Below are 72,089 nucleotides of genomic sequence, written 5' to 3' on the forward strand. Positions count from 1 at the left end.
CTGACAGAAAGTTGGTTGAAAAGAGAGTAATTACAAGACAAGTAATCCATCTAACTTCATTACATGAAGTTAGAAAACCTCTTAATTCACTGAAGTTGCCCACATTGTTTTGAAAATACCTGAAAATTTGCATTGCTTCCCTAATTTTTGCCATAGTTCTTGAAACCATGGGCAACAATTCCAGTTCTCAGATTGCTATTTTTCCAATTCCAATTTTCAGATTAGAACTGCTCTTCACCGCAAGACCAGCCTTCCCAAGATCATGACAGTGTGCTACCTCATTCCACCAAAAGACCCAATCTCTCCTCCAGCTTTTAAACGGTTTGGCCCAGATGACTACTGATGTGCTAGCACATCTGCTGGCCCAAATCACCAGCCACCACAGCAGTAGTTTAGCAGAAGGTGCCTCTACAGTGAAGTTTAATTAGGAAAGTGCCAGTGTGAAAGAAGCTGCACTTCGTTATTAAATGTACACTCTGAAATGCTGAGGTCCAAATGCCACAACTGGGCAAACAAAGCCCAACATTAAAACACATGTGCAAGCACAGCTGGATCAACAGTGTTGATGTGATTGAAATCATGCAGTCCCAGGCTATTATTTTATCCAAGATGAAGCATCTCTCAAATTATACTGATTTCTCAAACTGTTATAGATAAAAAACCAGAGATACTATCTCTAGTCATAAAATACATCTATAATTCTTTTGATAGTAAGTCCTAATTACTTGCTGCTTTTTAATGCTTAACTATGTCACTACTTCTGTATATTTATCACCTTCATGTAGTAACAATTCAAAGGTTTTTTAACATGACTCAGACCTTCTCAGCAGTACTAGCAAGAGTACCCCAGACTTCTTAGCATTTGATGACCTCTGGGTGTTGGAGAAAACAAAGAATGTCCACTACATACAACCCCAGTGGACAGCCAGCCACTTTAAAAATGTGTATTTTTCTTTCATGATAATAAAAACGCTCTTGTGCCAAAGGAAGGCTTTCCTAGATGTAGGTGGGAAGGTCACCTGTCACAACTGATCTTGTTGCATGTAATCTTTTGCAGAAGAGGTCACACACATGTTGAGCATGATTTGCAGTAACAAAGCCCTTCCACAGGTGCCCCAGCTAACAATCCAGTTCACTCACAGGTATTTACATGTTCCTGGAACTCTTACTATTTACATACAAAAGCAACTAGTCCACCACAAATGGCATGAGGCAGCTTCACAATTTTTCCTTTAGCTTTATGAAACTTTACTGTAGCAAGAAAAGTACTATCTATGTATAAGATGGTCAGCTACATATAATAAAATTTGTATTTTTCAGCACTGATAGTTCCTCTGTGCAACTGTACTTATAACTGCTGATTTTTAGCATTGCTTCTCGACTGCTGTCTTCTCTGCAGCTAAAGAAGTTTTGATTTTAAACTGAAGACATTTACATAAACATATTTTGTCCTCATTTTCATATAGCAAAATACTTCAACTATGGTTAGTTACACAGTACTCAAAGTGCTCTAAGTTGAGAACTAAAAGCTATCCTTCTGTGAAAGCTGAACACACACATATGTCCCTGCTGGAGTACAAATTCCATGTATAGCTCCTCATTTGCTGCCAAGTGGAGTGTCTTGAGTCCTCTCATTACTCTAGCCATCCAAGACCATAACTATATAAAAATCTACCAGCACCCAACTATTTCCCCAATTAGTCAGTTTATCAACTATGACTGACATCTTGAAGTAGTATTATCTATGTGTGTTGTTCACAGACCCTACCACCCATTAATCTCAATTCCACAACACTGTACTGTGATGCTCAACAACACATGCTACACAGTTTTACATCAAAAATCTCACAGTAGAGATGAAAAAGGTGAAAGAAAACACTTAAAAGCTATACTGCACAAGCCACTTTTGGAATTGTGCTCTCACTGACGGCAATTTACTCTCGTTCAACTGACTAATGCAAATGAATTAAGATGTGTAGGTACCTCAAAAGAGCAGAAGAAAGTTGAGTTGACTAGCTTTTAAAGATTTACTTGAAGCACTGGGAAGGGAAAGAAAACCCAAGCAAACTACATCCAATTAATGGAGCCTGGAAATTAATGTAGTAATTAAACAACAAATGGACATAATGATAAGGAGTAAATCCTCCCCTCTTCCTGTCCTTCATAAAATCATAGAAAGACCAGGGCTGGACCCTGAGGATGGTGAACTGGCACTTGCCAGGAAAAACAGCCCTAGTGCAGAGACATCCTGAGGCAGAGCAGGGAATCAAGGTGAGCAAGGTCAATTTCTAGAGATGAGGAAATTGTATTTGGCTGAGCCAACAGAGATGGAACAGCAGTAGCAACTGATTTAAACACAACTCTCTATTCCTCCCAGGCTACCTTTCCTTGCTTTCACCCTTTGTAAGCTGTGTTTTAAGTTTTTCCAGGAGCACCTTGTTCATATGTGCACACCACATGTATGCTTGTGTGACTTCCCCTGCAAGGAGACAAGCCTTGAACATCATCCAGCTCTCTTGAGACCCCCTTCCCTCCTGGGCTCTATCTGCTGGTACTCTACCAAGAAGAGGCTGAAGTCTGCTCTCCTGAACTCCAGGGTAGTGAGCTTGCAGTGTAACCTCCTTGCTGCCCCAAGGATCTCAAACTCCACCATTTCACAGACACTGTGGCCCAGAATGTCCCTGAGCTTCACATTCCCTACCAGCCCCTCCATGTCAGAATAAAATCCACCATAACACCTCTCCTCCTTGGTCCATCTATCCAACCTGTAGAGGAAGTTATCACCAAAGAATTCCAGGAAGATCCTAACGCAAAAGATAAGTTTATGCCTCTCTGCATTGTCCTTTCAACAGACACTTGTGTGTTTAAAGTCCCCCATGAGAATCAGGATTTGTGAAGGCAAGGCCACTCCATCTTTCTGTAAAGGGCCTCAGCTGCTTAGTCTTCCTGGTCAGACAGTCTGTAGCAGACCCCCTCTATAAAGACACCTGTCCCTTTTGTGCCTTTAATCCTGACCCATTAGCTCTCAGTCAGCTCCTCATCCAAACCCAGGTGAGGCTCCATCATGTCCAGCCGGTCATGGACATCAGGGCAACACCACCTCATCTCCCCTGCCTGAGGAGCCCAAACCTTTCCATTTGAGTCACAGGAGTCAACCTACATTTCCATGATGCCAGTGACTGTAGTCCTGCAGGCCTGCACATATCTCTAATTCCTCCTCTTTATCTCCTTGGCTGTGTGTGCGTTAGCATTTGAGCTGGGCCCCTATAAAGCTTTCTGGCTGGAGTATATGGAATTCCTTCATGTTGTAATTCAAATGCTCTCCTGCTGACCTGCTTACCTTCTCCAGGTTCTAGGCACCTCTTTCTCACTGGAAGAGCACGTCACCCCACACCTTCTCACCATTATATCTGATTATATCCCCTTCCCCCAAGGCGATACCAAGTTTAATGCCCTATCAATAAGCTCCATGAACTCTTGACAAAGGCCCTCCTTCCCCTTTTAGAAAGGTGAATCTCACCTGAATTCATCATGTCCAGGACCATGGAGGCCAACCCATTACACAAAAGAAACCAAAATTGTGGCAGTGTGCCACCAGCCCCAGAAGCAGGTATTAAGACTGGTTTTTTTCAATGTCACTACCTGCACCTAACAAAAGTAGAGGAAAAAATAACCTCTACAAAAGTAGAGGAAAAAATAGCCCCAGATTACCTCTCCAACCACCCCAGGACCCTGAAAAGTCTCTTTTGACAACCTCTGGACTATGCATTGTGGCTTTGTCACCCTACACGTGGGGGACCAGCAAGTAGTAGAGTCCGATGGGGAACCTAGGAAGTTTCCTGGTGGCATCCATAACTCACATCCCAGGGAGGAAGACTTTTCTGTTGGAGAAGTACCTTCATCCTAATCATCCACCGATTTTCCTACCACATCCAGAGCCTCACACCTACTGCACAGAGGCACCTAGCAGGGTGAGGTGGACAAGAAGGGCTTTTGTCTGTTGTGCCAAGCAAGGACTTGCCTCCTTTCACTCCTTCCTTCCGATCTACTGCATTCAGCTGGCAGGGTTGATGCTCTTGATATGGATTTCTTTCTGGTCTCTGTTCCTGTCTCAGGAAGGCCAGAGCACAGTTCAACTGGTGCACCTCCATCTTGGAGTCCCTGATACTTCTTAATCTTTCTGTCTCATTCCTTGGAAAACACACTAGGGCATTCACTTAGTTATACACTGCATAGCAGCAAATTAATTTTTACTGAATGCATCTAATGACACATTCATTATTTCAGCCTAAGTACTGAGTGTTTAATGCGAAACTAAAGTGAAAAGATTCTACACTTAATTCTAAGGTAACAGAACTGGTATACAGCTCCGCTGTCTTACCTCCTTGTTGGTAAACAGGATCCTACCCTAAATTACAAGTAGCTCAAGAGCTTTGCAGAAACCTTTCACTGAGATTGCTTACTCATTAAAGCAGTGGCAAATATGGTAAAAGACCAGCTTATGAGACTGTTTTCCCTTCAACTTTGTTTATTGATGTACTGAACATGAAAAAGTACAAAGAATCCAAACACAAAAGAAAACATGTACAACCTCTTAAATACCCAACAGAATATATTCTCAATTCCAACAAATGTGAATTAAGTCATACTATACAACTTCAAATAAATACCAGCCTTATATTTTACTAAGTGCTCTGATAAACACTGTAAAGTGAAGCCCAATTTACATGCCTTCTCATCAATGCCGTTAGTTGCTACAGTAGTATAGGAAAGAAGCATATAGCTACTATTTCTTCCACATCGGAAAGTTTGTGATTTCTATACTATATACAACTTTCAATGCAGAGGATTAGCTTTAACAATCTAAATGCATCTAAGAATGAAGAAGTACTCTGGAAGCCAATTGATTTTTTAATAGCATCGAGTGGGTCAGCATGAAAACTTGCTTATTCACTTTAGCACGCGCTTCACAGTATATGTACTGTACTATACTGAAATTTTTATAACTACAATTGAAAAGAATAAGAACCAAAAACAACTGCAAAGATAGTGTACAACTATGTTATGCATAGAACATTGCTTTTTCTAAGGGGAAGGATATGAGCATCTCAGTTTATACAAAAAGCAGGACGTAACTACATAGTTGTCAGTGCATCCTGGTGAAGGCATCAAACCCTCAGCTTTTTTTTAAAAATTTAATTATAAGCTAGATGCTAATCAGAAAATATTCTGTATTTGTTTTCCTTAAATTTCTTCAATACATGGTAAAGACTTTTTCTATTTCCCCAAATAGTGATTTAAGCATCATACAAAGTTAAACTTCAATAGCATACAGGTATTTACGGTTTTCATATGAAAAATGTAAGGAAATTTGCTCAAAACATATGTTTATACTTGTTTCTTTTTACCACAAACATATTTATAAACAAAAATGTTGCATCACCATAAACAGCTGAAGCTAGACTATCTACAGACAAAAATAGCAACAGATCTGATGCCCTGTAAATTCAAGTCCTCAGGACAAAAAAAAAAGAAAAAGAAAAAAAAAGAAAAAAAAGAAAAGAAAAAAAGAAAAAAAAGAAAAAAAGAAAAAAAAGAAAAAAAAGAAAAGAAAAGAAGCAGACCACAAGTAACAATGTTAATGCCATTTACAAAGAAAAAAACTTATACAAAAACATTTAAAATTGAACATCACTTGGCATGTAACTTTAAAAAAAACTATAATCAAAATTAGCTGAAAGGTTCATAACTTAAGTTCTTATTTACATTACACAAAGCTCAGGTGTTAGCCTTGAACATAACTTTCAAAATGCCTCCTAATGTATCCAACTCAGGCCACTTCTGCTGATTTGCTACTGCACAAATCATGCTTGATGTCTTTTCTTAAGACAAAACAATTCTTCAAACAATAGCAAGTACATCACTAAACACCATGAGCTCTATTCTGAAGGGAATTCTTTAGGAAGAACAGATTTTTTTCCCCCATATCTCAGTGTTTTAAGTTTTCTGCTTGCTCTTATATTCCTTTTTTAAATTTTCATTTGCTTCAAAATCACAAATTAAAGTGAGCTGCCTATCACTTAATAACCAGGATGATCAATGACTCCACTGATGATTACAAAAAATGAAACCAACAGTGCGTCCCATTAACTTTACTTCTTAATACAAAGGTCTCAAAAGTACTACATCATAAATCTTTCTAAATTTTTTCCCAACAATTGCAAATTTCCTGGTAAGTTTTAAAAGCTCACTAGGTGTCATATGAAGAGATTTCTCAAAGTATTCAAGTCAAAATATTTGTTCCAGGACCAGTAAAAAGTTTCTCCAAATTTTTATTTTTTTTATAAAAATAGATGCTTTTTTAAACCCACATCAAAGAGGCTCTTATCTCTTTGGCAAGGTACTGCTTTACGAAAAGTTCTCCAGTATTCTTACAATAAGCTTTTATAATGTGTTCCCATTCCCCAACCCAAATGAAGATGATGAAATAAATACTGCTTATAACTTTATAAATAAAATGTAAACTTCAGATACTTTTCTTGAACAACAAAACAATAATGCATTACAATGTAAATTAAACACAAAGCAAATCAAGAAATGACAAAAAAATTATAGTATTACACAAAGCCTTGACATTTACTCACAGATTAAAGGCAGTCATGTATAAAGAAAAAAAACTTCTTCCCTTAGCTGAAACATTTTAAAAGGTCCACCTTCTTCAAAGAAGGCAATAGAATACGCATTGTGACAGGTAAAAACCCTGTACCTCTTGTCAATACTCAAACACAAAAGATAGTTAAGAAGTTCTAATTCAAATATTAGCAATAAAAAAATCTCACATATTCTTAGGATGCTAAGTAGTCATTTTATCCCCATTTCCACACTGGCATACAACAAAGGCATTTACTAATGCATAAAGCTTTTGTAAATTGCCTTTGTTGTATAGTTTTCATGTATTAATGCACTGAGAATAACTTGTTAGGCTTTGTGCGTTTTGTTTGTTTTGAAGGAGACCTGCAATACTCTGTCACCAAGGCGGTATCCGTTTAGGCTGGCTATTGCCATAGCTGCCTCATCGTAGTTTGTCATAGTCACAAATCCAAAACCTTTGCACTTGTTGGTGTTAAAGTCACGGATGACCTTCACATTGGTCACTGCTCCGAAGGGTCCAAACATTTGCCAGAGGATACTCTCATCAGCATCAGGGGCCAAGTTGTACACAAAAATGCACCACCCAGTTCCTGCATGTCCAGGGATATTAATACCGGCCAAACTGGTCATTCCATCAATGGTCATTGGAGGAAACCTACTAAAGAATGAGGGAAAGCAAAACAGAATCATCACACAGCTGCTCACGCATAACCCCAGCAAAGAAATGTCAAAATAAAGGAAGAGAATGATACAGAGCTTTTCATAGAATGAACATGTTGCTCAGACTAGAAAGATAAGATAAAAAATATTTTTTGCCCCCTAACTGCGCAAATACTAAGTAAAAAAAATTATACACAAGTAGGGAGAACAGTGCTAGGTATGTCTGAAATGATGTAACAGAAAATCAAAAGGAAAGCATGCTATAAAACCAGTGAGGATTAGCAAGTCATTTGAAACAGGAATTCCATGGAACTGCTACAAAAGGCTTGTCTATTTCATGCAAAATGCATCAAAATGAACAACCTCAGCTGAAGTCTCAACATGCAAAAATCCAACGTAAGTCTTACTGAAAAGTAAGAGTTTGCAAAATACTTCAAAATAATTTGGTTGTTATGAACCAACTAATCCTTTATTACCTCTTTACTCCATAAGCTATGTTGAGCAGATTGTCCAACCTGCAAAACATTTAGCAACATGTTCAGTCTTCAGACTTTTCCACCATTTAAGATTAAGGAAACTTAGCATATTACTGTCATATCCATTACACTGTACAGAACCTCATACAATGTTAAAGTGTCACCACTGAAAGAGCCATGGCACCTTATTACACCTGAGAGTGAAGACAAAACAGATATTCTTTGTGGAGATGCTTATCGGGAAATAGGTAGCAGCATCCACCATCTAAACCCCACTCTGCTACAATTCTTGTGTAGTAATCACAATCATAAGAAGTTCATTTTATGAAGTGCACCACAGCCACAAATTTAGTCTAAATCACATACTGTTACCATAAAGTTACAGTCAGTGACCACATCAGTCAAGTTTTCCACACTACCAAACTGGCTGAGAAGATGACTTTTATTAAGGCTTCTGACATGTTTGCTACCATGACTATCAAGACAGAGGCAGTATTTTGGATCACTAGCAACTAATGTAACATTAACTCCAAAAAAAGATTTTTCATTTTTCTGCTCCTTCTGGCAATTCCAGAATGTTGGGAGACAGAAGGCTGGTTTGGCTGAGACGGCAAAAAAATTAAGTGTAAAGACAGTGGAGGCAAAGTCATGTGAATATGAAAAGAATATAGAGATATTGCTTGCCACTGGAGGGAGAAAATTTGTGTGGCCAAAGCTCAACAGGAGTTGAAGCTTGCCAACAATGTGGGGGACAACAAGTTTTAAAATAATCTCAAAGAGCAGTCCAAAAATAACACCAGCTTGTCACAGAATGAGAATGGTCATCACCCCAAAACAGGGACACAAACAAGGCAGAGAAGCTTAATTCTTTGCCTTCATCTTTAATGTTGATGATGGGCTAAGATGGTCCCAGTCTCCTGGGCAGTGAGAACAGTGAACAACCCTGAACTTGTGTGGGATCTCCTGCTCCAACTGAGTCCCTACAAATTTATGGGACCGGATGGGATTCATCCAAGAACACTCAAAGAACTGGCTGATGTCTTTGTGAGGTCTCTTTCAATGATTTTTTAAATGATCTTGGGAATATATGCAACCATTCCAGATCTCTCTGCAGAGCCCTCCTACCTTCCAACACACTCCCAGCTTAGTGTTGTCTGCAAATGTACTAGTGAAAGACTCAATCCCCTCATCCATGTCACCAATAAAAATATTGAAGAGAACTGGCCCCAGAACAGACCCCTGAGGGACACCTCTGGTGCCTGGCTGCCAGATGGATGCAGCACCGTTCACCACCACTCTGGGCCCAGCCATCCAGCCAGTTCCCAACCCAGCACAGAGTGCTCCTGCCCAATAAAGCCATTAGAGTGTTCAAAGGAGGGCCAAGAAAATGTTGAAGAGTCTGAAGGGGAAACTGTACAAGGAGCAGCTGAGGTCACCTGGTTTGTTTTCAGCCTGGGGAGCCTGAGAGGTGGCTGGCATTGTCACACTCTACACTTCCCTGTGAGGGGAAGAGGAGGGGCAGGCACTGATCTCCTCTCTCTGGCGACCAGTGACAGGATCTGAGGGAATGCTCTGAAGTTGTGTCAGGGAAAGTTTAGTTTGGATATTATGAACAGATTCTTCACTCAGAGGGTGGCTGGACACTGGAATAGGATTCCTAGGAAAGTGGCCATGTCACCAAGCCTGCCAGGGTTCAGGAATTGTTTGGACAGTGCCCTCAGGCAATGGTGTGACTCTTGGCCCTGTGCAGGGGCAGGAGCTGGACTTAATGATCCTTGTGGGTACCTTCCAACCCAGGATATCCTATGATGCTGTAATATTTCAGGGTGAAGTGTTTCATAAGATACACACATATATACTATTTTCAAGATTTCTCCATGTGGTTCTTGCCTCACCTTCCCCCAATTGTAGAATGCCACCACAACTCCAAACCCCTTGAAATAATCTAGCCAATATCTCAAATATGCAGTGCATACTACTCCTATTGCTCTTATTCCTGGAGTCCCTTAAACTGCTTCTTTCAAAAAATGCTCACCCTGAAGAAGCTCTTCTTTCTTTCTGACAAATCCCAGACACATCAAGAAGTCTTATTATAGATCAAGACTCAATAAAATATGAGCTTAGGTAAAAAAAATACACTTAATTTAGTTTTCCAGAAAGCACTGATTCTGCAGTGAGCTGGGTTTGCAGAATACACTGACAAGAAACTACTGAACCCCTAAAAGACCAGAAAAAGGAAATTAAATACTTGACTACTATCAGTAGACGGTGTGGATGACTGAGGTCTACTGTCATTGACATGAGCAGTGGAGAGCAAGGTGAAGAATTCTAGGAACACCACCACTTATAGGTTATTGTTACAAAGGCTGTCAGATGAGGACTTAATACAGTAATGGTATCACTTGTATGATTTTTCAGCAATTACCCTGAAGACTTGAAAACACTCTGGAAATATTATCATGGACTTTTACTGGAAAATTTTTAAAGATGCTTTAAATTATACATCTTATAGAAACTGAGGAACAATTATATCTGAAAGTCCAGCCCAAGCTTTCACTTAATGAGAAAAAAAGGAAGCATTGTACTGATTTTATTATTAAAGTTTAAGCTGTTGCTTTCATTATTAAAGTTTAAGCTGTTTTCAGGTCTCTGTCAGCTATTAACAGAGATGGGGCAACTGCATCAAAGTATGTGGAATAAGCTTGTGACACAAACCCCATGATCTTATTTCATACAACGCATTTGAGGCCATCCTGCAATTTCTGCCCCCAGACTCTGTCTATAGAATAATGGCAAGTCTACTTTTATGCAATATTCAGAACACTGTTGTAAGGTAGTCCTTTTATTACCTAGGAAATAGTAATAAGAGCCACAAAAAAGTAAATAAAATTTGTTATCCCCTCTCCTACAGCAGAACACCTACTCCTCACACCTGTGAGATGCAGCAGATAATGCCAAAAAGCTGAATGAAAGAAAAATATTAAAAAAATCTGACAGAAGTGCAGGCCATGAATTCTTGAATATTTGGTAAAAGCAAGCCTAGACAATGCAGAGCATTTGAAATTTGGTATATTCTCTTTGAAGAAAGCTGTCAACTGGTTTTGTTTCTTGAAAAGCAAAATAGAGATACTCTTTGAGTGTATTACTATTTAACACAACCCAGTCACACTGTTCAGGGGCAGAGGGAGGGAAGAAATAATCAAGATCACTGAAAAAAATCCAAGGTACTCAAGGATGTAGATAGTACAGTGTTTGTTTCACCTTGTTCTCACCATCTGTTCTTGTCAATACACTAAATAGCACAGGGAACTATACAGCAATACTTTCAACATGAGGGAACGTAAGTCCCCAAAATGCACATGCAAAAAATATGTCAGCAGTCTTTATTATGAAAGGTTGTAACAGGAGAAGACAAAGTATGGCATGGAGAACATAGACAACTAAACAGGAAAAAAAACCTGAAAGCTAGAATGCAGAGGAAAAATGTAGGGGTAGATAAACAGGAAGCTGGCTGTGGCATGCTACATGGCTAAGAAAAAAACACTCTATCTCCTAGATCAATATTAACTGAATTAACTTGCACATTCATCAAGAATAACCTAGGAAATGAAAAGTAATCTTTGGAAAAAAATTTAAGTGACTGAATACAAGAGAGATGCCACCTGGGTTTAACTAAGCATGCTTATTAGACATTGAAATGCTATCAATAGAATGGCACGCATTTTGGTTTTAGCTGTACTATGGTAGTTGCATAGCTGAAGTTTAACATTCTTGTGTTTCCTCCCCACACAGAAGTCAGACAAGCAGGAATGCACAAGAGTGGAGGCAATCAAACACGCCTGTGGGAACATGCAAGTTTCAGCACACTCGTGCAGATTATTTGACTTACCTAAAACGCTGAGCCTGCTGAGCTAGAGGGGCGGGATACCTTCTGTTTGGAGAATGGTACAGCTGGGAAAGAATGGCCTGATTGGTTTTTTGGCTTGGATTGTTAGCAAACTTTACAGTGATGGGCTCTGTGGCACCTGGAGGTTTCTGGCCATTCAAGCCCTTGATAGCTTCTTCTGCTTCAATTCGCTTGTCAAACCGGATAAACCCCACGCCCCGTGACACCCCTGCACAAGGTGAAAAAAGCATACAGCAATGAATTCACAGACTCCAGAATATTAGACGGTAACTTTTATTCGTGTGGCCAATTGCTACTTTGATGGTTGAATGCTGTGAACACATGATAACTTTGAGCTTAACAGAACTGATCTCTTGCATAAAGTAAGAAGTTTCTACTGTAATTTTCATTTTAGTTTTTAAATTAACTGATGTAAGACATTTGTGTAAAGAGCTTGTCAGTTTGAGGGAAAACAGTGGAAACCAATGCAGTGAGCCAAAGCGGAATTCAGAAACAAAGCAATTTTGTTGGATGGAGATGAACCCAAACCAGCTGCACTGCTACCTCTGGTCAGCTCATGCTACTCTGCAGTACCTGAAGTGACAAAAATTCTGCATATAGCTTAGTTCTCTGCTCTGTAGCAGCAAAAAAATGGCTTTTGCTCCCCTGCAGTATCTCCTGAAACTCTTTTTGGAGCAAATATCCTCAGAGGATGACAACGTGCACATACTATATTGCAATAATGGGAATTATGGCCATGTTTTAATAGTCAGTGGTTACCTCTGAGTAAAAGACTTGGTTTTGGTGAATCACCATACATCACTAGGTGTTACTTTTGAAGGAAACTTTTCTTCATACAGAAAAGTCAAAGGCAACATGCAAAGGAATCCAAAAGTGTTTATGGAAGGTCTTAGGAACATCACACATCAAAAATTCCAAACGTTTTAGACATAAACACATTGAACTACATTGGATACTTGAACCAATTAACATTAAACCTACTAACAGTCAACATTAGTTAGATCAATGTTTTGTTGTAATATTTAAAGTGCCATTTAGAGCCTCTTTACATTTTGGTTCATGAATAACCAGGTGAGTTAGACACTTGTCCTCAACTGAGAAAGACATTAATGACAAGAAATGTATTCTGTTCATAAACAATGATTTAAGCCATCAAAAGTGAGAATGAACAGGCATAACAAAAGCCTTAAAGAGGCAAATGTCACAGCTTCAACTTTGCATTTTTTATCTGTCAGTTTGTGTCACAACCTTATTATTCATACCATTCTAAGCCTACTTCTTCCAAATTACTAAAAAGAAGGAGGCAAGAAAGCTCAAGCCTTAACAACAATCTATATGCCAGAAAGTATGCTGCAAGGAGCAGGATTTATGAATATGAATATAATTGTAACACATATTAGAAGTTCAATTATATTTACTTACTGGTTCATTTGTTAAATGCCATCTATTTCTATGTATGAATATACAGGAACCTACTGTGAACAGCTATTTATTGCACAAAGACTAGGAATCTGTCCTGCAAATCTGCTACATGTACAAGGCAGTATTTGGCCTTCAGCTTTCTTTTCCAGGCCTCTCTACACTCTTAGCAACTCCACCTATTAAAACACTCTCTAAGTATTACGTGTCAACACTGAGATTTCTTTTAACGTAGTGGAAGTTGAAGGAGTACACACAAGTTCCTCTAAAGGTCAGCCAAAACTCAACTGCTGGCATGTACAAACTTTTCAAAGTAAGACAATTAAAAAACCTTATGACCTTCTGCAGCTGAAAGCTGTTTGCCAGCCAAGAGGATATGCAGCTTTGAAAAGGCACAATTATTAAAAAAAAAAAATCAAACCCAGCTTATTCAGGGAATAATTATGTGAGTAAATGACTTCATCTGTCCCACCCCTTAGTGCTCTAGAAGGGGGAGAAGTTGGAGAGTTCTCCAACCCTGCCTCTTTGTATGTTGCTTTGTACACTCAATGCTCCTGTCATGTACTTGGCTTTTCATTCAATTGCTTATTTCTGGCAGAAATCTCACAGCAGGTGATTCAGAAAACTACAAAGATTCTCAAGATGAGCCATCTAAGACAGCAAAAAACCACAGGCATTACTGTCCCGAGTCTGAAGATTAAGCACAAAGGGTCACAGACAACCATTACCTGATTGATACACATACTGCAATAATGCAAATAACATGCTACATCTTAGTACTTTATGACATGGGTAATCAAATAACTTACCTGCTCCCAAGGAACTCAAAGTTTATGTGTGTGCCCAAATTTAATGAGTTAGCTTGAAAACAGTCTTAATAGCAACTGCCAGTCTGGGGCTTCTGTAATCCAAGCCTCAGAGAACCAGCTATGCATTTCTGTATACAATTTTCTTTTTAGGAAAAAAAAATTTAATAGCATTTTGTAAGGCACTGGGAAACTACTGTTGTACAGCAGCTTGGAAAGCAAGATTAGAGCAGCTGCAAATTTATTACAAGTCATCAAGCTTCAGACCTGCACCTTCAGGGTGGAAATGACTCAAGCTGGCTCAGTAAACTACACAGTCTATTTCGGTCCATGCATATTTATGAACAATTCCAGGAGAAAAAAAGCATTTTCTGGCCTACATACACCTTTTATACATTATAAAGACAAGACTACTGTACTGAAAGATGAAATATCTCAAACTGTGATTCCATGAAAGGCCATGCAAAACTGCCTACTTACCAGTGACTTGGTCAACCAGAATACGAGAAGTAATAATACGTCCATATTGTGAAAAGAGCTGTTCCAGTTCTTTCTGGGTCATTGTTTTTGGAAGTCCACTAACATACAAATTTGCATCTCTGATAGAGGCTGAACTTGGTCGTGCATAAGAAACCTTAGGAAAAAAAAATTAAAAAAATCCTAGAAAACAAACACTTTAAAACTAGCTAAAATAAGACAGTATTATCTGTTCTGAGACATAAAAAGCATCTCTAACAGCAGACAAAACAGTTACTTTGCAAAGTCAGTTCAATAGAGTTTTTATTGTTTGTTTGCTTATTTGTTTTTTAGTTTGGTTTTTTTTTTTTTTTTTTTTTTTTTGGGAGCTAGCTTCCAAAGCATGGAAGGAATGCAACTTAGACCACACAGGAGCAGCTGACTACATGAATTTGTCTATAAAAAGTACTTCCAATACTTCCAAATAAATGAGAAAAGCTAGGTACCTATTCCTGCAAGCGTTGGTGGAGAAAGTGTACGATTAAAGCGACAAATTTGAGAAGTTCTACGAATGTCCCATGTTCCATGAATTCTCATTAAAAAGCACTAAAATATATCAGGAATTAAGACTTCAGTGTGATATGTAGGCCAAAGGCACAGAAAGACAGTCTGAAGCACTTAGAGGTTTGCAAGTGTTTTTCAAGTGCTGTGTATTTTGTACATGGTGAGCTTGCTACCAAATGACTCATAATCACAATCATTTATGAGATCAAGATAAACTCTGTTAGATAACTTTCACAGGCCTAAGAACGAATGGCAGAAGTAGGACTCTAACCTGTTTTTTGCCTGTTCAGCAGCTTGTCAATTTCTGCAACAGAGGCCTTAAAAACAAATGCCATTTATCAGTGAAATTCTTGGATCCTTTTGGACAGAATTCTTTTACCTGCTGCCTTGACATGTCAGTCAAAATATTTTAAGGTGATTAAGCAGATTCTTTGACCCTGAGACACATGCTATAAAACAGCATGTTCACTACTTCCTACTGAAGTTTGCACAAGTGGTGTTACTACAAGAATGATTGGGACAGAACATCTGTGGTTCTCCAATACAAAATACTTCATCTAGGCTTCTCACCTATGTAAAACATAAAAGCAAAAAGGATCCTCAAGAAGTAGTCAGATTTATCTCCTTTCCTTCCCTCCCCCTTCATGTACTGTTAGCCAATACCGGCAACTGGAACCTGAATCTGTCATTCTGTCTTTTTGCCTAATTCTCTGATACTTGTTTTCAAATAATTTCTGCGCAGACCAGCAGGCTCTTAAGATTGCTATGGAAGCAAAACAGAAGACAGCATGCTGAAGATTAAACAAGCAGTACCCTGAACACTGCTGTGATCCTTCAAGTTCCACCCAGAGACTTTGTGCAAGATACATTTGCGCGGGTTGAGGAGGACTGACCTCAAAAACTCGTAGCTATCCAGTATGGAACCTTTTAACTCACACTGTCTTGTTTTTTTCCACATGAGAGCCACACAAAAGCTAAAGCCCTACAATCAAAGTTACAGGAAAACAGAGTAAAGTTTGCCTGCATTCATCCAAAGAAGCAACAAAGACAGTGACAGCTACCCTTTTGGAATGAACAAACTTGTTCTACTTGCCCATTTAGCCCTGAGCTTCTTTGAGAAATAAACTTCCATGCCTCACTTGTCAGGATTTTAAGGAGACCCAAGACCAAGCAATGGAGACAGACTGCCTGGGGAACAGGACTAGTCTTAGTAAAAGAATGAATTACCAAACCCACGCAGCCATTGTCTTTCAAGGGGGAATTCACACTGCTGGACACATGCTGCCACATATAAAAAATATAAATTCACAAAGAGTCTATCAGAAGAGAAGAAACCTGCACAAAATATTTGCTGATTTACTGTAAGCTTACCGTATGCTACAGAACTGGTATATGTCAAGATACAAAGCAGCTTTTGCAAAACTCTCATTTTCCTCTGGTAAGTGAATATGTGTTCTTGCATTATGACAGCTGGTTCAGTATTGCCCATGCCCTCTCTGGTTAAAAACATTTCAAATAGTTTGACATAGCAGTCAAGGCCTACACTTTTCCAGTGTACGTACACAATTTCCAGAGTGCAAGTAAATGGAAGCAATACCCTAACCAGTATACCCTACTCTTACATATCCAATTTTACTGTTATTACCTTCAAGTGACTACTCCAACACACTGAATTTGGATACATTAGTCACAGCAATAACACATATTAAACCAAAATCAGTGGTTCATCACCAATATCTGTACACTATATTTAACCATCTTGCTAAGCACCAGAATTACTAGTCAGACAAAAAATCTGAAAGAAACATATAACTTCAGAAGTGCCACGTAATTTAAGTCAGCGCCATTAGTGAAAAACAAGGATGCCACAAAATATTACTGATATAAAATTCCTATTAAAAGAACCTTGCCTAGAGTATGTGATATACATATCCCTCTTTATTCTTGACATCAAAGTCCAGTCATTTCACCTGTAACGCACATTTAAAGCGGAGACACACTAGACTAATCTCCCTACCTATACCCTGTCAGTTTGCTCATTCAGTCATTACTTGCTGATAGTTCTCTATTTAGTCTCTTTAAACAACTTTCATATGGACTGAATTAACAACTGTGCCAAGATTTTCATTCCACATCTAATTCAACAGGTGAACATTTCAGTTACGCGATGTCAAAACCACTGAACACGAGGCAAGTCAAGAAACAGACTGAAAGCCTGCAGTTTTAAATACTGAATGATGACACACACTGTACAACACTGAACAGCACTACTCTGGAGATACCAATTTAAAAACAGTTTTACTGAAATTTTCCACTGCACTTAGTAGGAAAGACACTTGTTTCTGGAAGTGCAAACATTGCATCACCAAATCTAAGTATTTTCACTGCTCTAATACTTAATTTCCTAAAATGAGGATGAACTGATTCACAATTTTCAAATGAAAACTGTGAAAGCAGGTTGAACAAAGAAGCTACCAAAAATTATAAAGACCCACAGCCCCTACAAGTGAATGTTTCAGTTTGTTATTATCTGCTACTACTTATAGACACCTCAGTACTGTGCTTCGAGCTTTTATCTTTTTAATAGTAGACTAGTAGTACAAACTATTTGTATTCTCTCAAAAAACTTAAGAATTTAATATAATTTCTTCCTAAATAGCTCTACTTAATGTAGTCTTCCAAGTCTTTAAATCTGAAATCTTAAAATGCTATAATCAGTATTTCAGTAAATATTCACATTCACTAGCTCAAGTGCAATCTTTCTGCTTAAAACACAACTTGCCCTTAAGAGTAGTGGCCACTTCTTTTAAAATACATGTTTCTGTGGGGGAAAAAACTCCAATAAAAACTACCATCCAGTATGTCCAGATGAAAATGGGTTAAACCTACCTCCAAAGCAGACAAATTTATATTGAGAAAAGGAATACATTAGGAACAAGATGTCTCCTCAGCAAGCACATTAAAAACAAGGACATACTGCTTTTTCTTACAGCAATGTTCTCAGAGGCCATTGTGCCAGGCAAGTGTTCTCAACTTGCACTTCAATTTTTACGAGATGCCATGATTCAAGAACTCTTCTTAATTTGATTTCTAATAAGAAGATGCTGCAGCACACCACAGAGATGAGGTCTCAGCTGTCACTAGCCAGTGACAGATTGTTGTCCAAAACAGGAGAGTACATTGCTGTACATCCATCAATTCACTTGCTGTACATCCATCAATTCACTTCCTGTCTCCCCTTAAATAAGGACTGTTCCACTCCAAACAAAGCATCAAGGCCACTTTTTCCAATACACAAGACTACCTTACTGAACATGTACATGCTGTGCTGAGCTCATGGTGGAAGCCAGCAGCAGCACACTTCTGTGGACAGAGCAAACTGGAAATCCAGACTTCCCTTTGTCAAGGGAAAGGCAGCTTACATCTAGCTCTGTGGACTAAAAAGCCTCAACACGGCTCACTTGCAAGTTTAGATTAAGCTGGTAAACACAACCATATCCCATAAAGGTCCTATTTTAAAGCCTGCTGTACAATAGGGAATGCACTGAAAAAACAGACACTGAAACAACAGCCTTTCTGCATTTTCATCAGAAGAGTTTCATTATTTTAGTTCACCCCTCAAAGTGTTCCAGCTCCAACAGCTACAACCCACACCAGTCACAGGCCTGAGGTGGGTCATGGGATCCACATCTGCTGCCACTCAGCTGAAGGCATGAATGGACCAACCTGACAAATCTAAAGCTAAGACCAGTCTTTATATATCTGAGGGGACAAGGACCAGAAGTCTTCCTCAGGATATAACCAATTAAGGAGAGGACACTGCTCAAAGAGGAAGACCTTATAAAATGCTGCTGCATGTAGCACAGAGGAAGACCAGAAACAGGCTTTCAGAAGACTTGGTCTAAAGCAAATGACACCCAAAAATCCACTTGGTGAACTGAAGCAAATGTACATATGTGCCAAGAACAGAAACTAGCTGGAAATCCTGCCACTGATGGAAACAGAAGCAGAGGTTTTCCCAGAAGTCTCAAGATACTGTAACAGTTTTAAATCAGGGTCATAAATGTCTGATGAAAGAAAAACAATAATCAAGTTCACTGACATAAAACATGAGATGGGAATTATGCACTACCATCACAGAATAGCAATTCTGTTTTGCCCCTAGAAGGACCAGTACAGAAGAGCGCTTTAAAACTTGCAGTCAGTAACTATCACTGTTTTGCTAAAAATAAGAAATACTCGACTTTGAATTTAAGTACAAATAAAATACATTAAATGAAAGGAGATCAAGTCTCCAAAAATTTTCCATTTCCTACTTTTCACATTCTTAAAGAGTCTCAAAAGGCCTTTCTTCGTACTTCACATTCATGATTCTGATTCCCACTCATGCCCAAACAATGAGAGCACAGGAATTCCAGATGCACTAGTAGTAAAAAAAAGCAGTTACCTTTCAAGGAGGACAGGAGTACAGAGTACAATATTAAGGCTGCCACATGAATAATACAAACAGGAATAGAATCTTGAACACAAGACCTTGATTATTCTCCTGAATGAAATGAGTAAACCTCAGATTATACCTAAACAAGCTTCTACTAGTGACAGAGACTAGCAAACACAACACTTGGGCATCTCTTGCACTATTCCACAGACACATCTAGAAATGCACAAAACACATCCATTGTAACTTACAGTTTACCGAAATATCTTATAACCCTTCTGGAAAAATTACTACTGCATGGATGAAAGACAAGACAGTCAACATATAATATGACAAAAAAGCTAGAAAGCTGCTAGATTAACAGAGGTCTATTTGTCTCAAGACTACCATAATTTCAAAAGTAAGCATAACCCTGTTTTACGTTAATAAAAACTCACTCCTCAAGGTACAGGATTTAAAACAAAATAAATTAACAATAATTACAAAACCCCAACAAAACAAAGCAAAAAAAAAAAAAAAAAAAAAAAAACCAAAAAAAAACCCCAAAACAAAACAACAAAAAAAACCCTCAAAACAACAGACTGTAACAGATCTCCATGCCTGGCATTTGCAGCATTTTGCATCCATGCGGAAAGCCACAACCTTCTTAGCAGACTTTGTGTAGCATGGGGAGGGCAGGGTACAAAGATGCAGCATCAATCTTAGTAGTAGCAAGCAGGTTTTTTTTTTTTGTTTTCTAGTCTTTTTTTTTTTTTTTTGGTTCTTACTTGCATTAAGACTTGGCTTTTTTTTGAGCAATGCTTGCAGACTTCCCATCAACTCTACACAGAACTGCTGATCCCGTCTAGTATCTCCATTTCTGTGTGGAGAAATGCAGGAAGGACCTTACTAAACTGCTGAAGTGCTCTGGCTGCAGAGCTGCTCAGCAGCCTTAGGGTGAGCTGCACTGGCCAAAGGATTCTCTCCCTCAGAGAAACGGGGATGGACTCTTGCAGGACACTCTAATCAGCAGCAACATGGCACTTGGGGCTCAAACAGAAAAACTGTGATTGTGAAACACAAGGACAGCACATTTTATGGTTTGGCCTGGCACCCTGTGCGAATGGACAACCAACCACCTGCCTACAACGTGGTGTACAGGAAGTGACGGCAATATGCACTAAGGAATGAATCCTCCACTGAATATTATTCAGCTACGTGAAAAACAAGCAGCCAGTTTTAGTTGGCTAAGTAGCATTCAAACTCTGAGGAGATTTGACTTTCAGTGAAGAAAAATTTTACCTGGGAGTGAAAAGACGTGTGTGTGTAGTATTAAAATCAAAATGCTATCAAAGCTTTAACTGTTAACATAACTAAAAGATTGTATAATTTGTATAACTCCTGCAGAAATTTAAGGGAAAAAAACCAACCTTTAAATTTCTTCCAAGAAAAATTTTTCTGTTTCAGGTCTGCTAGAACAGTGCAATCTAACCTTAAGAATACAATCCTGAGATATTAATCACCCTGTCAAGACCACTAAATATTCTGGCATCAGAGCTCCTCTCTCAGCCTTGCTGACTGAAAACTCACTAGCTTTAATTTAAACTTCCACATAGGATTCCCTTTTGCTCCTTACTAGATCAATGTTCTTTAATACTAGTGGAGGGGCAGGTGGGAATAAAAAAAAAAAATCAGGAAGGTAAGGAGGGTTTCTCTCACCTTCACAGCTCACTCGCCTCTGGTATTTTAATAGAGTTTCCACACAACTCGTGCAAACTTCATTGCCACGCAAGCATATTGGTTAATCAGATAATTACTACAAAAAAGGGACACTATCTCTACAAGTATCAGTGGTGAAGAGAGGAACAATATCTCAATAGTTTTTATCTGTGGCACTGAACTCAGAAATCAAACTAGCATCTCTCTCTTTTTCAGTGTTTTTCTATTTCCCATTAAGTGTCTGAAGTGTTTTTAAGAGTACTATCATTGGTAAAATTTCTTAAGGATGCAGCTACTGAACAGTTAAGTTAGAGGAATGAATCTTCTTGTAAATCTAAGTAGTAGTTCAAGACACCAAGTAAAATCACATTGCATAACGCCAGCTTGCAGCACAGCCCTCATTTCAAGTCCTCCCTTGCTATATACAGAACTTTTTTGAGCATTTGTAAAGCTAATGCTTAGTATTCACTCTTCTGCTGAAGTCTTAACTAGCTCTTCTCATTACACAACTTTCTACAGTAGGGCAATCAACTGGGTGGTGATGGCAAAATAAGACATTTTGTGTTTGTAGCCACAGAATTAGTCAAATTCATTCCAATAGGAAGTTGGAAGAATGTTGCATATTAAGCCTGTTTTTATTATATGCAAACTTATAAAGGAGAGGGAAGAAAACCTACAGATTTAATAATTTAGATAAAATATTGCTTAAATTTCTATTCCCCTGACAGGTAATAATTACCCATGTAAACATCCCAATAAGCCGAAGAACTTCAGAGAAGGAAAACCTTATTAACTTTGACACTATTAAATTTAGCTCTACACTAAGTAGAATACATACATCCTATAAATGCTAACTTATAGAAAAAAACAACCCCAAGGCCTCTAGCAAACTATTTTCCCCTCTTTCCAACACATACTTGCATACATGTCTACACATGTCTCACCAGCATTCTCTTTCAAGAGAAATGCCAGGTCCTGCATGCAGGGGGGCTCTACCACTTCAAGCCCTCAAAAGGGAGGAACGAGCGCAGCATTACAGTCAACTTCAGTGTCCCCTCGGCAGCTACAATCCGCAAAGGACTGTGCCCATCATTAAGGCAGCCTAACTAACATCCATGAAGAAAAGTCAAAAATATTGTCTTGTGTCTTCCTGTCTATGTAGAAAGCTGCCTCCTACTCACCATCCTGCACAGCTCTCAGTCAGTCTAGAGGCCATTTGCCTGCACACTCCTTTTTATACAGTGAATCTTAAAACACTCTTGTTAATGCATATCTCTTTTACTTCACATTGAAAGATATTCCTGTTCAGATAATGTCACAATAAATTCACTTGGATCTTTTGTCTTTTTAGAAGTTTTCTCATAAAAATCTCCTAACGAAGGGGAGGGAAAGCCATGCAGGACTTCTCCTCTCCCAAGCAAAAGCCAAGACAACAAGAACATGCACTCAATTTTCTTAACCCTATGCGTAAATCAGTGACTCTCATAACTGGTTTGTTTCTCTGAGTTTTCCACATTTGGGAAGAACTGATCTTTCCAGGACAACCTAAATGAAAAAAAAAGCAATGGACAAGCAAACAGGTAAGAAGAAAAATCACTCCAGGCACAAAAATCCACATTTTTACTGTCTCTTAAATAGAACAGAGATAAAAAGCTTGCCAGCAGCATCATCTTCCAAAAGAAGAGCCACAGAAAATATTTTACCTTTTATGAGATGCAATCTGTTTCCACACTAAAGTTGCATAGCTTAGTGAAGCTCAAACTTCATAGGCTATGTGCAGTACACATAAACCTGTTTACATTGCAATAAACCATAAATTATACAACAAAGGGCACGATATAATAATGGATGCATACCGTCCAGCTGAACAGGGTTCACATATTAAACACTGGCTTTACCAGCAGAGTATACACCCATCCTTACTATTCAGTTAAATCAGAAGGCAATACATCCACCACCAGGTTAGACAAGACTAAGACTGCTAATCCTTGCTTTGGAGATACACCTGAAAATTGGTTGAGATATTTTGCAAAAAAATCAGTAAAGTATTCCATAAAGCATTCCACAGGATCTTCTTTTAAAAAAGGGAAGAGGTAATAGGATTTTGTGTTGCTATCAATGTTAAAAAACCCAATCCTTAATCCAGCATTTTGAAAATCCACATTTTTCAATGTATTTTATTTCAAGAAAACACTAAGTGGCATGCCCTTAGGGATGAGAAAAAATATATCCAATGACGCTCAGGCTAGTAGAGAAGCTGTGGATCAGAGGTATCTGTCACAGCCGCAACCCAGAGCACCACACATCAAGGTCAGGACAGTCAGTTTCCTCTGAGTAGGATTACACTGAGTTCAGTCACAATGTCAGGATACATCACACTGTGACTGAACCAGCAAAGCTTCTTCCACTTTTATATACTAATGGGAAGCAATTGAACCATCAATCTAGCAAAGAAAGAACAAACCCCTAATTTTTTTCTTTTGAAGCCTAAATATACACTAGCACTCCTATCCAATAATTTTTCATATGAAAGTATACATAAACGTCTCAATTACATGAATTTTTTGAAGCTGAAAGTTATGGGTTAGATTCTGAATTTATCAGATTGGCTGGGTTTTCATTTGGGTTGGTTTTTTGGTGTTTTTGGGTTTTTTTTGTGTGTGGGTTTTTTTTTTTTCTTTCTTTCTTTTTTGGTTGGTTTGTTTGCTTTTTTGTTAACTTTTTTTTGTGGGAGGGGAGGGGTTTGTTTGTTTGTTTTTTGTCATTTGTCTCTGGACAAATAGAAACACTGTGGTCTATAAAAAGGAAGTAACCTTTGCAAAGGCCCTGGAATTGAGACCTCATAAGAGATCTCCTCCACCCAAGTTGCTGCCTCCAGATGCAGAAAAGACCTCAGACATCAACTTGGCCTCTGCTCACCATTGCTCCCTGGCCAATCTGAGCAATGTGTAAGCTACAAAATCCCTCACAGCAGGAAGGGCATTTTTACTGCTTCACAGGTAAAAGTGGTGAGGTTGGGACTAGATGATCTTTAAGGTCTATTCCAACCCCTTAACATCCTATGACAAAAATCTTGGCCTGAATTGCCATGTCCAAGAAGGAAGAGGAGTAAATAAAGGAGAAGTAAAGCAGTTTTTGCACTCAAGTCATGCCCACTAACACTGAAAGGTGCTGCTGAAGTTCAACTGGCCTGACTGGGGGTAGCTAGAGTCAGAATTTACTTGTAACATTAACAATCAGCATTTAAAGATACTTTTCTCTAATTAAACAGAGATTTTCTTTATTTTGGCAAAGGGGCTATCATTTTGGCTTGTGACAACTCCAGAGTTCCAGCTTTGCTTTAGTTAAAGATATGTAATGTACAAACACCTGAGTTTAGTCTCACTGCAAAGGTCTTTGTCTGGTATCTAACCTACAATTCCACTTTTTGGTCCTGGGAAGGCAGGAAATAAAAAGCATCACTGTCATCACTCATAACTGCCTACTCAATTTTCAAATTCTTTTTTAAAGGTATAAATTGATGAAATTAATCACTTAGCAAGGTGATGGAGGATTAAAAATTGAAATACAGCCAGCATGAAGTAAGTTACCACAACCCCTCTGAAGGGAAAATGTTGATTTGGGAGACCTGGATTGATTTTCTCTAACCACCTCCTTTTTTTTTCCCTACATAGTCAACAGTCCAGTTTACCACCCTGGACATAGAAGTCACGATGGCTCAATCCAAGACATTACATGTCAAACAATATTACTGGAATACAAACAGATTCCCTTTCTCACCACCACACAAAAGACAGCTTCAAAAGTCCTGGAGCACAAAATTAATTTGCTCCATTTTCCCCTAAAGTAGAAAATGAGAGAGGACAAGACATCTGCCAGAAACATACAGGGAGCTTTCAGCAGATAAGCATCTGTCCATGTCTTTCATCCATCATACCTGTGTGCCATGAGCCACCATTTTTTACAAAGCTGTATTTAAGTTTCAAATATCGTAATCCACTTTATTAGATCTTATGAATACGAACAGATACGACACTTTTGCCAAAATTACTGGTAACTTATTTTTGTTTCAGTTGTCTTTCAGTGGCTCTGCTTTTTAAACACAAATGTTTTTAGAGGGGAACTTTATTTCATGCCTCAAACATGCTCCTGGTTAGAAGGGAGCCACTACCCAAATGATCAGCTAGCAAACCCTGCTTTTTAATGAGGAAGAATGAGCTAGTTGGAACATATACTGCCTTCAGGCACCAACACCTGTGAAATATGTTCAAAAGTCTGAATCTCCTTATAATTTTATTTAATCTCCTCTCTCTGAATTTCGGAGCTCAATTGCTCAAATGAGTATCCTCAGTCTTCTGTTATTGGATTAAAAGAGGAGATGAAAAAAGATTTGTTTCTAGAAATTTGAGACACTCAATTTAGTAAGCAAGTGTGTAAGGGGATGTAACATAACAGAAAACGACTGGAATACCAACATTAGAGACATAATGACCAGAGCCCTAGAAATAGAGTAATTCGTATATTATTTCAGCAGTTATTTCAGCATTTCATTCTAAGGATTTGTAAAAGGAACAAGTAGCAACATAAAACTTGAGGTATTATTAAGGAAGTTATATCCTCTTTGAGAAAATGTGGAAGCACACAGTATTCAAACATCATGCAATATTGTATTTCTTCAACCAAGCTATATAACAATTCCTCAGTTAAAGCAATTCAACTGTACATCTAAAGTGTTAAGTCGGTTAAGAAAATGTAGTTTCCTATACTTTCTACACTTAATCTAACTCCAAATATAAACACAACAAAGGACCATTTACTACATGAAATCCTAGTTTATTCTACTGACATTAGCTGAATGCTTGTTACACCTGTAAAACAAACCAGGAAGTCAAAGCAGCTCAGTTTCTTTAAATTATTTTAACCCTACATACCTTTATAGTCTTAGTTTGAAGTCTCAATCCATTCAGGGTATTGATAGCTTTTTCGGCATCCTTGGGGTCAACATAGTTCACAAAACCATAACCCAAGCTCTGTCCTGATTAAAAGACAAAAGTCATCATTAGTAGTGCAGTGCCACACAATGAATAGCTAATTATTTATACCCTACAGACACACACTGAGCAAATATTGCATATATTGAAGAACAGCTCCCACTCCAAAGGATCACATCATCTAACTTTTCCAATAACACTGGTAGATTTCAAGTACCTTCCTCTGTTCTTGTGATCAACACAGAAATTACTACATTCAGTTTAATACAAGACTTAAAATGCCTACTGAACCTACTAAGCACAGGTTCAGAAGTGTATTGTGATCTGTTCGACACTGGAGGATGTGCAGAAGCATCAAGTTTAAAGTGACGTCAGGAATCCACTACTCACTCTTGAACTTCTTTATTGAACAGAAGAAGTATAGTGGCAAAATTCTGGACTACTGCTTGAAAATCAAAGTCACCCAATGTCAGAACTTGAGCCAAATTGGAAGCCAAAAAATTTTACAGATCTTATTCATATACTACATAGAGCCTTTCAGTGACAAGGAATTTAAGGGCTCATTTTGTTCCAATATTCAAAACAGGTACAAGTATTTGATCAAGAATTAAGTATCAGCCAAAGATGCAGTATTATTTTCAGGGCTTTTTAGTGCTGGAAATTCAGATGACATATGGACATAAAGCATTTTTCATTAGTTCTTATGTCTGAATAACAACCCCTTTCTAATCACTAATTTTGCCTAAGCACTTACTGAACACTTGAGTTTAGCAGTAGTCATCTTCTGACAACTTCAAAACCTACAGTACACTATCCCTAACTAGCATCCTACTTCAGAAGTACTTTTAGTACATAAGAATGCAAATAGGTGAAAAATTTTAACATAGTGAAAAGATATACTTAGCAAGAATACTATCCTTTATTAGGACAAATCTTTCCAGAAACACTCCCATACTCTGAGATGGTTTTCTTTGTTGGTTTGAGGCTTTTTGGGTTTTTTTAAGACACCAAAACAAGGTAAAATAAAATTGTCAACAAGCCATAGGGAAGCATCTGAGATATCTAATTCACAAAATGCTAGTTAGAATGATTAGCTTGGGTACACAACAATATAAAACGATAAACAACATCACATAAAGCACAAATGGCATATTCATTCATTGTCCAAAAAAGATCTAATGGAATTCATGTTTTATCAAATTTTTGTATGGTATCTATACAGTATGCATTTAGAAGTATGTAATGCAAAAAAACAGCAGGAAATTTTGCACTTAATTAAATACCATAAGAGGGTTTACTAACTAGCTCGTCATCACTGGCATTTACAATTTTGCACCTATTATGCCTGCCATGGCACTAAAGGTCAGAGGACACCACCACCCCACTTCCCAAAGCCACTTCCATTCTCTCATATCTCCTCCTCAAAGCACTTCAGGCAAACATAAATTGTCTAGACAGATCCATGAACAGGTTAACACATACATTAACAGAAAATCCCAGCCCCAACAAGACAGAAGACTTGAGCATCTGCTCTAGAGAACCCTGCTCTCAGCAGGAGGTTAGACTCCATGATCTCCATGCCTTTAGCCTCAGCAGTTTGTCATTTTTCTGTAACAAACCATATGGAAATACCCAAAAGCATTTCTGTATTAATTTACAGCTCTGCCTAGATACTGCTATGTTTCTAATCCTAGAAGACTTTTTACTTATTAGTTTGATTACATTAGAACAATTTCTGTACCTGTCACCTCCATCACTCCCACTGTCTCCACAGTCTGCAGAAACTCTTCCCAACAACATCTCCAAAAAAGCGGAATCTCTCTTTTTGTGCATTCATTTTATGTGATTTCAGTGTTATCTACTACTACAGAAATGTTGATTTCAGGTATTTTGTTATTAATCTCCTGAGGAGCCCTTTCAAGTGTCAACCTTAAAAGGTTTTAAAATCTCAAAGTGAAAGCTATTGCATACAGGATGTTTCCAATACAACACTTATTCCAGATCTAACAGAAAAAGATGGAGAAAAATTATTTCTCCTATCCCTCTCTGTTGATGTGTTCTGCTTTTCATACAAAAACCACCTAAACTGCTACAGACAAAGAGCTTACCCAGCTGTTACAAAGGATTCAATTCATAACCATTCTTCTGGAGACACTCTATTAGCTGAACTTGATAAATATTAGGACACTAGCCCAGGAAGGTGCACCAAAAAACACAGTAATTTAATCAGAACAAGTATGAAATACTTTACGGAATTTTATTCTGTGATGTTAAAATTAAAGAAAAGCTTTTACATGAGAGTGGTAGTACACTGAAACAGACAACGAGAGGGGTTGTAGATTCTCCATTCCTGGAGATACTCAAGAGCCTGAATGGACATGGGTCCTGGGCAACTTGCTGAAGCAAAATCTGCTTGAGAAACAGGAAATGACTGGATTATCTCCAGAAGTTCTTTTCACCCTCAGTGAATCTGTGAATGGGATTCTATTTACTTCAGTTTTGTTTTACTTAGGTTATCACCTAAAATTCAAAAGTGTTCTCTAAAGTCCTTATTTATTTAGAAAGGTTAAGAAAATGCAAAACTCATTAAACATTAAAATTATGCCTGAAGATTAGCGGTTTATTTAGACATTAGCAATAAATGAGAGCCAAAAATCACCTTCACAGCACATAGGAAAGATAAATGTTGACTTTGAACAAGCAATGCAAATAATTGTAAATCAAACCTGATTTCTAGAATCAGTGTTTGAGGAACCACGCTTACATCTTCCTGCTTATATTAACCTCTTGTTAAGTGGTTTGTCAGGTCAAAGACAGATGGCTGAGTTCCAGAAAATTCAGACAAGCATTTAATAAAATGCACTGGAAGTAGCTATTCCAAACACACCACCAGATATCTCATTCCAAGCTATGTCTGACAGGTGGTGGGAAAATACAAAGTGGGTTACAAGGAAGAACTGCATTTCTAAGTTCTAAGTGACAAGAACTTCAGTCCAAACTTATTCAAGTACCACTAGAAGTGTAAATGCTAAAGAGAAGTTTCATTTTACTGTGGATTTCAGAGAGACCACCACATCCACCATGCACAAATTTTACTCAAGTAAAATTAGAGGCAACTGGCCAGGGTAACTCAAACCAGTTCTCCTTCTGTGAAGTTTTTTATCATTCCTCAATGTCTAAACATTTGCTTTCAAGATAAAATGAGGAGAGGCTAGATTTAAACCAAATCAGACACCATTTAGGATATTCAAGAGAAGCTTCATTATTTAATGAATGTAATAACTAGTTGTATTGCAGTTGCATTGCCTGAAAATAAGGACTGGACTGAACAATGACAAAACTGGACTCTTCCACTTGTGCTTCTTCCAGACCAAACTCCATCTGCCAAGACAGCAGTGTCCTGCAGAACACACATTTGTCTCTAAGTCTAGTAATACACTTAAAAATAGATTATGTGTCTGAGTCTGTAAAAAGGTGACAGAACAAATAAGGTGAATCTATAGCTATCCACAAGTTAAACAATCCCCAGACTTAAATGTGTATCAAAAAGTGCTTTAAATTAAATGCTTAGTCTCCTACTAAGACACAGTCAGCTGCACTAGGGTCTTGCCTTGGCTTTGTGTTTCCAATTTGTGATTCATGACACAGTCTGAAAAAACTCTTACACCTCTTTAAGTCAGCTGTCCTGGTGCTCTGTCTGATACTATGTGTTTAGGTAATTTGTATAACCAGTTTCACTTTTTGAGGATCTTCAAAATTAAGGGCTACTCAGCCTTAACACACAACAGACTACCCGTGTCATCAGCTCTTTATCTCATTACTCAGATCTACAAGTATTATTAAATTTAGATTATCCTAAATCAAGGAGTGTCAAGAGTTTCTTATTTAACTACCAGCTGACTTAATCTTGTGGATAGTTCTTGTGGCTACTTCACAAACCTGTTTGAAGATGTTTCTGTAAACCTCCTGCTAGATTTTGTTTTTGACACCATGAATGTTAGACAAAATGGTGCAGAAAAATCCCAACAGTTAGTTAAATGACTGGTAGAAGTCACCTGGATTAGGAAAAGTAAAAATGATTAAATGATCTGGAAGGAATGAGGAAATAAATGGGGAAAAAGCAGTCTGACTTGAATTTTCTTCAAAAAATATCTGAAAACACAAAAGCCATGAAGTGGAAGGAGTGCATCTCACAAGCCTGTTTAGAATAAAAGCTGTGATTTGAAAGTTCACATTGGAAGCTCACAATTATAAATTACATTTCATGTTTTATGTAACAGACACTTGTAACAAAGTCAAATTCAAGTGCAAATGGCAAAAAATTTTTTCAGTTAGGCATCTCTTTGAATCTAGACATAATATATCCATTAGTAATTGACAAATGTTCAGTCTCTGCGGCCTACAAAAGAAAAGTGCAGAAAGCACAATGCTATTCAGTTTAATAGGGGAAACTGTTCCATTTTTATTGCATGTTTTTGAGCTTCATAAATATGGCTTGGTCAACATGTATGATGTTGCAAATTAAACAGTAATTAATTAGATAATGCCAAGTTGCTTTTTGGCACTGTAGTCAAAAGATGGAATGGATTTTGAGAGGGGAAGGGCAAAAAGGTATTTCAAACAATTTAATTCTAATCAGTCTGCTCAAAAGACTGATTGGACATCAAGTGTATACCAGAAAAGCATAAGTGAAGTAATTATTACTGTTAAAAAAAAGTAATGAACACACTAATTCAGTATTTAGGAAAGAAAGGAGACAGACTTCACAAGTACCTGTCCAAAAGACCAAGATATTTTTAAGTTGAAATACCTAAACAGGAAATCATAGCTATGGCCACAGTGCTCCTGCATTTACTATCATCTTGAAAGATGACTTTTTTTAGCTTCAAAAATACACAAGATAATTTACAATACTTATCACAGAAGAACCACAAATAAACTAGTTGTATCTTACACAAGTTGTTTCATAAATGTTTCCTATAAACTATAAATAATGCACAGAGCTGTAAAAGCCCAAAGAAAATCTTCTGCTGCCCAATATTCAGAACAAATAGACGCTATCCAGAGACAAAAGAGGTCATGTAAAGTAGATGTGACAGAGGTGACACTTATCCATTTTTAATGTTTTGCTTTTAAAGGTAGCAGCAACATTCCGTAAAGCAGGATAGAACCCTCGCTGAAAGGCTAAAGAATTAAATCTGGCCAGGGATATCAAAGCAAACAAGACAAGCATCTACATAGAAAGCTGGTGAAAGAAAAGGTTAGGGAAAATGCGGGCCCTCTCTGGAACAGGAAGATGAACTGGTTATCAGGGATACAGAAAAGTCTGAGGAACACTGAACAACTTTTCTTTCCTCAGTCTTCACCAGCATGTGCTCCAGCCACACTGCCCAAGTCGTGGAAGGCAAAGAAGGGACTGGGACAATGAAGAACCACCTATTGTACAAATCCATCAGGTTCAAAAACATCTAAGGAACCTGAAGGTGCACAAGTCTGTAAGACCTGGTCAGATACATCCACAGGTTCCTAAGGGAACGGGCAAAGGAAATGGCTAAACCACTGTCCATCATATTTGAGAAGCTGTGGCAGTCTGATGAAGTTCCCCTAACTGGAAAAGTGGAAACACAACCTCCATTTTCAAAAAGGGAAATAAATACAGTAGAGGAACTACAGGCTAGTCAGTCTCATCTCTGGGCATGAGATCGTGAAGCAGATCCTCCAATTATGGTAAGATACAAGAAAAACAGAGAGGTGACAACAGCCAGCATGGTTTCACTAAGGGCAAACCGTGCCAGATAAACTTGGTGACCTCCTACAGTGGGGTTGAAGTGTTGGTGGATGAGGCAAGAGTTACTGATGTCATCTACCCGCAGTTACACAAAGCATTTTGATACTGTCCCACACAACATTCTTGTCTCTAAGCTGGAGAAACAAGGATTCCACGGTGGCTGAGGAACTGGCTGGGTGTTCACACTCAAAGAGTTACAGCCAATGTCTCAATGCCCAAGTGGACACCAAGGACAAGCAGCAAGTAGTGTTCGTATGGGGTCACTATTGGTACTGGGCCAGTTTCACTCTGTCACCAACACAGACAACGGGATCAAGGGCACCCTCAGCGAGTTTGCTGACAACACTGAGCTCCATGGCACCATCGATACACTTGAGGGAAGGGATGCCATCCAAAGGGATCTGGACTGCTCACAAGGTGTGTGCATCTGTGACAACCTCATGAAGTTCAACAAGGCCAAGTGCAAGGTCCTGCACTTGGGTTGGGGCAATCCCAAGGACAAACACATGGTGTGCAGAGAATTAAGTACAGACCTGCCAAAGAGGATGTGGGGGCTCTGGTGGATGAGAGGCTGGACATGACCCAGCCCTGGGCACTCACAGCCCAGAAAGCCACACATGTCCTGGGCTGCATCTAACACAGTGTGGCCAGCAGGGCAGGGAGGGGATTCTGCAGCACCTCTCCTGTGAGGACGAGCTAAAAACACTGGGTTTGTTCTGCCTGGAGAAGAGAAGGCACCTTCCAGTACCTAAAAAGAGCCTAAAAGAGAGCTGGAAAGTGACATTTTACATGGGCATGTAGTGATAGAACAAGGGGGAATGGCTTTAAACTGGAAGAGGGAAGATTTAGATCAGGTGTAAGAAAGAAATGCTTTACCTTGAGTATGGTGAGACACCGGAACACGTTGCCCAGAAAAACTGTGGGTGCCCCATCCCTAGAGAAATTTAAGGAGATTCTGGATAGGGCTTTAAATAACCTATTCTAGGGGAAAGTGTCCCTGTCTAAGATCCATCCCTGTTAGATGATTTTTCACATTCTCTCACAAAACAAACTATTTTATGTTTCTATAAATATAAAAATTATTTGAACTGTTATTTTGTATGAAAGTGTTCAATAACTATGTTATATACATTAAAAGTAAGACTTGAAAGGTAGATGAATACAACTTTTAACCTAACAGTAGTTAAATAAGCCCTTTCAAGAGAGGTGGAGTCCTTTACAAATGCACAGCGAACTTAAGTGCTGCCTTTTCAGTAGTCCTGCAACATTTTATAGCTCCTGAGAAGAATGGATATTGCTTTCTGCCTAACACCATGATTAGACAGCAGCTGATGAATACAGTAGTTTTATTTCATGACTGATTGAAGCATCTTGGTATTCTACTATGTCTTCTCTGAAGTTTTTTGGGTACAAATTTCAGTTTGACCCTAGAAATTTCTGGATTATACAAAGCCTGATCCTGACATTTCCTGCTGTCTAGCTATCTACTAAACCTGTGTTCTCATGATCTCCCTCTCTAAATAGCTGCCGCTGCAAGATGATTTTCCTGCATGCCTATCTGAGAAGCTTGTCTTCCCTGACAGAATCTAGAGCCAGTGCTGTAGAACTTCACTTGAGCATGCAGCTGGTACCTTTTTTCCCCCCAACACTGCTCCACTAGTACACAATGGTATTATTACCAGATAACTATCAGGTGCTGAAAGGAGAGCAATTTCAGCACTAGAAGAGCTTCCATTGCTGCATTTCTTCCCACAGTCAACCACTTGCATCACTTCAACACACACGTTCCAACTCGCATGAACCAGAACAGCCTTTTGACAACGCAGCACAATTCTTCTTAAAGTCTGGGACACCCACCACATGAGGGAGTCCTTGGCTGCTGTTTCCCATCAGAGCTATGGAATGCCCAGTGAAAGGGCTGAGAAGCCAACCTTTGGAAGCAATTGTTGATTACGTTACCATGCCACCCACATAATCCTGCATCTTGACTGGAATTCTTAAACAATCCTGCAACGTATGAAGGCCAAACAAAACAAATAATTAACAGTATCAGGTAATTATTTTTTCTACAAAAACCAAAGTCACAACAAATTCTACAGTCAAGCTCTCAAAACCTCTTCAGAATGTATTGATCAAATAGGACTAAATGAGTTCTATGAAATGTACTGAAATGGCTCATTTTAACGAGCAAGAAGAGCTGTTGTTTCTAAGTTCTCACTGTCAGGTAAAAGTAATGTAAGAAAAGCAGCCCCACTAACTGAATTCTATTAATGCTAGATTTTGGAAGAGAAAACCCAAAACTGTCATATATGACCATCCCAACAGGCATATCAAACAAAAAGAAAAATAACAACAAAAAACCCCAAAACATTTACAACCTCATTAATAATACATTTTAAAATTAACACACACCACTAAGGTATAAAACAATTTTCAAGGTCTAATACAAAAACTAAGCACAGACTAATCATACTCTAGAAAATTAGAAGTCTGAATAGAAAACAACACATTTAAACATTTCCACAGGACAACCAAAAATTCTTGATAATCATACATTTAAAAAATTGGATTTTTCTACAATAGTCACCATACCATCATTTCAGACACATCAGGTTATTTCAACTTCTGCAAAAAAGATCTTATTGCAAAAGACTAAATTATAGGAATATAACCAGTAAGAACTTCAACATCACAGAAGAAATCACAGATGAAAAAACCTGTCTTGAAAAAACCCTAAATGGGACATACTATTTGCATCAATATCACAGTGAAGAACAAAACTCTGAGGTTAATAAAGTCTAGGAATTAAAAGTCATTGTCTACAGTGAATTTCTACAGAAATAGAACTCATAGGAATAGATTTCCTCTGGAACAGAATTCCAGAAGATTGAGGATCTTATTTCTTTTTATAATTTATTTTAAATTTTATAATTTAATTTCAACTACATATACCACCTGCTTAACTCCTCCAAAAACTATTATCTAGACCTTGACTGAAAGAGAATAGTCCTTTTTCTAGTGCACAGTAGTGTATTTTCTGCTTCCAGCCTGTAAATGGCCATTTCATGAATACTGTTTACAATAAACTACACTGCGTTTAAAGCCATAAACTTCTGTCTCAGTGTATGAAGTTAATTGGCAAAGATCCTGGCACTAAACTAGTGCAAGAAAAAGCTAGCTTTGTATTTTTGCAATCAGGACCAAGTCACATTCACAGACACTTGGCATTAGGTTTTATTCTGCCTTTCATCACTCTGAAGGTTATATGCACTGGTGGAAAACGCTGTTAAAAGAAACATCCATGACAACATATGAAGACCATATATGAAGCTGTCTTTACAATTCATCTCATGGACTCATAATTTTTGCAAGTCCCCTAAAATTTCAGAGTGAAGATATGTTCCATGACCAGTACACAAAAATGGCACTACAGAAAACCCACAGGATTATGTGAAGATCAACCTAAAAGCTGCAAGTAGTAGCCTGTGTTGTCCTGAAAGCAAGCCAACACGGCCACAGAAAAGATAATACTACTAGGCTCCAGCTCAACTTCCAAAGCATGAAAAGTTTAACAGAGTTTTAGATACAGGAGTATGAAACTTTCAAGCCTTTTGTCTGTGTGGATTTGCAATTCAAGATGTCAGAATGTTCTACAATGTGCTGGAGGGATGCTGTGAAGTGGCAACCCCACAGATGACTTGTGAGCCAAGACAAGGTATCATTCAGTTGGTATCAGCTCTTTTACAAAAAAAGTTGCCTCATCTTCATAAGTCACTACTCTCATCTGTGGAGACTACCACAGCATTAGCTTGACACTGAATAAGGCTAGAAGCACACATTCAGACACACAACTCAGTTAAGTGCAGCACTGTATCTGAAACTCCCTACATGACTGTGGTCTAACCAGAAGGGATAAATGCATAATGAGAGGATACATCAACCTTTCTATTTACTCAATCTAAGCTACTGTTCAAGTTTCAGATTATATTTTACTTTGCATGAAGGCTTGAACTGAATTTTAAAAGCAACTTAGAAAAATAAGGGAACCAGCATGAGTAATTGAGCAATCCCTAATTTAATTGCAGTTTGCTTATAGCTCCTGCAAGATGGATTCTATTTACTGAACACACAACTCATACATCACTGAGCAGGTGACGCTGGGAAGCTTGTAAGAAAACACCCGTAAACTATGATTACTACTAGATTTCAGTATTTGATACTTCAATGTCTTTCTCCCAAACCACTTCTCAGCTATCGCTGTAAATCTGGAATAATTAAAATTTAAGAAGGAATGAAAAGGATCAAACACTGCTCAAAGTATTTGACACACATTAAGTAGATTGTGTCTAATCTCAGCCAAATTCAGCTCTTTATTAATTTGGTGCCATCCTTCTGCATTATAGCTTATTGTTCTTCACATGTGAGAAATGTCATCATCTGGCGCTTCATCAATATAAGCCTGTTGTTGCTGGGTACAAAAGTGATGGTGCAGCTCTGGCTCTTCCCTGCAGCACGAGGAGAAAGTTCATGGTGGGGGGGTACCATAGATGCTAAGCATTACATGAACCCAATAAAAGATGTTCTTCAAGCCAGGAGAGACATCGGCTGAAGGTTAATAGAGATCCACCATGTACAAATAGAAAATCTCAGCGCCAGAAAGTGTGGTTGAAAGCAGGAACTTCACGGAATAGCATTGTGCATGCTATTGCACAAACAAAAGAAAAAGCAAATCCTTATGGGAACTACAGGAGGAGGAACACTGAGAATCACGCCCATTACTGCCTTGGGATTCAAACATAACAAGTGACAGCCAAAAACTGCTTGAAATAATGAAGACTGAAGACACCCAGACCTTCTTACAAACTAGCTCGTCATATTACAAGGAGAAGATCCTTACCACTCCAAGGTGAAAAAATACCACAGAATTTGCCAAACCAAATACTTTTCTGAAAGCTAGCTATACCCTTTAATTTTTACCACTATTAGTAGTAACATGTTCCATGCATCTCAGTTTTGTGTTTTGCAGTCAACTTACTCCTTGTCAGGTATACAGCCAGCAGCGCTAAATATTCTGTCTTATTGTATCCACCTAGTCACCTTAAAAAAGCAAGTGGATGTAAAGCACTTTGTTCTACTCCTGGGGTGTTTAAAAACCCGTGCTCATGTGCTCACCACCCAAGTAAAAATATGGCATGACACTTTGTTGTGGTTTAAACCCAGCTGGCAACTAAGCACACACAGCCACAACTAAAAAAACTCCCCCTCACATCCTGGTCAAAAAGTGGAGAAGAATTTTTAAAAAAGCTCACCAGTGAAGAGCAGTTTAATTGACCAGTAATTGAAAAAAAGTAATGTGCAATACTACTAATACAATGAATAAGAAAGGAGAGAAACCCCAAAGAAAACATGTGACAGACAAAAAAACTGCTCATCACCATCCACTGGCTTACACTAAACCCAATCCCTGAACTGTGAGCGCCCCCCATTTCAGGTAACTCCCCCAGTTTATAATTTGGGCATGAGGTTCTATGGTGTGGAATATACATTGTTGGCCAGTTCAGGTCCCTGAAATGTCTCTGTTCCCACGCCTGCTTGCTGGCAGAGCACGAAACTCTGAACAGTCCTTAATTCAGGGCAAACACTGCTCAGCAACAGCCAAAAGCATCAGTGTGCTATGAACATTATTTCTGTACTGATTCCAAAGCACAGCTTTCTACCTACTGCTGAGAATAAAGGAAGACTCTCCCAACCAAAACCAGGACACCTGAACTTATATTCTTTTCTCAAACTTCACAAAAACAAATACTACTTTGGAACAGTTGTTTTGTTTTGGTTTTTTGTCCAGGTTTTTACCTGCTAGTTAATCTCAGAGTTTTGAAAGACTGAAACGTGCCATTATCCTAAGTTTGGAAAATATTTCCCTGCTCTAGAGGAACTTTTTTCGTAAGTTAACTTTCAGTGTTACTTTCAATTACATGCTTGGTTTTTGGGTTTTTTTTCTGGTCTTTACTGATGAAAGAAAAAGTGTAGAAAAATGACAAATTGTCCTAAAAACAATTTATTTCCCTAGTGTCTTAACTGCCAACTCAAAAAATATGTGCCTGAAAGTATATCCAAGGGGAACACATTTTTTTCAGTTTTAACAGCTGTAATTAACAAACAAGAACAACTGCTAATCTGAAATACTAAGTAGCTGGGAAAAGCCATTTCTTTTTGCAGTTGTTAAATGAACATAGGAAAAAAATACGCTGAGAAAAGCTGAAGTTTTCATTATTTGAAACTGAACTATGTCTCCACAGTAATTAGTTCTTACACTAACACAGACAATTTGTACCATAAGTAAGCCTGGCTTTTTTTTTTTTTTTTTTTTTTGCTTAGAAGGTGGTGGAGAAGAGTGGGAAAGTGAAATAATCAATGCATCTTACTACAGATGCAAGACTTCATAACCATTGTGTGGCTCCCAGTGCATTTCAAAAAGGGCTTTGGTTTAATATGCACAAAGACACAGCTACCACAAAGACTATGAAAAAGCCTTATCTACAATAGATCCAGAAACTCAGAAGACAGGGAAGAATTCACATTACAAATCCCATTCTGTTTTAGTAAGTTCTGCTAAATGGCTGAAATAAGCAAAGGTAAAAACAAAGTAATTGCAGCAACCAGTCAATAGCGCAGAAGTTTTGAAGATAATATGGCTGTGTCCTTGATAACTGTGGGAATTAGTATATTTACAAAAAAAATTAAAGGAATCCTAAAATGAAATACAGTATCTGAGCCCTCTTAGTTATTTTCTCTTTACTGTGAATCAAAGTATTAGGTCACTAAAACCACAGCCTTGCACAGTTTCCTTCTGTGGCATTCTACAGCTTCCTATTTCCACTCTGTCTTGACATACTCCAGGAAGAAAAATTCCACAGAGAATAGTATAATAAATATAACCTTCTGAGTTGTACACAGAAAACCACAACGGCAGTCTGGCAAGTTTTCACAGCCAAGAGCTGCCAGTTGAAGTTCCACAATAAAAGAATATAAAATGCAGATAAATTTTATAGAAAATAAATACATGCAGCTAGAAAGTTCCTTGCATGTATTTTAAGGTCTTGCTTCTGTAACACTAGCAGCTTAAATACGTAATGGACCAGCCATGAACCTGTTGGAACATCTGCAGCTTGAAGTCTTATTACTTACCACTCCGCTTGTGGAGGCTGAGAGGAAGTATCTACTTTCTGTAGGGACAGCCAGGTCCCTATAATCCACATGACATCCTTGGAGTGAAAGAGCTTCAGGGTGTGCAGGTCACTTACATCACTACCCAAACTGAGGCAGACATCACTGAAACATACCTTCATTACTATAAATACTCTGCTCTAGTCTCACAGCACGGTCACCCTGGAAAGCAGTTATGCTGCAAGAACTTCAGGTTATGAGAGGTCTCCCTCACACACTAGCTTCCACTAGAATCAACATTTATTCAAACAGCTGGCCCAGGATCACTAAGATGTAACAGCAACATATATCTACATACACCTATGAAAGAGCAAACATTGTAAGATACACCAAACTGGCAGCCTGGGACTCCCAGTGTGGAAGCAAAGAGCCCTACCTTAGTTAAAAGCACACAAGACAGTCCACCTCACTAGACGACCAATGCCAAACCTCAATGCTTTCACAGGCTTCTTGTAAGTTATGGCAACCACTGACAGAAGTGAATGGTAATTTGTTTGCAGAAAAGTGCAAGACTATGTATATTGTAATTATCTCCATCAACAAGCACAGTGTTTGCTGAAAAGCAGAGTGATTTAGTGTTCAGAAAGGTCCCTAATTATATTTAGTCATATAAAAAGAGTTAAATTTTTAAAACATCAAGTTCTTGCTTATGCTATATATCGAGATCAACACATTAATTCAGATTAATATATGATGAATAATCTTTTCTAAAGCAGCTTATTTCCATAAAGTTGCTGCTATGAGTGAATCCATGGCAAGTTTAGTCAAACAGGTCTTTTCTACCTCTTTTACTTGTAAAAACAAAGCCTGTGAACTTCTGAAAGGTCAAAACAGTGTAATGTCTGCATAACAGTGAAAGTCATATGAAAGTACAAAGACATAATGCTATCCTGAGTAACAGAAGGTGAAACAACTTCCTTCATCCTCACCTGTTTACATGACTCATTTCCAGGAGACATGTGAAGTGCAATAAATTATTAAGGTACAGTAAATGCTGCTAAATACTTTTTAGTAATATTAAATAGCAATCAGAAGTATAAAACACCACAGAATTGCCTGGGTTGGAAGAAACCTTAAAGACCATTTAGTTACAACCCCTCAGCAGATTTAAGACGTTAGCTGTGCTCTGGATCCACACATAAGGTTTGTTTGAATCTTAGTAAATGATAAAGTTCAAAATCACTTTATCAACTTTGTGCTATAACTCACCAAGTCCCTAGGCGACATCAGAAACTGCATTTTAACATCTGCAGAGCTCAAAACATAAACTTGAAAATTCAAAAGGTGATTTTAAAATCAATCCCCCCCTCTCCCCGGAAGATCTATGCTTCAAGGTCTTGAGCAAGATGCTCCAGAGAGCACTTAGTCATGACAGATAACTATGTATAAACTAATATAAATAGAAATTTGCCTCCAATCCCATTTGGCTTCTATTCTTAATTTCACATTTTAGTCAAGCTTTGCACAACACATTCTACTGTCAAGACACAGTTTTCCAGGCAGCGCTGTTTGTCCACAACCCTGCCTCAATCAGAAATCGTCAGGCTGACAAAAACTCACTCATCTCAGCACACCACCTAGCAGCAGCTAGCAAGTACCCATGCATATCACAGACTCACCACACCACAAAAAGCAGGCAGCTTCAACTAGTTCTTCCTTTAGCTACCAAATTATTCCACTCTCCAGCCAAGTGCACAAAACCCTGCAAAAACAGCTGATGCATTAGAGTGATATACAACTGCAAGCATCAAACACTTTGGGAGTAAAGGCTAACAAGGAAAAAGAGCTGAGGAGTTTAACAAAGATAGCAAGCCTCTCTTGAAACATGATGAAGTTGTTGTGCTCTGTTCATTCATGTAGTCCTCTCCATACCAGGCATTTATACTACATGAGCAAGTACCTGAAATTCCAGCTACTCATTGCCCTACCAGACTCAATTTTTTTAATAATTTTTTTATTTATGTCATGGGAATGCTTAAAACTTTCTATGCTATAAATAAAGTAACTTTAAACACTAAGCCCCTCCACAGATAAACCACACCATCTCCATCTCCTCCTGCTTCCTCAGTGACGTAAAAAAAAAAAAAACCCCAAACCTACTTTGTAGGTAGGATCCACCTATTTTGTTTCCTACCTTATTTTCAAGGCAGTAGTAAGCCTCAAATTCAGACCCTCAGATTAAAGAACAATCACATTTTTTCCCCATCTTCCTAAGGTTAGTTTAGACACCCTAAAATTACACTTCCATTAAGGGAAGTGAAAGATTTAGAGCTGGAGAGAAAGCTAAGTCCGCTCAGAGCAACAGTGACAAAATATTTGAAAGAAACTGGCAGCCCAGGCTCCACTGAGATCACTTTCAAAGTCAGGAGTTTTAGATATGTAGCAGCACTGACAAGGCATAAGGTTTCCCACAGCTCTGCCCTTGCCAGACACTAAAATTTACAATGTTATGATAAAAGGAGTGAACACTACAGTGTACAAGTCACAGCAAGTGTAAGAGCCATCTCTAAGAGACCGATGTTTCAGCCATGCTCTGCTGAAACAGGCCACTTGTCCCTCAAAAAAGAAAATCCTTTTCAAAGTCATGGCCTCAGCTGTTTGGGCTGACTATAATTCAGCATTGTGACAAGTGTTTCCTCTGACCCTGCACTAGAGGAGACCGAGTGCTCCATAACCAAGGATCTGGCCAAGCAGAGTCCTTCCCAACACTGCACTGACTATATGATATACATGGCCCACACTGAGTTGTGACCAGTGTTACCACTGTGAACACAAGCTCTGCCTGACAACATCATGTCCAGCTCTATATACTTCTTTCTATTTCTATGAACAACTCAGAATCCTTTGCATTTATTACCATGGTACTCCAATGAAGACCAAAAACATGCATGAGAACTAAAACTCTCTGTACAAACTTTAACTGCAAACATACTGACAGTTGCTTCAACAATTTTATGGAAGTGTTCAACTTTCAGGCAGTTTTTCTAGAACTACAGTTCTAGACATCTCAATCATGTGCTGCATTTTACATCTTTGTGCAACACAGGAATGATAGAATACTTCCAAGTATCTGAGAAACTACTATCTTCAAGAGGACAAGATGAAATCTACAAAATCAAGCAAGATATCCTGTTAGCTTTAGTCTTAAGGAAACAGGTGTAGGAGACAGAAATGTGATCCTTCCTCTACAAGAGTATCCATCACAGTACTGTAGACTCGACTACAGTACTCTGGATTGTATTCTAGACTGGAAAGCCTAGACTGCCTATGAAATTTTTAAAGGGCTCACATAGACATGACTTGAAGAATTTTACTCCCTGAGCCTAAATAAACATAAATAAACATCACCACACCATAATAAACATCACCACAAATAAAACCATAAATAAACATCACCACAATGTGACAGATAGTTGCCAGCCACAAGACAAACAGGAACCCAGATTTGTTTGAAAAAGGTATGTAAGAGGATCAGACTTTCAACCAGTACGTAAGCTCCACAGCGGCAGCTGAATCAAGTGTGGAAAAAATGCCAAGTAACAGTGATCAGCAGGATGTCCTAAAGTGGACTTACTCTTGATCTTCAAGCAGAGATTATAGAAGGCAGCAGGAATTGATGAAGTCTTCAAGTGCAGAGCACCTGTCTCCTTGTACTAAAGGCAAAAGTATTACCAGAGTTTCACACCTCATACACAAGTCTATGAATGTGAAATACCGTCCCAGACTAGCTCTCTAAGCACATCCTGCCTCACTTTCTAGACAGAACAAGCATTTGCTAAACTGAAAATTAAATCCATACATAAGCATTATTGGTTGTTCAAACACAGTGAAAGAGACAAGAAATCCAGCCCAATTCATGAGCAGGTTCTCTTTTAAAGAAAAAAAAACTTGTTAATTTTATGAGCATACTATTATTTTAATAAGAGAACAGTACGGGAGCTTTGAAGCCAAGAAAACAAATACTTTTCCAAATTTAAGACATGTGAGTTAGCTGTTTTCTGAAATTAAGGAGTCTATATTCCATGAGTTTCAGTTTGGCTAACAATGCCACTAGCACAATTGAAACTGAGAGATTATTCTACAATGTGAAAATTAAGCATTAATCTTCCACATATACAATTGAAATTGTACTGCGGACAGTGGGAATTAAATTCAGTACTTTTTTTTTTTTTTAAGGAGACTACAGTCACATTTTACCTATATTCAACTTTCAGAAAAGTAGGTCTAGAAAATATTTACCATACTACGGTATCTCTTACTTTTTAAGTGCTACCTATTACTGTTTCTTGTATTTTTTCAAAAGCTGCTAAATCCATCTATCTTGTGCAAGCAGAAAGCATGGGCTCTTTAAAGTGCTTGACCGGGGCAGCTCCAGCAATTAAATTTCATCCCATTTTATCCTCTTCCCTAACATCTTGAGTATTTTTAGCTTATTTTTTGTAACCGTAACACGCTTAACATTAGATTACATAAAAGGTTATCATTATATGACAAATGTTATCTCTCTTGCCTTTAATATGTAGAAGCACTTAAATTAAAGAGCTATCTGAAGCGGCTGACTGGAATTCAGTTATGTGGCTCTCTTGAGACCAGGGTCTCCTACCTATTGTACAAGCAAAATCAACTTACGCGGTAGTTTTGCAGTTTGTATTGATATATATCTGCATTAGTCAAAAGCACGTAAGAGTTAACACAGACTCTAAAATATCTAGGCACAATGACTCATTCCTGACAGATTCTCTGGTTAGCAAGTGAAGACAAAGTGACGTTCATGACCCACTTATCAGATGCTGTTGTCAGTGGGATTTTCACATGAAGAGAGACTCTTGTTCAGCACGCTTTAGAATTTTCAATACTACCAACATTTAATTTATTTACCTTTGGTAAAACAGCACAACAGCAATCAGCTATTTTAATTCTTACAGATAACACCTGAAATAGTTTTCCACCAATAGAGAAAGCAGACTTCACTTCAGCTACTAATGCCACTCCAACAGAAAGTTCTGCCCATGAAGTGCATGCTTGGAGATGACCATCAGCTTTTTACCTTATTCACAAGTAAATCCCTAGGTAAAAATCAATAAAATAATCAGGACTTGGACTTCAAACTTCATGAAATTAGTAAATGAACTCCAGGGTGCCTCCTTCCCCTCAAACAGGTTCTCCAGAGGAAAAAACAAGGAAGGGCTTCAAGTTCAACTCCTCTCAGTCCTAAAGTGTGCAGACAGCTTCAAGGAAATGGGGCACTTTCACCTCTAGTGGGAGGTGCGCCTGCCCATGGCAGGGAGGGTGGAATGAGGTGCCTATTAATGTACCATCCAACTGAAACCATTCTGCTATTCTACGATAAAGAAAGTGCATGTCCGTGTTGCAGATGTGATCACAGAGTGAGTACTAAATAATAGGGTGGGAGACAACTTGGCTTAAATTCATCAGATGCCAATGAGTATTTGGGTCAAGATGACAGTGGCTGGCCATGATCTCTCTGTATTTTAACACATGGCACTGGCAACCCAGTGATCCTGGCAGGAGTAACTCTGCCTTTCAGGACGGGACTGTGTTTCTAACTGGGCACAGCTGCAGAGATCACACTTCACACACAGCCCCACCAGATACCCTTTGGAGCAAACAAGTTCATCTCTGTCCCAGTGAGCTGTGGGCTTTGGTTACTTCCTTGCCCACGAATGGCAGTGGCCATGAAGTGAAACGCAGTCTTTGACATTGAGCTTGCAGGATGGAACCATTCCAAGCCAAGAATAGGACTGGATTGGCCCATGTGTGTTGCCACAAACTCCATTCTGTTTGCAAACTAGAAGGCACAGAGTGGTGTAGACACAAGCCATTACAGACCTTGGTGATACCGTAAGTGTAGAAGTGTACTTCCTTCTGCACTACCCTAATCTTATTTAAAGATACTCACCAAGTAACTAGCACTCATGACAGTTCATTTAAGAAAGACAAAAAAATATTACATTTTAACAGAAGAATTAAACCAATAAAAGTCTGAAATTCATGCCATATGAATTTCACAGAACCTGGTAACAATCCCTGTTCAGAATTTAGAAGGAAAAGAAAAATTTGCTTTTCAAAACTCTCTGAAGAAAATCTGAAAATAACTAAGAACAGGACTGAAAGTCAAGAGCTTTCTCCCAAGCATCTATAAACACAAGGTGATCTTGCTCCAGGCTACTTAAATCAGAAACAGTGCTCCCAATGAAGCTGCAAGGTCAGACACTGTACTTCTCAATGTCACTTATAATCCTAAAACCTTTTGGAATAAGACTGATGCAGCATTTTGCTGGCAGTTGAAAGTGTATCTCAAAGCTGAGGATCTGCTCTCTGATAAAGTAGAAAACTATTTATCTCCAGTAATTTCAACACTGGAGCTCTTTACTACTGAGGATGTAATTTAAATTCAGTATCCTTCTCAGGCATCACTTCATGCTATAAAGGAAACATCCTTGAAACAAGAGGTCTACAATTAAGTCCAGTTCCATTCCCAGGTATGAAATATTTTGAAACTATGTAGCAGCAACGGTGTGCTTCTGGCATACAGAACATCAGACCCATCATGTAAGGAAGTGGACAATTTGAACACTGATCATGAGGTCCTTAAGGGCTATTTCTGTGGGCCTGAAGTAGCAGCATTTGAGGTTATTCCTAAGCAACTTGGATAAGGAGGTTAAACATGCTGAACATGTGAGATATAAAAGACAGAGAAAAACCATCTTTGAATAGCCATCCAACTAACTGATGAAGTACCAGTTACATCTTTCCACTTCCAGAACACGAGGTCAGGAAACACCTAAGGAAGGGACCTTTTGTTTCAAAGCATTGAAGCCATTACCTATAAATAAAACATGCTTGTTTTCCCCATCAACCAGATTTCACCTGAAGACAGCAAGCTGTGGCATCAGCCCTATCTGGCTTCTCTGGCATCCCCAAGAACATTCAGTCATCTTCACACTGAAGAGCAAAGATTGCTTGAAGGTTTGGTCAGGCCAGATCAACTAAAAGCAGTGATTTCAGTATCTCAGATTACCATGCTGAAGGAGGGTGCTTCAAAGATTTACCCACTCCACTACGTAATGTCTTAAGAACAAGCCATCTGCTGTGGGAAGATGTGTGGGTTATTCAGAGCCATAAGGGAAACCAACCACACTCAGCCAACAGAAGTCAGCCAGAGACTGCTCAATAAGAAGGAAGCCAAAAAACATAAAGGGTTAAACTGATACAAGTGTGCTAAAGAAACTGTTCCAGGACTGCAATTCAAAAGCAGCTTAACCTGTGAAGTAAGATAATCTGCCGCTTTTCCAAGGTACAAGCTTCATTACCTGCATCCCTGAAAAGAAGCAGCTTTGCATCAACAAGCACCGAAGTCTAGCTTCAATGAGGCTGAATTACAATTCAAGGAAACTTTGTATAAATATCTGCCTTTCCAGACATGAATCTACTTTCCTAGTACCCTGAAGTCCAGGTTTAAACGTGCTGTTAGCATTTATAGCACTCAAAGTAACCCAAATTAAATGCAAATAAATATGCTTAATTTTGGGGCATATAACTAAAAAACAATAAGTTCCTTCTGACTAGCATTGGTTCATTCTGCCTTTATTCTATTACTTAGGAGAATTGCAAAATACCATCTGAGAGTTTGCCGCTTGGAAAAATGAAAAGATATAGAAAACTCCAAACCAACATACCTGTTATTTTGTCCCTGACAAGCTTGCAGGATTCTATCTCCCCAATGCTGCCAAAAAGACTCTTCAGTTCCTCTTGTGTCATGTTTTGTGGAAGGTAGTTGACTATTAAATTGGTCTTGCTGTCTTCTGTGTTCCCAGAATCAACTGGTGACGAGCAATTGTTTATGGTGGCTGAACCATGGGCTGTGTTATTACAAGTTGGTCCATTAGACAGTTGTGTTTCCATGGCAGCAATTACCTGCTGAAAAGAACAGATAACAAGAACCATCAAAATTCATATTTCAGTATCTAGTAGGAGAGTCCAAACAAGAACCTAAAAGACCTGTCACTATGCAGAAATGGTATTGCCAAGGCCACATACTGCCTCTACATGCAAGAAAAAACCCAAACACCAGTACAGAAGGGCGTTAAACTGTTAGTCAAGTCAATACTTTAAAACCTTGTAACAAATAAACTGTATGTTCTACAAGTTCACTAAATGAAATCAGCACTCAAAGCTTAGTTTCCATTCTCTGCCATTCCTCCAATTTAGGGGAATCACAGCCTATTACAGAAGTTGCCAAACGAAACTGCCCTGTTGCAAGAGTAATCATTTCTGTTAACTTACAACTGGTTACTGAAATAACATGAAATGTAGTTTTTAATGAAGCAGTATTTGAATATTTACAAAAAGAGGTGGGCATTAAATGTATCCAAAGAGTACTTCTCATAAGAAATAGCAGAGATCAAGATTAGTATTTTAAAGAGGTATTTACAGGATATATTAATTAGCTGGGATGGAAAATATACTCTTTTACAACATCCATGTCAAATTTTTTTCACCACAGGTTGGAATCAGGCTTCTAGATGATTTTACTGGACTGACATTTTCTTACTATTTCTTCCCTCACCTGAACTCTGTGAAGAGTTAAATTTGAATCTTGATCTTAAGGTACTTTTGGACCACTCCAGAATACTCTGTGCCTGGGAGACTACAGAACTGATCCTCCTAGAACCTGTGCCAAGGCAGATGGTGAACAGGAAGTGATCTGAGACAGCCAACATGGCTTCACCAAGGACAAGTCCTGTCAGACCAACTAAGTGGCCTTTCTGTGATGAAGTGACTCCATCAGTGGACAAGGAAAGGGCTACAGATGTTATCTATCCAGACTTATGTAAAGCCTTTGACACAATCCCCTACAATCACAATCTCACGTCTTTATCTCTAAAATGGATAAGAAAGGGATTCGACGGTTGCATCCAGAGGTGGCAGTCAATAGCTCAGTCTTCACAGACATCAGTGACAAGCGGTGTCCCTCAGGGGTCCACACTGAGACCACTGCTATTCAATTTCTTCACTAATAACACAGACAAATTGATCAGGAGCACCCCCTGCAAGTTTGCCGATGACCCCAAGGTAAGTGGTGCTGCTGACACTCCTGAAGTTCAGGATGTCATCCAGGGGGACCTGGACAGGCTTGAAAAATGGGACCATGGAAATCTCATGAGATTTAAAAAGACCATGTTCAAGGCACTTGCACATGGGTCGGGACACTCCCAGTACCAGCACAGGCTGGGGGATGAACGGATGGGAAGCAGCCCTGTGAGAAGGACTGGGGGGTGCTGCTGGACATGACCTGGCCATGAGCACTCCCAGCCCAGAAAGCCAAATGTGTCCTGGGCTGCATCTAAAGCAGCGTGGGCAGCAGGGGCTTCTGCTCCACCTGGAAACCTGCATCCAGCTCTGGGGTCCCAGCACAGGAAGGACATGGGCCTGTTGGAGTGAGTTCATAGGAGGGCCTGGATTAGAGGGACGGAGCACATCTCCTTTGACAAAACGCTGGGAGAATCAGGTTTGTTCAGCCTAGAAAAGACGTGACTTTGTAGTAGCCTAATTGTGGCCTTTTAGTACCTGAAGGGATTTTACAAGAAAGAGGGAAAGAGACATTTTTGAAGAGCATGTAGTGACAGGAAAAAGGGGAACATCTTCAAATTGAAAGAGAGTAGGTTTTGATTACATATTAGGAAGAAATTTTTTACCATGAGGGTGGTAAGGCACTTGCTCAGCGAGACTGTGGATGCCCCATCCCTCAAAATGTTCAAGGTCAGGTGGGATGGAGCTTAGAGCAACCTAATGTAGTGGAAGGTGTCTCTGATCATGGCAAGTGTATTAGAGACAGACAATCTCCAAGTACTTTCAACTCAAACCAGTCTGATTCTACTGTGTCTCACCCCAAAGTCACTGATTGTTTGACTGCAAAATGCAACATAAATAATTAGGAGGAGTCTGCTTGTACACAAGCACTTGTTCACAAACTGCCACATGTAAAAAAGACACTCTGCCGCCTCAGTCAGTGACTGAATGGCAACAGCTGGTAAATGCAATGGATTTTTAATGGCATCTTAGTATCCAAGATTCAGGCAGCCTACCCTGTTTGGGACAACATGCAAGAGAAAATTATGTACATTAACTCTCCAGTAATACATATTTCAACACAAGAAGTTCACTAAAGAAATCCACCAATCACTGAAATTTAGCCTGATAATTAAACTGCTAAGAGGAGCTCTCACAAAAAAAGCCTCTTGTAAAATCACAGAGCAGCATCAGGATCTCTGATGTATCTGTCCTAACAGTTCTGTTTAAAGCACCATAGGCAATCAGTGCGTATCCAAACAGCTACCGAGGTGAACTGTGTTCAGGGACTGCTGAATAACTCAATTTCCTAACAATATGAGAGGGGGTAAGTTGAGTTTCTTACTAGAAGTTCAACTTTTATATTCCTGGGAACACATTTCTGTGTTCTGTGTTTTGCATACAGAAGTATTTTCCAAGAGGTTATTTCAGCACAATGCAAAAAAAAGGGATACATCTATTAAGAGCACTCACTAGAAAAGCGTGATCTTGTTTCCCTGAAGAGCTGCAATGAGAACAACATTTTCTTCCCTTGTGACAAACTCCAAGGAGCAACCTGCTTCTGACACCGATGAAACAAGTCCACTGAAAAGATGATAAAGTAGATTATCCCAATTCAGGATAATTTACTTTTCAAAACACTAGCATACCTGTTAAAGGTAGTAGTCACAAATGCTGTGTTCTGAGGCTCTGTAAGATTGCCTTTTTCCTTTATTTGTGCTTTATTCTCAAATTTGAAGTGTTCATTTATCAAAATTAGCAGGATTTAGCAAGGACAACAAACCATTCTCTCTTAATTGCACATTTATTTTCACATTCAGGTGGCAAGTATGGGATCCTAAGCCAACATTCAAGTGAACAGCTGCAGTAGCCTGTGTGTGCTGAAAATTACAGCATCTCTCAGCTACAGAACCATCTGCTCTGAATGAAGTGATACTAATATGTTTTACAAATAATGCATACCCCACTAATAGGCTAAAGAGAACTGTTCATAAAAGACAAAGCACTAAATAGTTTTCACTCAGAAAAATAGTTTGAGATAAATTCACAGTTTAAAAGAATCTTAGAATAGACTGGAAAATATAATTTTAAAATAGTAATCATAAAAACACAACTATACAGGTTTTCAAAGTTACTGCAAATTAGTATTCAGACCATACCAAAACCATTTTAGTACAATACTCCTCTTCAATTATCCACCGTGTATTTTAATTAGTACTAAAATCTAATTGACAATAAAAGAAAGGCAAGCTACTGCAGTGTAACTTGTACAGGAGATCACCATTTTACAGAAAAAGTTGTCTTGTTATGACAGTGTGCTCTAGGCTCTCACAGAATAGGAACACACCCTACAGCCTATAATAAAACATATATGTGAGTTAGCATTCCAAATAGAAGGTTAAAAGACTTTGGTATGGCCTCAGCACTATTAACATGTAAAAAGTAGCCTACAGAATTTAAGAAAAGTCCCACAGACCCCAGTCCAAGGCTCTGCTGCCCACGAACCACTTCTAAGCAGAGAAGCCACATCACACAGTCTGACTGCCATGTTAGTTTGGAGTTGCCGTCTGCAATATGGACACAAAAAGTACTGTATGTTAGATTAGCAAGATAATGCAACAAATCAGTTTGTACAAATTTACAGTAATTGCATTTATATTCCCAGAACGTCCATGCAGTGTGGTTTAATTGGATTTGAGGCAATTCCAATCTAATCTTAACAAATTCAGTTGTAAAATTATTTTTCTTATGTGAAATAAGATGCTTATTTTTAAGAAGACTTAGAAGATAATGCAGTCTAGTTACCCCTGCATCTACCCTGAAAACTACCTTCAGTACCACACCATGCCTAAAAGAAACTGTATCACAAAACAAATGTTTAAACCTTCAAGACTGAAGAGGAAAGTAAGGAAATACAGTGAGTTTATTTTCTACCAGCACATAAGATGATCATGCACTACAGCTCCCTTTACAAGTCTTTCCCAGCCCACAGGAAAAAAAAATACACAAAGATGACAAAGTACTATGTTAGAATTAATTCCATTTTGAAAATCCTAGGTTTTAAAAATTAGGTAAATGAAAATCTTGTGCAGATGGTATCCACTAAGCTTCCTTGCAACAGCTGTTTAAAAGTACCACTGCACATACAAGTGGCAGTAGAGTCAAGGATTTACCAAGTGGAATAACTGGAACAAAACATTCAAGTGCTTTTCATTAGAGTATTTTGGTAACCAAGAATATTGTTCTTTGTTTTAACTAAAACATCACTGAAAATCCAGTCAGAATTACATTGAACAATGCTTGGAGGATACCACAAAAGCTAAGAGGCTGTTTGCAGATGATTACAGGTAGTCCAGATGTGAAATACAACCACAACAGGAATAAACAAAAAGGCTCCTGACCACTGCCACAGCTTGAGACTGCTGCTAGTAAAGAGGTCCTGCACACAGTTAGCAGATGAGGTAAGTCTAAACTTGATAAAAAAAGGACTTACGTTTCAGAAGGCTGCTGCATTTAGGGTTTGAAAAGATGTACTTCAAAACTTTTTCCATTTTAAAATGGTGCAAGTTACTGTTCATGTCAGTTTGCTACCAAAATCCATATGCTTAGCTGACTTCATGTCTGGTCTTTATTTCTAACTTAGGTTAATTATGACCTTCAATCGCCTTTTTATGCAAAATACTGAGGCTTTGGTATCAAGTGCAAGTCTGCATGCCATTCTTTGTGGTCTCAACCCAAAACTAACACTAACAACTTCTCAAGCTCTCAACTGTTCATAGGCAAATATGTTTGATGAACTGCTTACTACATGAATAAAATCTGGAGGTCTCAACTGACTTCTTTGAAGTCCAGACAAGCATTATTAAGAAGACTGCTTTAAAATAGCAGTCTCCAACATTCTTGTCCTACAGATTATAGTGATGTGCACAAAATGATGAATTTGGATCTCTATGGCTCTCAGCAAAGCAGTGTGACCCCACAGACTGTTTGCTGTGAACCACAAGCTGTAGACAGAAAACTTCAATAGAACAGCTTACTTGCTTGTAAGGACTTCAGTGTACTAACTGGAGACTTCACTGTACTCTTAAGCACTGCAGCATTTCTCAAAAAAAAGCCAAAAGCACCTGTCAGTTGAAGTATTTCCAGCCTGCCTAACACATTTATCTTCACTGAAGCATTCTATACAGTATTTGCAATCAGTGTGCAAGTCAGTTCTCTGATTAAGAAAAACCATTATGTCTCAAAAACTTATTTTGCTCTACCAGTTCTTCTACCATTTTTATTACTTTCACGGCTGTACAGATTGCTCTCTTACATCTAGTTTGGAAAACTGGCATTCTTACCATTTAATTTTCACTTCTATCTGACCTAAAAACAGTATTAAATATGGCTAATTACATTCTAGAAAAAAAAAAGAAAGTTTTCTGGAATGAGTTTTCAGCTTTAACACTGTACTAAACCAGCAGATTAACACAGAATTTGAGCTGTGAGTTTTCTTCCACTCTCCCCCCAAAAATCCAAACATTTTTTAAAATATTGAACTACTGAAGAATCCCCAGTATCATAAAAAAAAGCTGATTCATTTTGTGACTATTAGCCTCAGTGACAGTATTACACTTCAGGTTATTAAAATAGCTTAGAAATTACTAGATTCAGAACTTATAAAACCATTATGTTCAAGAACAGGGTTCTATACCTACTGAGGAAAAGTCTGTCTTAAAATACATTCAGATTAAGAGGAGAACAATAAAGCCAAGTTGACTGAGTAAATCTGCTCTCTTTCTAATGCTGAAAGGAAGCAGAACTAAAGACACAGTTGCTCAGTTCAACAAATTGAGCGGTTCTCTCTAATATGCAGTGCATGGCAGCCATCTATCTTTCTATAAACTTACTTTTTTTCATCAAGCACAGATAAGATTTTAAACCCAAACACTCTTAAACACTGTTTATGGCATTAACTGAATGCCAGTTTCTAATTAGCTGCAGTTCACGCAAGTCATGAGTAAGGTTTGCCAAAGCAGAGAAGCAAGTAGGCTTTTTTGTTTTTCAAGAGAAAAGACATCAGAAGTTCAAAAGCCATACAGTTTATGCAATTAGTTCTGGTTGCCATAGAACAGTTCCAATTATAACAGCAGATTTTTATATGAGTGCTTTAGAAAATATAGTGGAGCTAGCAAGATGAAGACTGGCTAAACAAAAGTCACAGTGTCCTACTAACTCTGCTTTCAAACATGGGTATTTTGGTGTGCAGTGTACTCAACTATTCATGCTCAGCAGAAAATGCAAGCTGAGGCTGGATCCCAGCAGTGCTGAGACAGAGCCAAGTAGGTGACAAAACAGGTAAGCCTTCAACCACCATTAGCACCTCATATGTAGATGCTAGGGAGAAACGTTTAATGCATCAGACTTCTGACTAAAGTCTTTCTATCACCTGTTTCAACTCATACTTGCACATTCTGGTTATTGCTGGGTGGAAAATCATTTCACATAGGTTTTATATACATAATTTACTCATATTTACAGACACACTAAAAAGAATCACTGCACAGATGCCTGCTGCAATTACATGATCTACTTCTAAACAGTATTATCACATAAAGGTGATTACACAGTGAATTTAAGGCAGCAGATACTAAACACATCTGCTTACTTCAATTATGTTATCACTTCACTGTTCAGAGGCAACCCAAGCTGGACTATGAGATGCCTCCAGCCTCAAAGTTCACAGCTGATACAAAGCCCTTGGTAAAGTCCTAAGAGATGTAAACGTGCTCCTGAAGATTCTCCTGAGGCTTACATACCACAAAACCTTCAGAGCATGCCTTAATATTTTGTGTTTGGCCTTCCATCCTGTTTTCCAGTGTAAGGGAAGCATGCAATAGATACAACACATCACCATTTGGACAAGAAAATACTTCAGATTTTGGTTTTGTAATACTAAACTGCAGAACAAGAACCACCTCTGGCTGCATACATTGTTCTTTATCTCTTCCAGACAGAAAGGTCTAAACCAGAACTTTGTTCTCTGCTCGTAACAAAGTTGTTCTCTTTCCAGAGGATTTATTCCATCCACTTTGACTTACAACAGTCAATGCATTTTAACAAGGGTAAACTGTTTCTTGTATGTGGGAACTTGCCAAACATGTTAGATTTTAAAAAAACCCCATAATTATTTGAGGGCTCACTGAAACATAAGACCTGGCACAATAGAGATGCTGAATTTTGCTTAAAAAGCACAACTCAGAAAACCAAATTTTTTTTAGGTATTAAAATTTTAAATGCAGAGTTACTTATACTGGGAATCGATGCAGTTCTTCATGCCTCCTCTTTAGTGATCTTTATCTTTACTAAAGTGTTAATTTGAAGGACTCCTTTTTTTCAAACGGTCAACTACCTTAGAAGCATATACAAAAGCACAGTACTAATTTTTGCACTCTCAAAAGAGCTGTACAATAAGAGATAACAGAGACTGTTCAATCTAGCATATGCAAAAACTATTACACAGCTTGTTTGAACATCCCAAAGTCCTTTATGGGTAAACACACACAAAGGCCATAGGCATGTCTTTAGTTAAGAACCTTGCCCGTCAGAACAAAACACCACTCACTCTTAGTTTCCCTATAAGAAGGATAGCTGTCAAGGAGAGCTTAATGATTGCTCTGAGATCCACATATTAACAGAACATCTTGTGCTTGGTGAGTCTGCACAAACAGGCTAAATACTTATTTCTTTGTCTCTGTTTTCACTTTTTGTTTAATTGTATAAACCACCATTCGTCCATTAGCAGCCCTCCCCACCTACAGGTACATTCATTGGCTGTTCCCTCCACTACACTACTTAAGAATCTACAGCACAAGCTAGATCAGGGTATTGCTTGATGAGAACTCATGCAGCTCAGGAGAAGAAGCCAGAAGAGCACCTCTTGATTTATGCTAAGTCATATGGAAGAACTTTGATAAGATAGATGAAAGACAAAAAGCTTCACAGAAAACTTAGAACTTTTCAGATAATGAGATGGTCTCAAATCTTCAAGTAACTTAAAAAGTTACTAATATAAACACAGGCAATTATGATCAGAACGCACAAGCCCTTTGCAACAATAAAAAGCAATTTTTAGCCTCTCAAAAGTGGCAGCTTAGAAGGGGACCCTTTTCACAGATTCTTCAGTGAATTACTAAAGAGTAATACCACTTAACATTTCTACATCTTGACCTTAAAGTCATGATGAGTTGAAACAAGTGAAGAAAATTAAGATGGTTATTAAAAAAGTCATACGAATTTTAGGGAAAAGAATTGTGTTTCAGCCCTGCGACTGCTGCTGCAGAAGTTAATTTGCAGAAGCTTTCAGCAAGAAAGAAGAGGCACCCGAAGCAGAATTGCCTATTCCAGGTAAGTAGTGAGAAGACAACTGAAAAACTGCAGACAGTTGAACAAGAAACAGGTATTTGTAGAAGCATGAAAGAGCTTAATAGTGCTGGTGATCACAGGAAAAAGGACAGAAGCAACAAAGTGCAAATTATATATGGAATGTAAGTATTTGTAGGAACACTAAAAATGTATACACAGATCTTCACTCAGTATGAAATGCTTTTGGAAACTCTTAACATTTCTGCAAAATACCTAAGAGTATTAGTATACTCTGAAGAATGCCCTACTAAAGCTAGTATGCATTAGGAATGAAGCAAACACTTGCAAGGGAGTCTGAAAAAATAATTCAGGTACAACAAGGCAAGAACATTGCTTGGCAATGGACTAATCTACAGAAAATAAATTCTCTTCTGACTGAAATTACTGAATATCCTACCAGCTGGGGTAAAGGGAGGGAAACATACAGGGTAACCTAAGTTATCCTAGAACCCATATTGGAAAGATCAACTCTAACAGTCTTCTGTAAAGGAAACAAGCACCTCCATTGCACTAAGGGATCAGCCCAAGTGAGACTCCAATAAACATAAATGTTTTTATTTTCCTAATTATTCAGGTCAATTTAGACACACAACTACTTCTACCAACATACCTAACTCCCTGAGCAAGACAGCATCAACAGGCATTACTAATTAGCTCATACACAAGAAAAAAACAACCCCAAAACTCAGCATAAAATTATACTTTTTACTCTTTCATATACTTATTGCCCTCTTTCATATAAAAAAATAGCTCAAAGCCCACTAAGGGAAAATTATTACTTTGGTTATATATATGTATATATATATATATATATATCTTAACTAAATGTCAAGTTGGGACTGTTTGAACACAGCCAATATAGATGTTCAGAAAGAGTTTCACTAAAATGATGAACACAAAAACACAAACAGCTATTCAGATCTCAAATAAGCTGTGAACAATTCCAATACTTGAACAATACTTTAAATAAGACTGATTTTTAACAGGAATGATTTTTCAACTGCACTCTACCAGCCACAAAATCTTGCCAACTATGTTTACTTCTCTTATTTGCTGTCCCAGTCTCGTGTGTTATCTCTCCCAGCCTTCTAGCAAAACGCTATCCAAGGCAATACGGCTCTGTCAAAATGCATATGTATTCTTCAGGAGGTAACTGCATCTTATTGCAGACATTTCCCTTCAGCCTCAGACACCTGCAGTCCTCTCAAGCCTACTAACACAAGAAAACAGAAGATTCAGTGGGGTGAAAGGAGACAACTTGAAGACTCTTCAAATATAGCAACTTGATAGGCTGAAGGGTTTCAAAGTCAACATCCACTTGAACTGGCTAGGATGCCTACTTCAATTTTTCAGCATTTACCTCAGTATTCCAGCTGGGCTACATAAAACTCTCCCCCCTTTCAAACTGCAGTTACATCCTTCTTTCCCACTGCCAATCCAAAAGCTGATGTTTACCAAGAGAGGGGAACAGGAAGCAAACCAAGTTAGTCTGACTGCAGACTAATACAAATCAAAGAAACACAACAAAAAGATGATCTTCTAATCAAGAAAGCATGTGTCACCTTCAAGGCCACACACTACTCCATTTACTCTTTGGTGCATCTTCCTGAAGGACAACATGGTATTCTCCCTCATGCACTCAGCTTTCTTCACTGCAACAGAGAGCCCCATGATGGATGACAGGATTCATCTTCCAGGATAAGGGTGACAAGGCTAGAGAAACAGCTCTCTTGTCCTGGCTTTTAATGGCAGTACTCCTTGCTCAAAGCTCAGTGGTGAACTGGAGAGATGGTTAGGCCCAAAATGCACCCCCATCACGGACATTCCATCAGAGGGTACACCTCAGCACATCCACAGGTCATGAATCTGGTATCTCCACCACAGCTTTCAAAACTGCAGATCTGCCTTCAGGAGAGTTTTTGCTCTCTCACAGGGAACTTTTAGCTCAAATGTAGATTTAGACAAGAGAAAAGCTGCATGACTAAACATCCCTATCCCTTAAACCCTCATGTATACTGCTAGTTAGCTCAAAAAATTACATCCTCAACACCATACAAAGAGGGGGAAAATGCAAGCAGCTCCAAGTCAGAAATCAGTAATCGCCATGCCCCTCCCTTTCTCTATAACCTTCTTTACAAGCACTATCAAAGTGGTATCAGGCTGGGCAGCAACATGATGCCTACACACTCAGATGTCTCCATAAGCCCAGATCATCACTGGCCTGACAGACTGACACATCACAGCATCCCTTTTTCAGCTCCGAAAGTCACAACAAGCAAAGCTTATATGCAACACAAAAAGTATTCAAAAAAAACTGAAACATGCACCATTATGTACACATAGAATCAAGTCATTTTTGTACAGGAAATATAATTGTTCCATGGAGGAAACCTTCTGGGGCTTCATAAAGACAACAGCTCAACTATCAACACCGGGTAAGATGTACTGGGATTTGCCAATATCCGTCTTCCAGGAGATACAACAGCAAACAAGATACCTGAACAGCCTTGGAAATTATGCTCAAAATTGCTTAAATGGCCTAGGATCACATCTTAGAGGTTAAGTATTATTCAAATAATAAATATTTGATTTCATTCTTTGGTGAAGGGCCTCAAAGCAATTAACAGGGACTTGTGGCACCAAATGACTTGACCTGCCTTCTTTTTTTTTTCCCCCCCACTCTTCCCCCCGCCCCCCCCCCAAGGCTGGGCCTGAGGGGTTGGAAGAACAGAAGGAAACACTGTTCAAACTGAAACACTTCCAGTCAGCATATTCTGCCCTCTTCAATCAAGATTAAGATGAGATTTGTAACCTACAGTTACAAGGCTTCTATTTCATGACTTCTTTAAAAAAAGATTCCAAATCAGCAAGATGAAGACTTCAACAAGCCATTCTTGTTAACAACTCATAGCGAACTGATATGAAAACACATGGCCAAGGCCAGTTTACTCTCAAAATCTACTACGGATAAAGACTGACTATTCAGTCTCCAAAAAGTGTTCTTAGTGGTCTCAAGTCAATAATCACATCTTTTAGTTACAAAACCAAGCTTAACTAGAGCTACGATTTGTCCCATCCTGCCACACCTGGATTAAGTAGTCACTGGAACAGGTTCCATGAAAGCAGTACAAAGCCTATACCAGATCAACAGAACTTTCATTTCTTAATCCTAATATACCATGAGTAATGAATAATGCAATACAGATATAACATGACAGACCCATATGCTGTGCTGTCTTGCATGCAGAAATCTTTATTTCTATAATCCAACTAAAAATGCAGAGCAATGAATATTTAAAAGATTTGCTAGTTTAAAATACTCTTGCTTTCAGTCACCACAGAAACCTTACCCAGGTCTAAAGGTTTCTGACCTCTGGGGATGGGAATTCTTGTGCAAATATGAATTCAAGAAAGAGTAGCCAAAATGTCAGAACCTCTTGCTGAAACTGTCAATAATTTAATACATCATCCTTAATACTGGTAATCAGATTTTCCTACTATTCTATCCATAAATATGAAGCTTCTGGGACCACTTGGCTTCCACATGCTCTAGTTCTTTCTTCTAACCTTTTCATCACGGCTAGTTGTATCTAGCTTGTCTCCCACTCCCAGTTTTCTCCAGTAGTCCAAGTACCACTAAACTATGTATCACGAAATTGCCTTAATATACCTTTGCTCCTTACATGGGCTAACCCACATATTTTGACTCTCATGCTTTATTCTTTCATGTATTATTCTATACTCTGTCTTATACAAACCTATTAAAACTACAATTTGATATATTTATACCTGACATTTCTATCATCTGTGTCTTAACATTATATATACTTACTACTGAAATCTAAATTTTGTAACAAAATCTAGATTAGGCAATTTTCTTTCAAATTAGTTTAAAAAAGATGACTTCACTTCTATATTTATTGCTGCATAAAAAAAACCCCTGAGGTAATACTCCCTGTCAACATAAAACTAATTATATGCCTAATTCAATAGCAAGAGAAACATAGCCACAGAAGTATGTCACTATAACAGAGCTCCCAAATTCTTGAAATCATATCTGCAATAATTTATTTTATCCCCCTGTGTACATCAAGTTTCAATATCAAAGGAAAATCAAGAGAATTGTTTGTGAAAGAGATGGTAAGAAGTCTTGTAACACAGCATGACAGCATAAAGGAAGTCAGATCAACAGCACAAAGCTCTGAATAAACTTCAACTTTTCTGCCCTCTATCAATGCAAATCAAGTTCTACAAAGTCACCTATGTCCCAAAAATCTTGCTGTAGTACACACTGGAGTAAAAAGAAAGAGCTTGGAAAGGGACACATAGCATTAAACCAAAAAATTACTTTGAGAACATCAACAGCTGGAAAATATGATACTGGTGCCATCTGACTTAGAATATGCTTGCTTTCTATATGGGCTAACCTGCTTATTTTTACTGTCATTTCACTACAGAAATGCACTAAATCTAAAGCACTGCAGGAGGCCTTCTGCTTTCACCCAGAACACATGTTTGAGATAAGAAAGTTAAGTCTTAGTTTCTCTAGCATCCCATATAAGAGACCTGTAAAATCACATTATTTGTCATAGCACCCAAAGGCTGACTTCTCAAGTCTTGAAGAATATCTCAGAATAAACTAGATGTATTTCATACTGCAACATATGCTCTAACATGGGGAGAAGAAGCCAAGTTTGGACATTTTAGCCTTTGTTTCATAATGAAGCTGACTTCCAAAACAGTAATGTTTCACTTCCATGAGCTGAACATTATGCATGGGCAGCTGTCTTGTGCACAGGAATCAATAAGTTAATGAAGACTGCTTCAGAAACACTATGCATCTTCCCTCCTCACACTTTATCTTGCCAAAAATGACAGTGATTTACACTGCATCACCTAAACTATAGAGTACTTACATCTTTACTTCACCAGGAAAATCAAGAATGTGTTTTACTATAGGAGGGAAAAAAAGCCCCAAACATCAAAAGCAAGCCCTGATGACATGCTGAGAAGAACTCAACAGGCATCAGTGCTTTGGAGGAATCTGAATGAAGTGCTATAGTCAGTATTAAAAACCTTGTTGGTATCAGGCATGGGCAATCACTGTGCTACCTCATATATGCCCACTAAATATACACAGGAGTCCGAAACAGTTGAAAAGATGAAAGTTATACTATTTACATAGTTTGCTTTTGTCTGTAGGAGTTGAACTCCCTTAGATGCCACTGTCAAAAAAGTGCCACCCAGATTACTCTGGAACAGATTCTTCGCATTACAAAAGCAGAAGATGAGTTTGAAGAGATCTGTGCCACTGGATGTCAGCACATTCTAGCTTTAAAACAATGCATATTAGAAAGAAAAGTATTTAGTTCACACTCTTCAGTTGGACGACTCAATTTAAGCTTTTCTGCCCACAAATCAGGTGTAACTAAGAACATAAAAACAGGCGTAAGAATGACCCACTTCTGGAAATGAAGTTGTAGTCAGGATAAGCAAAATTTTTAAGGAGTTAGTTTGTATGAAGCACTATATTGTCTCACAGCCATAAAGCCAGGACTCTTCCTTCTTCACACTGCAGGTAACTACTTTCCACCAATTTCCTAAACAAAGACCAGCACCTCTAAGTCCAGCAACCCTGGTATTTACAACTCACATCTCTGACTCAAAGATCAAAACTGTGTTTCATTATACAGATACAATATTAAAGAAGACATGATTGTTAGGCTCTTTTTAAACCAACAAGTCAAACAGGATTTTTATCTACTTAATTCACTCTGCAAATATTTTATACTATTCTATATTAAATGTAGCTTTCAGTCAATGTTCAATTTTAGCCTTCAGAAGTTTATACTTTGCTTTGATTTTGGATAAAATACTAGAAGAGTGAGTTCCTAGAAGCATCAATAAAGAAAAAAGGAATTTTAGTTCTCCTTACTGCATGAATACTGTACAAAATGTAGTGACATGCAACCTGCAAGTCAGTTCTGCAAAACTGTTTCTCAGATAAGAGATGTCCAAGTGCCCAGATTTTGCTGAATTACAGCTCTTTTACTCTATGAAGGCAGAGCACATCAGGACTAGCTGCCTAAGGCAAACTGCAGCTGCACCAGCAGTAAATTATTTAAATTTCTCCTGACGAAGCCACAGCCCATAACATGAACAGGTGCACTCTTCACTGGGTTAAGAACTGTCTGGATGGGAGCTGGTGAAGGGTCTGGAGAATAAGTTTTATGAGGAGCGATGAAGGAGTTCTGGTTTATTCTGGAAAAAGAAGGCTCAGGGGAGACCTTACCACTCTCCGTAACTACCTGTAAAGTAACTGTAGCCAGGCGGGGGGTCAGTCTTTTCTTCCAGACAACCGGCAAAAGGACAAGAGAAAATGGTCTTAAAAGTTGGGCCAGAAGAAGGCTCAGGTTGGACATCAGGAGGAAATGCTTCACTGAATGGATTGTTCTGCATTGGAATGGGCTGCCCAGGGAGGTGGTAGAGTTCATGATTGCTGCAAGTGCTCAAAAAATGACTGGATATGGCACTCAGTGCTACAGTTTAGTTTACATGGTCATGTCTGATCAAAGGCTGGACTCAACCTTGGAGGTGTTTTCCAACCTTAACAATTGTGAGAACTTTAGAAAATAAATGTTTAAAGAACACTGGTTTTAATCTTGTGACTGACAAAGCTAATTTAACCACACCAAAGCTCTGGAGCCTGATGTTGAAAAGACTTCTAAGAAGTCAGGGCGTGGAAAGGTTGAAAAAGTTAAAGTCACAAAGTCTAATGTCAAAATGGGTTATAAACATTATCTAATGTTTATAACCCTGGAAGAGTCGAGGACAAAGGGAGGGTGAGATTGGGATACCACACAAGTAACAAAGAGCAATATTCTGACACTGAGGACCTGCCATCAAGCATGTCTTGACTGACTATGAAATGAGCTTTTAATATAGCAATTCTTCCCCATTTGCAAAAAAAATAGACTATTGGTAACTTATCTCCCAAACTCACTGCAAATTCAAAGAAGAAAAACACTCGAGACTACATATACTTATTATAACCTGTGCCACAGAAGTGTGTACAAGTTTAGACTGCTTTCTTTACTAGACATTTTGAAAGGACATGCAACTGCTCTGTAAGAATTATTCTATTTGTATACAACAGCTTACTGAACAATAGACTCAACATAAGCAATTATCAAAGATCCTGTTAATTGTCTCATCTGTGTCTGAACTCCCTGCAGAACAAAGAACTGCTGACGCAGGGTTTGGCACACGTCTCCAAATAACCTCCACCAAACCTACAAAATCTCAGTAGGTTGTTAGAGGTTAAACAGTTGTAACAGAAAGGCTTGAAACAAATATAGCCAAGTGTTAGTCTTAATTTGCTGCATTTTTCACTGGTGTAACATCAATTTATTTATTCAGGGTTTTTTTTAAACAGAGATCTAAAATGCACTCCATAGAGAGGAGAACACAGAATACCACTGTAACCATCCCTATCAAATTCAGAGAAAATAACTCCCTTTTCTTCAACATCTTTGGACAATGACAGCAGCTCTCATTTAAAGCCATTTGACAACTTCACTTAGATAACAGCTAAAAATGTTTAGGCACAGAAAGTGCTTAAACACAGAAAGGTTCTCAGCTAGCAGAGGCTGTCCTCACAATAAAGACATCCCATATGGCAACTATTTTTAGACTGTTAAGTATCAGAGGTTAGAGAAATCACATGGTTGTCTCCAAACTACCAGTTCCTCAGCTGATTTTTCTCTCTCACATAAAGAAAAAGCAATTTGGGATAATTTTTAGAACTATCATAGCTCAAATTTGAAAACTGTGACCCCTTCTGAGTTTGTTTAGCTTCGTATTCTTGTATAACTATGTACTCTTTCCAGTAAGGGCCTGAAAAGAAAGCAAGCCTGTAACTTTTGACAAAAATACCTGAACATTCAAAGCAGATCAGCCGAGTTTACTTAACCTGGCTCTAAATCACTACAGCTGCATCTAATGAACAACAAAGAAAAGATTATTAGTGCAGTAAGTAACAGAGCTCAGTGGCTGAACACCCTCCAGGTTTCCATCATCCTTTAGTTGGCTGTGCTCAGATCAGCTACTGAACGACCTATGTAGTACAGCTAACCAGGCAAAACCAACAGACAATACCACTTAATCTACCTTTGTAATTTCTAGGATGCATTATCAAGAGGGTATCAGGTAGGATATGCTACCAGATATTTTCAAACAGTAAGCTGCTTCCAGAGAATGTCTGCTTTCATTGATCCTTAAAGTACTCACCTGCTTTAAACACTGAGTAAGAGTTATATAGTTGTTGTAATGATAACTCAGACACAGATTTTGACACAGGAGTATGCAATCTGCCACATGGGAGACAGGAGAACACCCCGAGTTGCCTGAAAGACCTTCAATCGCGTCTTTACAACTGGTGATTTAAATGAGTGATCTAAAAACTCAGGTCTTAATGCAACTTGGTTAAATATCAGTTAAAAACAGATCCAGGCATTACCTCTACATGCTCACACAAAAATAATTTAGGGATTCCCACAAAGAATTATATCAAAGTTTTATATAAAATGAGCACATGTGTACAGTGCAAAGGAAGTCTCAATGACAGATTACTAAACCCAAGCTTAGTTCTCTAAAATATTGTCAGTTTTCCCCACTGGGAATTTGGCCTTTGATACACTAGTATGTTTAAGCTCATGTTTTAAGACCACGGTTCCATAAGGAACTTCATCCATATCCCTCCCCAAAATTTCTTATGTACTTTTCCATGAGCAAGTTTTCTCGTCTCAAACAGAACAGTATGTAAAATAAATAAATCAAAAAGCATAATGATTAAACTGAAGTATTAAATATTAAGTTAAATGCATTTGCTTCATCTTCTTCCTCTTACATCAGAGAGTGAAATGAGGGATGTGGTGCAGAAGCCTCAAAAGCCACTCCATGTTTTTAGCTTTGACTAAGACAGATTCATACCAGGTGCTTCAAAAAGCACTAAGAAAAAAAAAATCAGTAAGATTAAAAGTCTCCCTTCCAATTCTGGTAACACAAAAGTGACACTTAAATTGAAAACAAGAAACTTCACCAATTTACACAACAGCTACAGTCCTGTTTCACAGAAGTATGTAGAACACATATGATTCCCAAACACACAGGAGAAACCAATGACTGAGAGAAAAAGCATTTTGTTCCAGGAAGTAATGACTTTTTTTTTTGTTTGTGCAACAGCACAGAGAGTGTTGAGCTTTCTACTTCATTTATCAAAGAAAATGTATAATTAAGTCAACATTCTTAAGTAAACCTTTCAGAAGGAAAGCAGGTAAACCCCAAGGAAAAGAGGTAAATTAACCACACATCAAGTTCTAACACACAGCAGCACTGCCTTTAAACAGCCTTCCAGAGGAAGAAACACTAACAGGGATTTTGGAAATATCTTAGTATGCCCAAGCACTACAGGCTAAAATTAGAATGTTTCCCCCAGAATTTCTCTTGTATTTCTCTTCCCCTTTAATTTTTTCACACACTACCAAAATTCATCAAGAATTTCACAAAAGACAGAAATTATCAGTGATGTCCTCCCCCACAGCTGATTTACAACACAGGTACCAACTATTTCTCCCCCTACCCTCCCACAGGCTCCCAAAACCAACAAAAGCATCAAGTGAGAAAGTCTCTGAATAGTAACTAAAAAACTAATATAAAATGGCAGAGGGAAAAAAAAATCCAAAAAACAATTCCTATTCCCAGTACTTAAAAAAAACCCAGAAAGTGGTGCAGTCCCTCAAGTGTCACACCAGTCTGTTACATTCTATTTTGCTTATGCAAAATACAGATTGCTATATTTCTCTAACAGAATCCACTACAGTAAGTGGATTAGCTATACAGCATAACAATACTAGCAAGGCTCTTCTCTGAGGCACGAAGAAGAGGTATAACTCTTAAGGTGAATTTTTGCATTTACTAAGACAAGGCATAGAAAAGAAGCAGCAGGAATCATTCAAGAGAACTAAGAAAGCAGTGAGTGGTAGAGGTAATTTAGCAGGTAGAGAGAGTGCACTTGAAAAGCAAGTGGAGAAAAGTGGCATCAATTGTTTTGCAAGCCTATCACAATTGGATTACCTAGTCCAAAATAAACTGTGCCAGTGTAAACTGACCTAGCAGATTCTGTTCACCTCAGGGAGCAATCTGCTTCTGGGACTGCTTGTTCCTTCTGGTTTTTAGCCAAGTGTTTGTGATTCAGTGATTGAACAGCACATAACCATGGGGTCCTGGGAGTTCATTAGGGAGGTTAAACACTCTTATTACCACCTCCATGAAACAAACTCCTTCATCCCATGAAGCTGTGTCCCCCTAACACTCATGCTGCGCAAGACTAAAAACATGAGTCAAGTTTTTCTAGAAAAACACAGGTGCTCCTGAAACCTGAAAAATAAGGAACTGAAGACTCAACAACTTAGCATTTTATTACAAATATTTACAGGATGCATCGAGGAGAAGTGGAGGATATCTCCCATAAAAATTGACATAAAATGTTAAAGCATATCAATACAACCGAAGCTGAATAACAAGAAGAAATCAACAAAAGCTTCATCAGGTGAGCTCAAGGTTGCTGGGAGCCCTCTACTACACAAAATCTTGACTTCCAAACATTTCATATTTGAAAGTTTGATTTACATTTTTAGAAAAACCTATAAGCTATCAACCTCTACAACCTGCTCTAACTGGCTATGTCTGAACAGCTTTGAGGAAATGGCTTCTACACATACAGTACACAATCCCAACATTATCAGTGCTACTGAGTGGCCAGTCAAATCACCTAGACTTGACTACTTATGTTTGGAAACCCCAACTACATGCAATACTTTTCTTCCTTCCTTTTGGAGAACTTTCTAAACTTATGACATCAACTTCGTATTCTCACTAAATGAGAAAAATACTAATGTCCTAGTGAGGAACAACACTAATGCTTAACCCTTTTTTTAATCAAGTTCACCTGCAAAAAAAGTGGAATTCAGCAAATTTGTACGGTGTGCTTTTTTCCTTGTTTTGAGGGGTTGTGTTCTTTTTCTTGTTGGTGGTTTTCTGTTTGCTGTTGTTGTTCTTGTTGATAGCTGAACTTGAGTTATTAGAGAAGATGAAAGAATCTACACAGAGAACACAGACAAGAGACTTTTCACTTGCAAGCGTGATTTTGCAGACCCTGCCATGTTTCAAACTCCATAACTGCTCAAGCAATTACCTGTACTGTTTCCCACAAGTTTTCCAAAGCTGACATTCAGATCAGCAAGGCATCATACACTATTCTTAGAACACCTGATCACCTAAACCACAGACTCACACAATGAGCACTCAGTGTTGGAAGTCACCTCTGGAGACCACTGGGTCAAACAGGGCTAACTAGAGCCAGCTGCCCTGGACCATGCCTAGAGAGCTTCTGAGCATCTCTGATACTGGTGACACACTCCACCACCTCTTTGCTTCTTTCCAAAAAAGTCAGCACAGAAATCTACCTCAAGAACTTGAAAAAGAGCAAGAAGATCTGGATGTCAATGGATGTGAAATCCTATCCATATAAGGTGAGAGGTGAGCCTTCCCATGTACTCAGCCCTAGCTGAAGCCGGGGCTTCGTGTGGAGGGCTGGGTCGAGTTCTGATTTCCTCAGTAGAAGACGGACAAGAAGCTACCAGAAGGGATCCAGCAGAGGCCACAAAGGTGATTTGAGGTCTGAAGCATCTCCTTCATGAGGAGAGACTGCAGGAGCTGGACCTGTTCAGTCTGGAGCAGAGAAGACCGAGAGGGGATCTCATTAATGCATACAAATGCCTCAAAGGTGGGTGCCAGGAGGATGGTGCCAGACTCTTTTCAGTGGTGCCCAGAGACAGAATGAGGAGCAATGGCTATAAATTAAACCACAAGAAGTTCAACCTCAACATGAGGAGAAACTTCTTTACACGGAGGGTGGCACAGCACTGGAACAGGCTGCTCAGGGAAGCAGAAAGACTTTCCAAACCCACCTGTGATGTTCCTGTGTCACCTACTCTAGATTACCCTGCCTTGGCAAGGGTTTGGACTGGATGGTATCCAGAGATCTCTTCCAACACTAACTGTTCTGAGATTCCGTAAGATACCATTAGCTGCTACCTTAGCACCTTACTAAAATTTAAGAATGCAATGCAACATACTCAACCCCGCCACTATCACTCCCCAACTACTTCACCATCAGAGTATTTTGTTCAACTTTTGAAGAGCTAGTAACTCAAGGAGACTGTTGCCAGGTTTAAGTAAGAAGTAATTATCTAACTTTCCATTATGGGTGAAAATCATTTGAACTGTCATGACAGCTAGACTATTACCCACTTTTAAGGTTTAACAAAGTCCAGAATAACGGAACAGCAGTCGGCATGACCTACTTGCAAGGGACGTATCCCTGAAACACGGGCAGAATATAGACATATCTGCTTTCAGGTGTTAGCAATGCAAAATCCCAGATACCCAAGATGTTATGTTTGACTTTATTAACACATTTATCCAACAATCTCATTTCTCCTCAGTCTGACTGCTGTAAAAGCCCTTCTTCCACTGCTGCCACACATGATCTCCATTGTGCCTAGGGCACTCTGCTAAGTGTCACAGCTTGATAATGACCCCCTCTTGTTATTGTTATGAGGCACTCTTAGGTGAAACACCCAGCAGCACTGCAGTTCTGTCTTCTCACACCAATAATCCCTGATATCCCACAAACAAAACAAAAAGGCAACTTGTTCTACACCTGAAGTTTTGGAAGTCCAACTCTGTATCATGTTTGCTCAATAATGAAAAACCTCAAATTTGACAGAGGTAACCAGCAGCCATCTACAGGCATCAAAAGTTACTCATAATTACCAGCATCATCAGTTCTATGCCTCACATCTATGGCAAACCATTTGCTTCCTGACACCGCTACAATAAACCTCTAGCACAAAAAATGCTGCAACAGACAAGTTCCTTCTTCAAGCAGGTTTCCTTTAATCCTTCATATACAAGTATCAACAATCTCATCAAATTCTAAGCAGATAAACTGTCACATAAGAGACTTCTAAAAGCTCCTCTTTATTCTCTGCGGAAAAAACCATCTCACTTTAAGAGCAGTTGTTTTCATTCAGAAACAACTGGAGTTCAAAAAAAAAAAAACCAAGTCCAGACCTATCAGGTACCCAGCCTACTGTGCAACCTATTACCTGTGTCTGAAAAGAAACTTGGCCTTAAAAAAACACCATGCCAGGGTAAGTAAAACATACTAAACCAACTTCACTTTTCCCAAATCACCACCCTATCCAATCCCTTTATTAAGTCAGTTTTTAGAGTCTGTTTCATGCATCGAATAGTCCACTGGCATTCAAGTGTGTTTATATTGAATTTCTTTCAATCCATTGCCTCACTGAATTAAACACTTACCTTCCCCCTCAGCACAATCTGTCATACAGGGGTAACACTGTCTCACAACCAGGAAATCTCACATAACGAAGGATTCAAACTTACTGGAAGTGTTAATGGGCATAAGGCACAAAATAGTAACTTTTCTTTAGCTCATAACACTTCATTTCCGTACAGATTGCCAAAGTGCTTTTGATTCTGTTTTCTATTTTTTGCATCTGCTCTGCTCAACTGATACACAGGACTCAAAATTTTGGAACGCAATAAAGTTATTTAAACACTAACAGTTATAAACAACCTAGAACAGATGGCCAGTTCTCCTCTGAGCTTAAGACTTAAAAGAGTCATGAAAGCTTGGATGTGCTCACTGGACCTGTTTTTCTGAAGCTGTAAGTCTAGCAGACTTACTCTGAAAGACTACCCTAACACAGGTTCAACCTGTCTTCTACTTTTCATCATCACCTTCTACTATGGAAATAGACATCAGATATTTGCTGTTTCTTGTACTCAAAGAAAACCTATTTCAATCAAAACCTGTTAAAAGCACAGGAATTCCTATCTGCATCACAAAAGGTAAAGTGGCCACCTCCAGGAGAGCAGGGCACAAGTCATGTGTAAAGGTTACTTGTGAAGACAAAAGCTCTAACTGCAAACATCCTCCCCTTCACACAGCTTTATATATTAAGCAGGGTATCATATGGTCTGGAATACCTACCCCTTTGGTCAGTTTGGGTCAACTCTCCTGGTGGTATCTCCACCCCCAAGCTCCCATGCACACCCAACTTCCTCACCAGCGTGGCAGTACTCATGTTCAGCACAAGTACAAAGGTACTTAGTCCAAAACCCACTTCGTACAATACCCACTGTGAAGAAAATTAACTCTACCCCACACAAAACCAGCACACTCTCACACAGTAATAGCCCAGAATCTATGGTATTTTCTACAAAGCCTACCCAGAGATATAAAGATACTTGTAATCATCATGCCTTTGGTGTCGTGTACCATTTTCTTCCACTCACCTCTCAATGGCTAAACTTGTCAAAATAGAGCAGGATGCCATCCAGAGGGACCTGGGCAAGTGGGAATCTCATGAGATTTAACAATACCAAGGTACAAGAACAAGTACAAGGTGCTACATCTGGATCACAGCAAGTCCATGTATCAACAAAGGCTGAACAAATCAATGAGCAAATCAAATGAACAAATCAAGAGCAGCCCTGTGAGAAGAATTTGGGGGGTACTGGTGGGTGAGGGGCTGGACATGACCCAGCCATAGGCATTCCCAGTCCAGAAAGCCAAATGTGTCCTGGGCTGCAGCCAAAGCAGCGTGGACAGCAGGGGAGGGAGGGGATTCTGCCCCTCTGCTCTGCTAAGAGCCCACCTGGAGCCCTGCATCCAGCTCTGGGGTCCCAGCACAGGAAGGACATGGACCTGTTGGAAAAACTTCAGATGAGGGCCACACCATCTGTCAGAGGAATGGAGGGAGGACCTTTCCTACAAAAACTAGGAGACCTGGGACTGCTCAGCCTGGAGAAAAGAAGGCTTTGGGGTGATCTAACTGCAGCTTTCCAGTACTTAGAAGAAGCCTACTAGAAAGATGGAGAGGGACTTTTTGCAAGGGCATGTAGTGACAAGACAAGGGTAAATGGCTTCAAACTGAAAGAGTAGGTTTAGACTAGATATTAGGAAGAAAACCATTACAGTGAGGGTGGTGAGGCTCTGGAATAGGTTGCCTGGAATTGTGAATGCTCCATCCCTGGAAGTGCTCAAGGCCATGCTAGATGAAGCTCTGAACAACTTGGTATAGTGGTAAGTGTCCCTGCACATGGCAGGGGGGTTATATCAACACAATCTTTAAGGTATGTTACAACTCAAACCATTTTATAATTTTTTACAGGGGTGACTTTGACAAGCACTACAAAACCTTCTTGCTGAGCTCAAAGACTTGTGGAAGTTTATTTCTAGTCTCATCAGTAGTATTTTTGTCCTTTATTTAGAATTCATTTAATTTAGGATGATAAAATGCTTGAGTTTGTCAAAAATAGAGGAGTGATACTAGAGCACTGGCTCAGAAAAGATACCTAGCTATTTCTGTAACAAGAAAATTACTTGTGCCTTTAGTATTATCTGTAATTTTTACCAGTACATCCGTTCACAGACAGAAAGCAATAATGTAACATCCTCGATGTCAAACACAGCTAGAAATGGCAAATGCCAGCATGCAGACAAAAGTTTCAAGCAATATTAAAAATCAGGATTTCTTCTATCAAGCTCTTAACTAAAACACAAACTTATGAAAAGAAATAGCCATCTCTCTATAAAAGAACCAGCTAGTATAATTTCAGACTCCACTACAGTTCGAGCAGTCTTGCATGCAGTTTGGAGCTCCAAGGATTATGTCAGCAGTAAAGCCTGAACACAGTCAAAATGAGCTTCTATAACAAGCTTATGCAGATAGAAGACCTCTTACCCCCAAAAGATTTTCCATCAAAGGCTGCAAAAATGATGAGGAAACAGCTTGGCAAAAATATTCCCTGAGATTCAGGAATAGCTTCTATTATATCAGACAACAAGACTAGTACAAATTTACTCGGCTATCAATTGCTTCCAGTCTTCACCATTTTGGTAGAGGATGTTGCTGATGACAACACAATTTACTCCTCTGAACCACAGAAGTTGTTTATGTTTAAACAACTGTTTAGGTAGTGCAAGGTTTTCCTACTAAAGATCTCAGATCAAAATCAAACACTAGATGTATTTGACGGTTATTTGGTTTCTGACAAGGTCAAAAAAACTTCATATAGACCAACCAGACACATTTTTAGGCAAGTTCTTAAAACAAGAACTTAGCTGGTACTGCTAAGTTTGGTACACCCAAAGCTTTTTCAAAACCAGATGGCTAGTAAGTACTACACCCTTGTCACATAACTCACAATATGGAAAGCAGATTACAAACAAAACACTCATTTAAAAAAGAATACGCAACCATGCACTCTATACCACATTAAGTCTCCAACTATAGCCTAACATCCTACAGAAGAAACCAAAAAGAGTAAATACTTATGGTCTAAAACTATCT

At 38.6% G+C, this 72,089-nt stretch overlaps 1 protein-coding gene across 7 annotated transcripts; it reads right to left on the reverse strand.

Annotated features, from left to right (window-relative positions):
• Positions 1-6,344: 6,344 nt before the first annotated feature.
• On the reverse strand, positions 6,345-50,734 carry ELAVL2 (ELAV like RNA binding protein 2). Of its 7 annotated transcripts, none has more exons than XM_041400185.1 (7): positions 50,651-50,734; positions 46,782-47,022; positions 26,007-26,110; positions 14,400-14,553; positions 11,677-11,902; positions 7,788-7,826; positions 6,345-7,309 (listed from the first exon to the last, which is right to left on the reverse strand). In XM_041400185.1, the coding sequence occupies exons 1-7, from the start codon at positions 50,720-50,722 to the stop codon at positions 6,979-6,981; spliced, it is 1,167 nt and encodes a 388-aa protein (XP_041256119.1). In that variant the 5' UTR covers positions 50,723-50,734; the 3' UTR covers positions 6,345-6,978. The 7 variants fall into 7 exon arrangements, with proteins under 7 accessions (XP_041256119.1, XP_041256116.1, XP_041256115.1 ...); XM_041400182.1 differs by having other exon boundaries at positions 6,345-7,306; positions 46,782-47,019; positions 50,651-50,722; XM_041400181.1 differs by having other exon boundaries at positions 46,782-47,019; positions 50,651-50,722.
• Positions 50,735-72,089: the final 21,355 nt, after the last annotated feature.

This window comes from Onychostruthus taczanowskii, unplaced genomic scaffold, assembly GCF_017590055.1.
Source record: "Onychostruthus taczanowskii isolate IOZ18803 unplaced genomic scaffold, ASM1759005v1 scaffold174, whole genome shotgun sequence".
Lineage (NCBI taxonomy): Eukaryota > Metazoa > Chordata > Aves > Passeriformes > Passeridae > Onychostruthus > Onychostruthus taczanowskii.

Coding starts and splice junctions, on each gene's coding strand:
- ELAVL2 (XM_041400185.1), bottom strand. CDS start 50,722: ATGGCAGTCAGACTGTGTGATGTGGCTTCTCTGCTTAGAAGTGGTTCG. Junction 26,111..46,781: donor TGTCAGGGACAAAATAACAG/GTATGTTGGTTT, acceptor TCTTTTAATCAG/GACAGAGCTTGGGTTATGGT. Junction 11,903..14,399: donor TCTGGTTGACCAAGTCACTG/GTAAGTAGGCAG, acceptor CACCTTGTGCAG/GGGTGTCACGGGGCGTGGGG.